The 72,089-nt window shown below is 38.5% G+C and overlaps 2 protein-coding genes across 2 annotated transcripts in view; both read left to right on the top strand.

Annotated features, from left to right (window-relative positions):
- The window catches only part of ALB (albumin), a 16,705-nt gene extending 14,079 nt beyond the window's left edge, over positions 1-2,626 (top strand). Inside the window, exons 12-14 of the mRNA XM_003414154.3 lie at positions 42-265; positions 1,833-1,965; positions 2,305-2,626. Of these exons, the coding sequence (XP_003414202.1) occupies positions 42-265; positions 1,833-1,965; positions 2,305-2,346 (399 nt within the window). The 3' untranslated portion in view covers positions 2,347-2,626. The remainder of the gene's footprint in view (positions 1-41; positions 266-1,832; positions 1,966-2,304) is intronic.
- Positions 2,627-34,060: 31,434 nt separating this feature from the next.
- Positions 34,061-55,974, top strand: AFP (alpha fetoprotein). The gene is made up of 15 exons (XM_003414153.3): positions 34,061-34,435; positions 35,134-35,185; positions 35,993-36,125; positions 37,933-38,144; positions 39,215-39,347; positions 40,307-40,404; positions 42,371-42,507; positions 45,043-45,250; positions 48,709-48,841; positions 49,310-49,407; positions 49,979-50,117; positions 52,173-52,396; positions 53,511-53,643; positions 55,430-55,484; positions 55,819-55,974. The coding sequence occupies exons 1-14, from the start codon at positions 34,351-34,353 to the stop codon at positions 55,472-55,474; spliced, it is 1,830 nt and encodes a 609-aa protein (XP_003414201.2). The 5' UTR covers positions 34,061-34,350; the 3' UTR covers positions 55,475-55,484; positions 55,819-55,974.
- The last annotated feature ends 16,115 nt before the right edge of the window (positions 55,975-72,089 follow it).

Raw genomic sequence — 72,089 nt, 5'->3', positions numbered from 1 at the left:
CTTTGCTTCTTTTGAATTCCTCTCTCCTGCTTATCCCTCAGCTGTCTCTGGTCCTGAACCGCCTGTGTGTGCTGCACGAGAAGACACCAGTGAGTGAGAGGATCACCAAGTGCTGCACAGAGTCCTTGGTTAACAGGCGGCCATGTTTCACTGCTTTGCAAACTGATGAGACATATGTTCCCAAAGAATTTAACGCTGAAACGTTTACTTTCCACGCCGATTTGTGCACACTTCCTGAGGATCAGAAACAAATTAAGAAACAATCGTGAGGAGTATTTCATTATTACTTGCTTTTGTAATCTTGATAGTAAAAGCTGTCAATTGAAATGAGTAACTTTTTATGAAGTAGTGATAATGTTCCATAGAGAAAAGTATTAAATATTAGGCGTATGAAGTGGTAAAAGTATCAAGAATAAAATGGATAGCTTTTTCTTTTTTTCTTAGCAGAAAACTGTATTATAATCTTGGCTACAAATTATACAGAATAATCTTACAGATAAAGACTCACGGTAGGATAATATCTTAGGTCCGTTAAAAAAAAGCTGGACAATTAACTGATGCATTTGTGCAGATAAAAAATTAGTTAATAGAAATCTTTAGAGAATTTATTTTTGGACATGAATGGGAATTTTAAGTTTGTTCTATGGTGAATCCCCAGGCCAGGCAAATCCTCAAGATATGACTTTTGGAAATAGAATTTGGATGAAAAACATTTAGAAATGCAAGTTCTAGGCTAGGCTCCATATTGTTGTCATGAGGGGTTGGAATTGCATGAAATTTAGCAACAGATATTTGCTATCATCTCTGGTAGGCTCTGATCATGGCACAGACTTAAGAGTATTATTGCAAAACCTGTCATACCATACAACTCTCTCTCTGGTGTTGTTGTCTCTGTAGATGGCAATGGTAGCTCGCAGCTCCCAGAAGTTTTTTTTTTTTTTTTAATAATTTATATATATATTTTTTCTTGTGGTCGTTGAGAATATACACAGCAAAACATACACCCATTCAACAGTTGCTGCATGTACAGTTCAGTGACACTGATTACGTTATTCAAGTTGTGTGACCATTCTCACCACCTTTTCTGAGTTGTTCCACCTCTGTTATCATAAACTCACTGCCCTCTAAAGCTCTGATCTAATCTTTCAAGTTGCTGTTGTCAGTTTGATCCCATAGAGATTAGAAGAGCATAATGCTCAAGGCAGACATTCTTTACTAGTTAAAGCTAAACTATTGTTTGGTTTTAAGAAGACTTCAGAGGATATTTCTGGTATAAGGTTTAAAGATTACCTCAGGGCAATAGTTTCTGGGATTCGCAAGCTTTGATAGGCTTATTTCCTGTAGTCTCCTCACCATTACACTTCAAATGAGTGAAATTTCAAAGACCAAATATAAAGACTCTCAATTGAAAAACTTTTTAAATGAAGTACAAGACAATTAAGCTTTTAAGGGATCATTTTTAGCTCTCACATAAACTGTGCAATTCGATAGGATATAACTTCCAAAATCTGCATTAATGTATAATCCTTTCCAGAGCTTTACTGGAAAGCAACGGGCCTTTTCTCTTGTTATGTATTTGACACTGCACAAGATGCTGAGCAATTTACATTAATTATCTCATTCGATCCTCCCACCAACCCTATGAAGATAGGTTTTATTATTCTCATTATGCAGATGAGAATATTGATGCTTACAATGGTACAGCTGAGCCTCAAACCCAGAGTCATCTGGCTCTAAGACTTAAAATCTTAAACCATTAGCACTGCCCTTCTTACCACCTCCATTTTTCTCTATATGAGCAACCTATTTTCTGTTCTTTCATTGAAATACAGTGTGCTTGTTGAGTTGGTGAAACACAAGCCCAAGGCAACGGATGAGCAACTGAAAACAGTGACAGGGCAGTTCACAGGCATGGTGGAGAAGTGCTGCGCGGCTGAGGATAAGGAGGCCTGCTTTGCCGAGGAGGTACTGGAGTTGTCTTTGTTCTAATACAGCTAATTTCCGTGGTTTCGGCATTTGATCAGGTTAGGGCTTAGCAGCTTATCTAACTAATGGACACTTTATACATACAGGGTAAGATTTTTTTTTCTACCTACAATGGCCTTACAAAGTGACTTAAGTAGTTTTGGGTTTTTCTATGCTGCTGGCCCGTGGGATATTATTAAATGTTTGTAAAATCTGTTCTGTTTATGATGTGATGCATGTGAAAGCATTTTGTCATCACCAATGGCTATGTAAATGTTCATTTTTATCCTAATAGTAATGCTAATATTTTCCCCACATCTGTCATTTCTTTGTATTCAGGGTCCAAAACTTGTCACTGCAAGTCAAGCTGCCTTACTTTAAAAATAACACAATCACAAGCATCTCAGGTAACTATACTTCAGTTGCTTTTTAAATAAGTAATTATAATCGTTATTATTGAAATAGTAAAAATTGATTTACCATTTGCCAAGAGCCATATAGGCCTGCTACTGATCACCATTCTAAACTCCTTGTATATATACACGCTTATTTAATTCTTAGGAGAGTTACACAATTGGGTGCTATTATTATTCTCATTGTAGATGAAGAAATTAAGGCATATAGAGGTTAAGTAACTTACCCAGGTGTGGCCCAGATAGTAGAGGTGGAGCTGAAATTCAAACTGAACTAATTTGACTGCAGAACGTGTGACTTCACCACTGTGCTATTCTGATTCACATGTCAGATTACACTGAGCAGTTCAAAGAAGTGATAGCTCAGTCATGGGATACTTTAGGTATCAGGCTGGACCATGTGAAAGTGCATGTTTGTAGTCGAATAGTGATGATTTCACATGGCTGAACCTAATAGCTCAATAACAAACTCATCTTACTGGAGAATATAATTGGTCTATCTTATGTGGACTTCCACGCTAATAGTGAATAATCCACTACTAAATTTCCAAGGTACCAACATACTGATCTTTAATGAAATTCCCATTTTTATGATGAAAGGGCCCACTTTAAAATGTAGATGGTTGAACATAAACATGCTTTACCCATTTTGGCTGTAATATTTTGGGGACAATTAAAAAAAGAACTAGCTTTCTTTTTTAAAAGAAGTTGTCAAACTGTGTGTTAGCATGAATTATTTTCACTTTTTCCAAACTGACTGTAATGCCTACTCCACTACTAGGTTTAGCTTGCTCTTTGTCCATATGATGATGCATGCGTGTTATGCATTCAGGGCAGGAGGCAACTTTGTATCTCCGCAAATTTGGTCATTTCAGAATGTGATTCGTTTCAGCCTTGTGGTTGCTGTGTGCTGTCGGGTCGATGCTGACTCACAGCAATCCTATAGGGGAATAGAACTGCCCCATAGCAGGCAGGTCTCTTCTCCCACCGAGTCACTGTGTGGGCGCAAATTGCCAACTTTTTGATTAGTAGCTGAGTGCTTAACCACTATGCCACCAGGGCTTCTGTTTTAGCCCCAAATAGCAAGATTTTCTTCCTAGACCTCTAACTTTGGAAAGATACCTTCTTGGTTGTAATTAACTCAGGTAACAAAAAAAAAAAACAAGTAGGTGTTAATTAAATGCTTTTTTTTCTGAGGCAAGATGAGGAAAAACCTGTGGCCTTGAAGCCTGAGGAATCTCATGACTTCAGTGATGTAGGGGGAACTTCATAATGCTTATATGTGTGGCCTCTCCCCTAGAGGAGTAGTAGTCAGCTGCCATACATCTAGGGTAGGCTTGAATTGGTGGATTATTCTCATTCGTGGGAATTGCAGAAAGACAACTTAAGAAACTGTGGTACTTCTTTTTATAGATTTGAAGAAGACATGCCATTTTACAAACAGCACTTACGTTTGTCCTTTTGTTTTTCAGCCTACCCTGAGTATAAGAGCAAGAGAAATGAAGATCTAGTGTTTACTCATCTGTTTTTCTTTTCTGTTGGTGTAAGACCAACACTCTGTCTAAGAAACACAAATTTCTTTGAACATTTTGCCTCTTCTCTCTGTACTGGAATTAATAAAAATGAAAACAGTCTGACACCATAGTCCAGAACTGTTATTTTCCAAAAGTGTGTTGCTGTCGTGCTGTACGTCTTATAGGTTCTGTGAAAGTGCCAGTATTCTCGTGCTTCGTTCCCTTCAACAGAGGATCTCTAGTTCCTCATAAAGAAATGTTTATACCCTTCTGAGTTAGAGACTATAAATATTCATAGTAATTCATTAACATTATGATAATTCTAAATAAAAGAATAAAAACCGGTATTGGCAACACATATAAAACATGGCTTTTTCTTACTAGTGAAGATTTTACAGGAAATAGTGAGGGACAAATTGAGATGATTGTAGGTTAGTTATTTAAATTGAAAAAAAAAAAATGTGATTCCAGAAAAAGCTTAAGATAATTTAGGATGATGATTCATAAAGAGTGTCAGAAGTTTGGAGAAGCATTACTGGAAGAGGGGATCAGGAGATATGGAGAAACAGTAAGGAGTGATGAAGGTGTGTTGAACTGAAGAAGTGTAAGGGCAGGTGGCAGTGGTTTTTTTAAGGGCAGAAGGGTGAAATTTCCTTGTAAAAAATCAAGAGGTTATACCCAACACTGGGCCTTCTTTCTCCGCTGCAAGAGGTCACCACTGATATCAGCTTGGTGCTTATCCTACCAGACCTTTGTATATGAGTTTACATATTTATGAATCATTTGTGCTTCATTGGTTTGTGCATTTTCACAGAATTGGTTTTCATACTGTACATGCTGTTCTGCAACTTGTTTAGCTTGTCTTTAATGCTTTACAGTTTCATTTTAAGTATGATGTTTGCAAAAGGTTCTGGTACCAAGTTTGAAAAGTTCCATACTCTCCACCTCTAACTGCACTTCTAGCCTGGCATTAAATGTTTCAAATATTTTTCTAAATGGATGGCAGTGATAACAAGTGTCAGATAGAGCCCCAAAGGGGAAAAATGGAGATCATGGGCCCTGGCTGGTCCAAGACACAGGAGACCAACTTAGACAATTTTGAGTAAAGTTCTTCTGCTGACCTGGACCCCATGGGACCAGTTCTTGACACCCCATCTGGATGGCCCTGCCATTCCAGCCAGTCCCAGGCACCAGAGGGTCCTCAAATTATTCAAAAGAGGCATTCGAAAATTTGGAGCTCTCTGAGGCCCAGTTTCACCCTTATCCCCCTTCCTTCCTAGGGGGTCAAACACTTTCCCAGGAACTCAGAGACTTGCGCCTAGGGGTCATCCAGGAGCTCAAAATCTACTCTGGTTCCATGAAGGAAGCCTGGCAAGCACGTTGCTGTTCGTCCGCCTGTCTGTCTGTCAGTCTGATTATTTCTTTTATGCAATGGTGAGAAAGATTGGGCCACCAGAATGGTCCTGAGGCACTGATTTGCGTGCGTGTGTGTGTGTGTGTAGTGCTTCTGTTATCACATCATATTAGGGAGTATGTGATACCAACATGACTTAACACTGGTGTGTTAGCTGTGATCACTTGGTTAAGGTAATTTTGCCAGGTTTCTCCACTCTATAAAGTTATTATTTTTTGCTTTTCATAGTCCTTTTTTTGGAAGACCTAAACCTACTGCCGTGGAGTCGATTCCGACTCCAGCCCACACTCAAGGTGGTGGCGGGGATTAAGCTACTGGAAGGGGAATATCTACGTATATTACTTAGACTTCTTCTTGAATAGAGATTTATCTTTCCACTCCATGTATTTATTCAATCATCTATTTATATCCTCTATTTATAATTAAATCATCTATTTATATCTATTTTATACTTTGGATTGTAATTTAATGCTACATTACTTATTTTGTTGCTCAAATTATTCCAGATTTGGCTATTGGGAGTACTTTCAGGTTGGCTCTTGGGTCTCTTTGACATGCCCTCATCCTTTTGCTTTTTGAGCACTTCTTTTTTTTTTATTTTCTGGTTCTATAAGGTGCTCCAGGAACCTCTAGTATTTTCCCTCCTCCAGCCCTAGAAAGTCATTTCTTCAAGGAGCCCTTGTTCTTTTTAATGGAGACTGATACTTAGAAACTAAGGTTTGAGCACTGGGTATATTCTCTGCTTTGGGGATGTCACTACCTCTAAACTCAGGGAACAGAGCTAGGAAATATGAGTCAATACTAACCCATGTATACACACATATCACTGTAATTATTTCTGTATGTATGTATTGTGTATTGTCTGCCTATCTATCCGTCCATCCATCCATCCACCCACCCATCCATCCGTCTATCCATTCTATTTAATTGAGTAAAAACGATCTCATAGCAATGTCCCTGACTCTAATCTAGTACCACAGTGTTCATTCTAGCTGTGCCCCCTGGCTTATCTGTAACTTCCCTCTCTGAAACTGAGAAACTTCATTCCCACTATCTACCATCCATCTATTTATTTGTTCAACCTTAGTAGACATGTAAAGAAGTTTCAAAATTGTTGACTTGGATGAGTACCAACAGTTTGTGTTCAGTGCCTTTTGTCTTCAGTCTTACAGTTTCCATTCAAAACATTATTTTACAAAATTAGTTAGTTCAGCTTCATTTTCCCCCTGCCCTCCTCAGTGAAGTTATGACATGGTGATTTTGGATGACTCACTTACCTGGGACACATGATGACTTTAGGGCTCTGGCTACTGACTGACCCTGTGTGGCCCATGCAGCAGCTCTTTCCAGCTGTCTTCCAAAGAAAGAGCAACCTGTGTCTACGGTACACAAAGGTGGCAGGGGTGGGGGCAGGTGCCCTTTACCCTGTGTGTCTTCTTCCACTGAAACTCAAGGTGATCACTTCAGCTTTTGCACAAACTCCTCATCATGTGCAGTGCAGTCCTCAGGGTCGGTTTTGCCCATCTCCTCCAAGGCTTTGAAGACAATTGCACTGCAGTGCGGGTGGGCCCTTCCAGTGGATGTACTCTCTTGCTTCTATCAATGCGGTTATATTGTACTCCTCTGGGTTGGGCTTAAGCCCTGCCAAACATTCCTTGCAGGAATGTCATCACTCTTCTTGCTTTTTAAAAAATTGTGCTCTAGGTGAAAGTTAACAGCTCAAGTTAATCTCTCATTCAAAAGTTGGTATACATACTGTTTCGGGACATTGGTTGCAATCCCCACAATGTGACAGCATGCTTCCCCTTTCCACCCTGGGTTCCCTGTGTCCATTCATCCAGCTCCTGTCCCTTCCTGCCTTCTTCTCCTGCTTTTGGAGAGGAGCTGCCCATTTGCTCATATATATGATTGAACTAAGTAGCATGTTCCTCACAAGTGTTATTTTTTGTTTTATGTTGTCGTTAGGTGCAGTCAAGTCAGTTCTGATTCATAGTGACCCTATGTACAACAGAACCAAACACTGCCCATTCCTGCGCCATCCACAGGATTGTTGTTATACTTGAGCCATTGCTGCAGGCACTGTGTCAGTCCATCTCATTGAGGGTCTTCCTCTTTTCCCCGACCTTCCACTTTACCAAGCATGATGCTCTTCTCCAAGGACTGACCCCTCCTGATAACATGTCCAAAGTATATGAGACCAAGTTTCACCATCCTTGCTTCTAAGGAGCATTCCAGCTGTACTCCTTCCAAGACAGATTTGTTCATTCTTTTGGCAGTGCATGGTATATTCAAAATTCTTTGCCAGCACCATAGTTCAAAGGCACTGCATCCGTTTGTTGAAACTTCTTAATTGGTATTCCATCAATCCCTGGAGCCTTGTTTTTCGCCAATGTCTTCAGTGCAGCTTGGACTCCTTCCTTCTGTACCATTGGTTTTTGATCATATACAACCCCCTGAAATGATTGAATGTTGAAGAATTCTTTTTGGTACAGTGACTCGGTGTATTTCTTCCATCTTCTTTTGATGCTTCCTTCATCATTCAGTATTTTGCCCATAGAACCCTTCATTATTGCAACTCGAGGTTTGAATTTTTTCTTTAGTTCTTTCAGCTTGAGAAATGCTGAGATGTTTTTCCCTTTTGGTTTTCTAACTCAGGATCTTTGCACATGTCATTATAATATTTTATCTTTTGGAGCCACCCTTTGAAATCTTCTGTTCGGCTCTTTAACTTCATCATTTCTTCCTTTCGCTTTAGCTACTCGACATTCAAGAGCAACTTTCAGAGTCTCTTCTGATATCCATTTTGATCTTTTCTTTCTTTCCTGTATTTTCAATGACGTCTTGCTTTCTTCATGTATGATGTCCTTGATGTCATTCCACAACTCGTATTCGGTCACTAGTGTTCAACGTGTCAAATCTATTCTTGAGATGGTCTCTAAATTCAGGTGGGATATACTCAAGGTCATGCTTTGGCTCTTGTGGACTTTTCCATTGTCTCTTTCCACAGATTTAGTCAATTTGATTCTTGTGTATTCCATCTGGTGTGGTCCATGTGTATAGTGGGGTCCATGTGTATAGTGGGGTCCATGTGTATAGTCACCATTTATGTTGCTGAGAAAAAAGAATTTGCAATGATGTCACTGGTCTTAAAAATTCTGCCATGTGATCTCCAGCATCATTTCTGTCACGAAGGCCATGTTATACAACTACTGATCCTTCTTCTTTGTTTCCAACTTTCAAATTCCAGTCACCAGTAATTATCAATGCATCCTGATTGCATGTTTGATCAACTTCAGACTGCAGAAGTTGATAAAAATCTTCCATTTCTTCATCTGACCGTAGTTGTTGGTGTGTAAATCTAAATAATTGTCATATTAACTGGTCTTCCTTGTAGGTATAGGGATATTGTCCTATCAATGACAGCATTGTACTTCAGGATAGATCTTGAAATTTTTTTTTTTATTATGAATGTAACACCATTCCTCCTCAATTTGTCATTCCTGGCATAGTAGACCATATGATTGATTAAAAAATGGCAAATACCAGTCCATCTCAGCTCACTAATGCCTAGGTTATAGATGTTTACGTGTTCCATTTCATTTTATAGGCCTGCCTAATCTTAGTGTGAAAAGTGGGCTTCGGGAGTGGTTTCAGTTCTGGGTTAGCAGAGCGTCCAAGGCCATAGTTTTGGGGGATTCCTCCAGTCTGTCAGACCAGTAAATCTGGTCTTTTTATGCGAATTTGAATTCTGTTCTACATCTTTCTCCTGCTCCATCCGGGACTCTCTGTTGTGATCCCTGTCAGGGTGGTCATTGGTGGTAGCCGGGCACTACCTAGATCTTCTGATCTCAGGCTGGTGGAGTCTCTGGTTCATGTGGTCCTTTAGTCCTTTGAGCTAGTATTTTCCTTGTGTCTTTGGTTTTCTTCATTCTCCTTTGCACTGGGTGGAATGGGACCAGTAGATGTATCTTAGACGACTGCCCGCAGGTTTTTAAAACCTCAGACGCTACTCACTAAAGTGGGATGTAGAACATTCTCTTCGTGAACTATGTTATGCCAACTGACCTAGAAATCCCTAGCCCAGGCTCCAGACCCATCTGCTCGGTCCTTCAAAGTGTTCGGATGTATCTAGGAAATGTCTATGCTTTTGCTTTGGTCCAGCTGTGCTGACTTCTCTTATATTCTGTGTTGTCCTTCCCTTCACCGAAGTTGACACTTGTCTACTATCTAGTTAGTGATTTCCCCTTCCCCTCCCTCCCCACCCTTGAAACCATCAAAGACCGCTTTTTCCTGTGTGTAAACCTTTTCTTGAGTTCTTATAACAGTGGTATCATACAATATTTGTTCTTTTGTGATTTACTTACTTCACTCAGCATAACGCCATCCAGATTCACCCATGTTGAGTGATGTTTTGTGGATTCATCATTGTTCTTTATCATTGAATGGTATTCCATTGTGTGTATGTACCATAATTTTTTTACCCATTCATCTGTTGATGGACATTTAGGTTGTTTCCATCTTTTTGCTTTTGTGAATATTGGTGCAGTGAATATGGGTGTCCATATTTCTACTCATGTGTTGGCTCTTATTTCTATAGGGTATAGTCCTAGGAGTGGAATTGCTAGATCATGTGATATTTATATTTTTAGCTTTTATTTTATTTTATTGTACTTTAGATGAAAATTTACAGAACTGTTTTCTCATTAGGCAGTTAGTACACATATTTTTTTTTTTTTTATGACAGTGGTTAACAACCCCACGATATGTGAACAGTCTCCCTTCTTAACCTTGGATTTCCTATTACCAGCTTTTCTGTTGCCTCCTGCCTTCTAGTCCTTGCCCCTGGGCTGGTGTGCTCCTTTAGTCTCATTTTGTTTTGTGGGCCTCTCCAATCTTTGGCTGAAGGTTGAACCTCAGGAATGACTTCATTACTGAGTTGAAAGGGTGTGCGGGGACCATGCTCTCAGGGTATCTCCAGTCTCTGTCAGGCCAATAAGTCTGGTTTTCTTTTTGAGTTAGAATTTTGTTCTACATATTTCTCTAGCTCTGCCCGGGATCCTCTATTGTGATCCTCGTCAGAGCAGGCAGTGGTGGCAGCCGGACACCATTTAGTTCTACTGGACTCAGTCTGGTGGAGGCTGTGGTAGACATGGTCCATTAGTCCTTTGGACTAATCTTTCCCTTGTCTCTTTAGTTTTCTTCATTCTTCCTTGCTTCCGAAGGGGTGAGACCAGTGGAGTATTCTAGATGGTCGCTCACAGGCTTTAAAGACCCCTAGATGCTACTCACCAAAGTAGAATGTAGAACATTTTCTTTTAAACTATGTTATGCAAATTGAGCTAGATATTCCCCAAGACCATGGTCCCCACAGCCCTCAGCCCAGCAATTCAGTCCCTCAGGGAGTTTGGATGTGTCTATGGAGCTTCCATGACCTTGCCTTGTACAAGTTATGCTGGCTTCCCCAGTGTTGTGTACCGTCTTACCCTTCACCAAAGTTAACACTTATCTATTGTCTATTAAGTGTTTTTACAACCCCACCCCTCCTCTCCCTCATAACCATCAGAGATTGTTCCTTTTTATGTGTAAACCTTTTCATGAGTTTTTACAGTAGTGGTCTCATATGATATTTGTCCTTTTGTGACAGACTTATTTTACTCAGCATAATGCCCTCCAGATTCATCTGTTATAAGATGCTTCACAGATTCATCATTGTTCTTTACTGTTGCATAATACTCCATTGTGTGTATGTACCACAGTTTGTTTATCCATTTATCTGCTGATGGGCATCTAGGCTGTTTCCATCTTTTTGCTATCGTGAACAATGCTGCAATGAACACGGGTGTGCATATGTCTATTTGTGTGACAGCTATTATTTCTCTAGGATATATTTCTAGGAGTGGGATTACTGGATCATATGGTATTTCCACTTCTAGCATTCTAAGGAAGTGCCATATCATTTTCCAAAATGGTTGTATCATTTTGCATTCCCACAAGCAGTGCATAAGAGTTCCGATCTCCCAGCAGCCTCTCCAACATTTGTTATTTCCTGGTTTTTTGATTTGTGCCAGTATTGCCGGGGTGAGATAGTAACTCATTGTGGCCTTGTTTTGCATTTCTCTAATGACTAGTGATCCCAAGCATTTCCTCATGTGTCTGTTGGCCTCTTGAATGTCTTCTTTGGTGAAGAAGTCTCCTTTGCCCATTTTTTAATTGGATTATTTGACTTTTGTTGTAGAGGTGCTGGATTTTCTTATAGATTTTAGAGATTAGAACTTCGTCTGATTTGTAATAGCCAAAATTTTTTTTTCCAGACTGTAGGTTTTCTTTTTACACTTTTGGTGAAGTCATTTGATGAGAATGAGTGTTTAATTTTTAGAAGATTCCAGATATCTAGCTTATCTTCTGGAGTTTGTGTGTTGTTGGTTGTGGTTTTTATCCTGTTAATGTGGTTTTGGAGCGTTGATCCTATTTTTAACTCTATGAACTTCATAGTTTTGGGCTTTATATTTAGGTCTTTGATCCATTTTGAATTAGTTTTTGTATATGGTGTGAGGTAGGGGTCCTGTTTCATTTTTTTGCAGATGGACATCCAGTTTTGCGAACACCGTTTGTTAAAAAGACTGTCTTTTCCCCATTTGATGGACTTCGGGCCTTTGTCGAAAATCAGGTGATCATAGGTGGATGGATTTACATCTGGGTTCTCAATTCTGCTCCATTGGTCAATGAATCTGTCATTGTGCCAGTATCAGGCTGTTTGGACTACTGTAGCTGTATAGTAGGTTCTCAGGTCAAGTAGTGTAAGTCCTCCTACTTTATTATTCTTCTTCAATAGTGCTTTACTTATGCTGTGGTTCTTCCCTTTCCATATAAATTTAATGATAAGTTTTTCCATCTCTTTAAAGAATTTTATTGGTATTTGGATCCGGATTGCATTGTATTTGTAAATTGCTTTGGGTAGAATTGTTATTTTCACAATGTTGAGTCTAGCTATTCAAGAGCATGGTATGTTTTTCCGTTTATGTAGATCCATTATGTAGATCTCTTTTGTTTTCTTGCAGTAGTTTTATAGTTTTCTTTGTATAGGTCCTTTACACCCCTGGTTAGATGTATTCCTAAGTATTTTATTTTTTTATTATAAATGGTACTGTTTTCCTGATTTCCTTTTCATCATTCTCTTTATTGTTGGTAGGAAGCCATCTGATTTTTGTATATTTATCTTGTATCCTGCCACTCTGCTGAATCTTTCTATTAGTTCCAGTAGTTTTCTCATGGAGTCTTTTGGGTTTTCTATGTACAGTATCATATCAACCAGAAACAGGGATAGTTTAACTTCTTCATTTCCAGTTTGGATGCCCTTTATTTCTTTTTCTTGCCTTATTGGTCTAGCTAGAACTTCCAGCGCAATGTTAAATAACAGTGGTGATAAAGGACATCCCTGTATTGTTGCTGTTCTCAAGGGAATGTCTCCAGCCTCTGTCTGTTAGGAATGATGTTGGCCGTTGCTTGTGCATAGGTATCCTTTGTTATGTTGAGAAATTTCCCTTCCGTTTTTACATATTTTACAGAGAGTTCTTATTAGGAATGGTTGTTGGACTTTGTTTAATGCTTTTTCTGTGTCAATTGAGATGATCGTGTGATTATTTTCTTTCCTTTTATTTATGTGATGGATTACGCTGATTGATTTTCTAATGTTGAACCCTCCTTTAATAAAAAAAAAATCTGGTATGAATCCTACTTGGTCATGGTGTATTAGTTTTTTGATATGATGGTGAATTCTATTGGTTAGAATTTTGTTGAGAATTTTTGTATCTATATTCATGAGAGATATTGGTCTGTAATTTTCTTTTTTTGTGGTGTGTTTGCCTGGTTTTGTTATCAAGGTTATGCTGGCTTCATAGGATGAATTTAGAAGTATCACACCCTTTCCTATGTTCTGAAATAGTTTGAGTAGTGTTGGTGTAAGCTCTTCTCTAAATGTTTTGTAGAATTCTCCAGTAAAGCCATCTGGGCCAGGGCTTTTTTTTGTTGTTGTTGGGAGTTTTTTTTTTTTTTTTAATTATCTTTTCAATCTCTTCTCTTGTTATAGGTCTGTTCAGAGTTTCAACATCATTTTGTGTTAGTTTGGGTAGGTAGTGCATTTCCAGAAATTTGTCCATTTCCTCTAGGTTTTCAAATTTGTTGGAGTATAGCTTTTCATTATACTTTGTTATGATCCTTTTTATTCCCGTACGGTCTGTTGTAATGTCCCTCATTTCATTTCTTATTTGGGTTATTTGCATCCTCTCCTGTTTTTCTTTTGTCAGTTTGGCCACTGGTTTGTCAATTTTGTTGATACTTTCAAAGAACCAACTTTTGGTTTTGTTGATTCTTTCTGTTGTTTTTCTATTTTCTTTTTCACTTATTTCTGCTCTGATCTTTATTATTTCCCTTCTTCTGGTGGCCGTGGACTTCTTTTGTGTTCTCTTTCCATTTGTTCAAGCTGTGTAGCTAATGTTTTGATTTTGTTCCTTTCTTCTTTTTTTGATGTGTGCATCTGTTGCTATAAATTGACCTCTGAGCACTGCCTTTGCTGTATCCCAAAGGTTTTGATGTGAAGTGTTTTCATTCTTGTTTGATTCTAGGAATTTTTTTTTTTTTTTAATTTCATCTCTGATTTCTTCTATTACCCAGTGGTTTTTAAACAGGGTATATTCAATTTCCATGTAATTGACATTTTTTTTTCCTTGCAATTCTTGTTGTTAATTTCTACTTTGATGGCATTGTTGTCAGAGAAGGTACTTTGTATTATCCCAATGTTTTGGATTTTGTTGAGGGTTGCTCTGTGGCCTAAGATGTGGTCTATTCTGGAGAATGTTCCATGTGTGTTGGAAAAGAATGTGTACTTTGCAGCCATTGGTTGGAGTGTTCTTTATTTGTCTACGAGGTCAAGCTGGCTGATTGTGCCCTTTAGTTCTTCTGTATCCTTGTTGAGTTTCTTTCTAGATGTTCTGTCCTTTAGCAAGAGCAGTGTGTTGAAGTCTCCTACTATTATTGTGGAACTGTCAATTTCTCTTTTCAATGCTATTAGAGTTTGTTTTATGTATTTTGGAGTCCTGTCATTGAGTGTATAGATGTTTATTATGGTTAAGTCTTCATGATGAGTTATCCATTTAATCATTATGTAGTGCCCTTCTTTGTCTTTTATGGTGTATTTTGTTTTAAAGTCTGTTTTATCTGAGATTAGTATTGCCACTCCTGCTCTTTTTTGGTAGTTATTTGCTTGATATATATTTTTCCATCCTTTGATTTTTAATAAATTTACATCTTTGTTTCTGAGTTGTGTCTCTTGTAGACAGCATATTGATGGATGCTGTTTTTTAAATTCATTCTGTCTCTTTATGGGTGCATTTAGTCCATTTGCATTCAGTGTAATTATTGATACGTGTGAGTTTATTGCTGTCCTTTTGTAGTGCTTTTTTTTGCAGAGCTGATGTTTTCTTTGTTCCTCTTACTCTTCTGTGCTGAACTCCTTTTGTTCATGGATTTCTTTTGTTTTTGTAGGTTTTGTTTTTATTGAGTCTTTATATTTTCTTCTTTATTTTGGTTTGCTAACTTTCTTTGGTATTGCCTTGAAATTTACCCTTATCTACCTAGGTTTGAACCAGTCTATTATTACTTTGCATTGCCTTGCCTCCCTCTCCACTGGAAAGTTCTATCCCTATTCCGTTCATTCCCTCTTTTATTGCTCTGACATTGTTGTTATTTACAGATTAACCTTTCTGGTTCCCTGTTGTACTTCTTTTGGTTTTGGATCTTCCTTGAGAGTTCATTTCCAGGTTGATCTTGCATCCCAGATTCAGGCTGTCGTCCAACATTGTTTGTTCTCATACCAAAGGACTCTTTTTAATAATTTTTGTAAGTTTGGATTAGTTTTTACATATTTCCTTAATTTTTGTTTATCTGGAAATGTCCTAATTTCACCATCATATTTGAACAAGAGTTTTGCAGGATATGTTATTCTTGGTTGGCAATTTTTTTCTTTAAAGGTTTTGTATATGTCATCTGATTGCCTTCTTGCCTGCATTGTTTCTGCAGAATAATCAGAGCTTAGTCTTATTGTTTCTCCTCTGTATGTGACTTTTTGTTTTTCTCAAGCTGTTCTCAGGATTTTTTTTTTTTTTTGTCTTTGGTTTAACAAGTGTGATTATGATGTGTCTTGGTGATTTTCTTTTGGGGTCTATCCTATGTGTGGTTAGTTGAGCTTCTTGGATGATCAGCTTTTCATTAGGGAAGTATTCTGTCAGCAATTCTTCAAGGATCCTCTCTAGGTATTCCATTTTCTTCCCCTGTTCTGGAACTCAGATCACAGGCACACTTTTGCTTTTGATTGTATCCCACATAATTCTCAGGCTTTCTTCATTTTTCTTCATTCCGTTTTCTGATTTTTCCTCAAATGGAGTTGTACCCAAGTGTTTGTTTTCAGTTTCACTGATCCTGTCTTCCATCCTTTTGAACCTGCTCTTCAGCACTTCTATGACACCGACCATTTTCAAAATCTTGTTTATCTTTTGGGTTTCTAATGCACTGGGTTCTGGGTATGATTTCTAGCTGTGAATTTATTTTGGCATTTTGTTCCTGTATTATTTTCCTGAATTCTTCCATTTTTTTGTCTGTATTTTCCATGAATTTGTTTTTTCCGTAAATTTGACCATTTTTTCCCTCATTTTGTCTACTTTTTGCTTCAGCTCTTAGATAGCTTTGAATATTAGAGATTTGAATTCCCTATCAGGTAGCTCTAGTGCCTTTTCTTCTTCTGGAAAGTCATATATTATTTTGTTTTGGATGCCTACTAGATCCATCCTGTCCTTTTTTAAAATAAGTTTTGATATTATCTGCTTTCTTCAGGACATTCAGTAGTTATTTTCTTCATTTATTGTTTCTAGCTTTTTTAAGGAAGCACCATATTGGTTTCCAAAATGGCTGGACCATTTGACATTCCCACCAGCAGTGCATAATAGTTCCAAACTCCCCACAGCCTCTCCAACATTTGTTATTTTGTGCTTTTTGGATTAGTGTCAGCCTTGTTGGAGTGAGATGGTATCTCAATGAAGTTTTTCCCTTTTTTTTTTTTTTTTTACTGTGTGGAGCTGGCCAAGGATTTCTGATTGAACTGCTGCTCAGGTACTACCCAGCCCCTAAACATGCATACATGCACACATGGACATGCATACACATGTACACACGTGTATACACACACATCAGGGCTTTAGGCAGATGGTTTTCAGTAAACCCGTCTCTGCAAAGCCTGGCTTCCCTTTTCCTCATTGGGGTCAATGCCCTGCACCATCATGCATGTGGGGCATGTTTTTTTTTCTCATTTATCTATCTATTTATTTATTTTATTAGACTTTAGATGAAGGTTACAGAGCAAATTAGTTTCTCACTGAACAATTAATACACACATTGTTTTGTGACATTGGTTGCTAACTCCACATCTTGTCAACGCTCTCCCTTTCTCAATCTTGGTTCCCCGTTACCAGCTTTCCTGTCTTTTCCTGCCTTCTTATTCTTGCACCTGAGCTGGTGTGCCCATTTATCAACATAGCTTTGATTTACATTTCTCTAATGGCTAATGGTCGAGAGCATTTCCTTATGAGTCTGTTAGCTGCCTGAATGTCTTCTTTGGTGAAGTGTATGGTCATATCCTTTGCCCATTTTTTAATTGGATTATCTGTCTTTTTGTTGTTGAGGTATTGTAGTATCTTGTAGATTTTAGAGATTACTGTAGCCAATTTTTTTCCCCCCAGTCTGTAGGTTCTCTTTTTACTCTTTTGGTGAAGTCCTTTGATGAGCATTAGTGTTTGATTTTTTTTAGGAGCTCCCAGTTGTCTAGTTTCTCTTTGGGTGTTTGTGCATTATTACTTATGGTTTATATACTATTTATGCCACATATTAGGGCCCCTGGCATTGTCCCTATTTTTTCTTCCATGATCTTTATCACTTTAGATTTTGTATTTAGGTCTTTGATCCATTTTGAGTTAATTTTATGTATGGTGTGAGATATGGGTTCTATTTCAATTTTTTACAGATGGGCATCCAGTTTTGCTAGCACCATTTGTTAAAGGCACTGTCTTTTCCTCATTTAATGCGCTTTGGGCCTTCGTCAAATATCAGCTGCTCATAGGTGGATGGATTTATGCCGGGGTTCTCAAATCTGTTTCACTGGTCTATGCGTCTGTTGTTGTACCAATACCAGGCTGTTTTGACTACCGTGACTGTATAATAAGTTCTAAAATCGGGTAGTATGCCATCTCCCACTTTGTTTTTCTTCTCCAGGGCTTTACTTATTCGGGGCTCTTCACTTCCCATATAAAGTTAGTGATTTGTTAAAAAATGCTGTTGGAATTTGGATCAGGATTGCATTGTATCTGTAGGTTGCTTTGGGTAGAATTGACATTTTCACAATGTTGAGTTTCCTAACCATGAGCATAGTGTTTTTCCACTTATGTAGTCCTCTTTTGATTTCTTGCAGTAGTGCTTTTTAGTTTTCTTTTTATAGGTCTTTTATGTCCCTGGTTAGATATGTTCCTGAGTACTTTATCTTCTTTGGGGCTATTGTAAATGGTATTGATTTGATGATTTCTTTTTCAAAGCCCTTTTGTTGGTGCAGAGGAATTCTACTGATTTGTGTACGTTAATCTTGTATCCTGCTACTTTGCTGAAATCTTCTATTAGTTCCAGTAGCATTTCTGTGGACTTGGAGTTTTCTGTGTATAAGATCATATCATCTGCAAATAGGGGTAATTTTATCTTTTTCTGACTAATTTGGATGCCCTTTATTTCTTTTTCTTGCCTTGTTCTAGCTAGGACCCCCAGCATAAGAGTGGTGATAAAGGCAGAAAAGTCTCTCTCTGTTTAGAATGATGTTGACTGTTGGCTTTGTATAAGTGCATTTTATTATGCTGAGGAATTTCCCACGTGTTTTCATTCTCATTTGATTCTATCGATTTCTTTATTCCATCATTGATTTCTTCTATAACCCATTAGTTTTTAAGCAAGGTGTTGTTCATTTTCCATGTATTTGATTTTTTTTCCTTGCTGTTTCTGTTGTTTCTGTTATTGATTTCTACTCTGCTAGTTTGCTCAGAGTTTTTTATCAGGAATGGATGTTGGACTTTGTCGTATGCCTTTTCTGTATCTATTGATAAGATCATGTGCTTCTTTTTTGTTTGTTTTAATATGTGATGGGTTACTTTGATTTTCTAAAGTTAAACCATCCCTGCATATCTGGTATGAATCACACTTGGTCATGATGTATTATTTTTTGGTATGTTGTTGAATTCTATTGGCTAGAATTTTGTTGAAGATTTTTGCATCTATGTTCATGAGGGATATTGGACTGTGGTTTTCTTTTTTGTGGTGTCTTTGCCTGGCTTTGGTGTCAGGGTTATGCTGGCATCATAGAATCAGTTCGGGAGTATGCCTTCACTTTCTATGCTCTGAAATAGCTTGAGTAGTATTGGCATTAGCTCTTCTCTGAATACTTCATAGAATTCTCCAGTAAAGCCGTCTGGGCCAGGGCTTTTTTTGTTGTTGTTGTCGGGAGTTTTTAAATTACCTCTTCAATCTCTTCTTTGCTATAGGTTTGTTTAGTTTTTCTACCTCAGTTTGTGTTAGTTTAGGTAGATACTGTGTTTTTAGAAATTTGTCCATTTCCTCTAGGTTTTCAAATTTGTTCGAGTATAATTTTTCATAGTCTTCTTTTATGATCCTTTTTATTTCAGTTGAGTCTGTTGTGATATCACTCATCTCATTTCCTGTTTGGGTTATTTGCTTCCTCTTCTGTTTTTCTTTTGTCAGTTTTGCCATTGGTTTGTTGATTTTGTTTATCTTTTCAAGAACCAACTTTTGGTCTTGTTGATTCTTTCAGTTGTTTTCGTATTCTCTATTTCATTTATTTCTGCCCTAATCTTTATTATTTCCTTTCTTCTGGTGTCTGAGGGCTCCTTTTGCTGCTCTCTTTCTATTTTTTTGAGTTATAGGATTAATATTCTGATTTTGCCCCTTTCTTCTTTTTTGACGTGTGTGTTTATTGCTATAAATTGACCTCTAAGCTCTGCTTTTGCAGTGTCCCAAAGGTTTTGGTAAAATGCATTTTCATTCTAGTTTGATTATATCAATTTCTTTATTGCATCATTGATTTCTTCTATAACCCATTAGTTTTTAAGCAAGGTGTTCATTTTCCATGTATTTAATTTTTTTCCCTTGGTGTTTCTGTTATTGATTTCTACTCTTATGGGATTGTGATCACAGACGATGCTTTGTATTATTTTGATGTTTTGGATTCTGTTAAGGCTTGCTTTGTGGCCTAAAATTAGTCTATTTTGGAGAATTTCTCATGTGAGTTGGAAAAGAATGTATACTTTGCTGCTGTTGGGTGGAGTGTTTTATATATGTCTGTGACGTCAAGTTAGTTGATTGTAGCATTTAAATTTTCCATATCTTTATTGTATTTCTTTCTAGATGTTCTGTCTTTCACTGAAAGTGGTGCGTTGAAAGTCTCCTACTATTATTTCTCCTTTCAATGCTCTTAGATTTTGTTTTATGTATTATGGAGCCCTGTCATTGGGTGCATATATATTTATTATGGTTATGTCATCCCGGTGTATTGACCTTTTAATCATTATATAGTGTCCTTCTTTATCCTTTATGGTGGATTTTGCCTTAAGTTTGTTGTACTGGAGATTAATATTGCCACTCCTGCTCTCTTTTGTGTGTTGTTTGCTCGACATGTATTTTTTCATCATTTGAGTTTTACTTTGTATATGTCTTTGTTTCTAAGATGTGCCTCTTGTAGACGGCACATAGACGGGATGGTGTTTTTTTTAATCCATCCTGCCACGCTCTCTTTATTGGTGCATTTAGGCCATTAACATTCAGTGTAATTATTGATAGGTATAAGTTTACTGCTGTCATTTTTTATTTTATTTATTTATTTATTTATTTTGGTGTGATGTTGAGTTTCTTCATTCTGCTTAATTCTTTGCACTGAATTCTTTTTATGTATTTTCTTTTCATCTTTTCATTATTGTTGATTTTGTGTCTGCTGAGTCTTTATGTTTTACTTCCTTTTTATTTAGATGGGCATTTGTTAGCTTCCTTTGTGGTTACTTTGAAATTTACCTTTATCTTTCTAAGTTTAAACCAGTCTTTTATTTCTTGTTATCGCCTTAACTTCTTCTCCATATGGAAGTTCTATGATTACACTGTTTATTCCCTCTTTTTTGTTTTGACATTTTCATTGTTTACATAATGATGCCTCTGACTCCCTATTTTCAGTCTTTTGGCTTTGATTTGTTTTTGTGAATTCCCTATCTGAGTTGATACCTGGTTGATCTGTCCTGTGTCCTAGTCTTGGATTGTCATCTGATGTTGTTTGTTTTCTAACCAGAAGAGTTCCTTTAATATTTCTTGTAATTTTGGTCTGATCTTTACAAATTCCCTTAATTTATGTTTCTCTGGAAGTGACCTAATTTTGCCATCATATTTGATGGCTATTTTTCTGGATATATAATTCTTGGCTGGCAATTTTTTTCCTTCAAGCCTTTGTATATGGCATTCCATTGCCTTCTTGCCTGCATGGTTTCTGCTGAGTAGTCAGACTTAGCCTTATTAGCATTCTGTTTTAGGTGACTTATCATTTATCCCTAACCGCTCTCAGGATTCTTTCTTTGACTTTGGTTTTGGCAAGTTTGATTATGATATGTCTTGGTGACTTTCTTTTGGGGTCTACCCTGTATGGGTTTCGTTGGGCTCCTTGGATAGATATCTTCTCATCTTTTATGATATCAGGGAAGTTTTCTGCCAGTAAATCTTCAACAATTCTCTCTGTGTTTTCTATTATCACCCTGTGTTCTAGTACTCCAATCACTCATAGGTTTTTCCTTTTGATAGCATGCCACATAATTCTTAGGTTTTCTTCATTCTTTTTTCTGATTTTTCCTCAACCAAATTGATGTCAAGGGATTTATTTTCAATCTCACTAATTCTGACATCTATTTTCTCAATTCTGCTCCTACAACCTTCTATTGAGTTGTTGAATTCTGAAATTTTATTCTTAATCCTTTGTATTTCAAGTTGCTGTCTCTGTTTGGTTTCTAGTAGCCTATTTATTCTGTCGTACTATTCTTGTATCATTTTCCTGAATTCTTCTATTGCTTTGTCCATGTGTTCCTTGGCTTGGTCTCAGTTTTCCTGATCTTCTTCCTGATCTCTTGAAAGCCCTGTATATTAGTCTTTTGAATTCTTTTTCAGGTGGTTCCATTGCCTTATCTTCCTCCCAAATGTTTTCTTGTTTTTTATATTCGTCACTTGCTGGACCCATCTTGTCCTGCTTCTTTATGTGATTTGATATTGACTATTGTCTCCAAGGCATCAATAAGTTATGTGTTTATTTATTTATTGTATTTTTGTTTACTGTGTCCTGTATTTTTGTTTTGACATGCCCAAGTAGGCTGGGTGTGTGAGCTACTTTGGTTGTTGGCGTCATTGAAGCTCTCATGTCCTGTCTCCACGTGGTCAGAGAAGCTACTAGGTGTGTGAGCTCATGAATCGATTCACTGTTTTTGTGGAGATATGGTTATTTAGGGCACAGGTATCCAGGATGCTGGTCACCAAATGTATGGTATAGACTCTCACCTATAGTCCTAGGCAGGTAGGGCTGTGTGTGTGTGGAGCAGACACAGGTATCTGGTTGTAGTGGGAGGCAATGTGTAGGGCAAGGCAGGGGGCTGATGGCTGCCCCCAGGTGCCTGAATGGAGGGCATGTCCCTGTCCCCAAGAATGCATAGTTGGGGGTGTATTGCAGCTGGTCTTTGGGCCCCTGGTGAAGTTGGCTGGAGAGGTTGAGAGGCACACTAATTCTCAGGCCCCTGTCATGGGTGGCTAGATGGAACGGGCGGTACCACTGGCCCTCAGACTCCAGGCATGGGTGGGAGAGGCCCTTTCTTAGGGGATGGGGTAGTGTAGAATGTCACAAATCTGTAGTTCCCCCTTGGCTGCTGCAGGTAAAAGTGGGATTCAGGCATACGCCTACTGTATTATGCTAATGAGGGTATGCAGTGTTGAATCAGCCCACAAGGAACTGGGTGGGGGTGAAGGGCACTACAAGTCTGTGGACCCTGTATACTAGTGGCTGGGCAAATAGGCAGGGCCTCCTGACCTGCCCAAAGGGGGCTTAAAGAGTGTGGCATTGTTGAATATCATGCGACTAGTGTTGGAGTGGGGTGGGGGGGTGCATGAGGGGAATGGAATGCTTCTCCACTGTGAAGCTCTGGTGGGGGGAGGGGTTATTTTGTTGTTGCTCACAGTAGGTTGCAAGCATGAACTTAACTTTTGCATGTCTGGTGTTGCTTCTATTTGGTTTTGGAGGTGTGTGCAGATTCGCTGTTGCTTGGCTGCACCAGATTTGGTGGGCCTCAGCTTGGGATGTTGCTTCCTGAGTCAGACATGTGTGCTGTACAGACTCAGCTAGCAGGGCACCAGTGTTCCCACAATCTGCAGTACCCTGTTTCTGTGCTTTTGAATTGTCTCATCTTCTACCTGCTGCTCAGTCTGATTCCTCAGCTTTGTCTCCGATGATTAGAGTCCCTAGATTGTCATACATATTTGATTCACTTCTTTTTTTGGGTCTTTGTTGTAAGAGGGATGACAGGAAGTCTCTGACTATTCCACCATCTTGGCTCCCACCTCCCTCACTCTTGTTGCTTTGTCCATACCCTTCTTCCTTTGCCTATCCTCCTGTTCATGGCTGTGTGTGGAAGGCAGGGGTGTGGTTTACATTGAAAGTGACTCCATTCTAGAAACCTAGTAATTATAGCCTAAGAGTTCAGGACCACTTTCTGATTGGATTGTTTGTCTTTTTGTTGTTGAGTTGTTGAAGTTTTCTATATATCTTAGAGACTACACCCTTATCAGATATGTCATTGCCTAAGATTTTTCCAAGTCTGTCGGTTTTCTTTTTACTCTTTAGGTAAAGTCTTTTGATAAGCATAAATATTTAACTTTTAGGAGGTCTCAGTTATCTAATTTATCTTCTGTTGTCCATACATTTTTAGTTGTGTTCGATAAACTATTTATTCCAAAAAGCAGGTCCTCTAGTTTTTCTTCTATGTTATCTTCCAGGAACTTTATAGTTTTAGCATTAACGTTTTGGTCTTTGATCTATTTTGAGTTAATTTTTGTGCATGGTGTGAGGTATGGATTCTGTTTCATTTTTTTTTTTTCAAATGGATATCCAGTTTTGCTAGCTAGTACCATTTGTTAAAGAGACTGTTTCTTCCCCATTGAATAGATTTTGATCCTTTATCAAAGATCAGCTGCCCATAGATGGATGGATTTACTTCTGGTTTTCAATTCTACTCCCTTTGTCTGTATCTCTGTCATTGAATCAGTTCCAGGCTGTTTTGATTACTGTGGCTGTATAGTAAGTTTTGAGATTAGGAAGTGTAAGGCCTCCTACTTTGTCCTTCTTCTTCAATATTGCTTTAGCTCTTTGGGGCCTCTTAGTTGATCCATATTTACTCTTTATCACCATGGATAGTCAATGTCTTAGTTGTGTTTGTTGAAAATTTCTTAATTCATTGACTTAGTCACTTAAAAAGGACTGGTTACTTAAAAAACTAGTCTGAAGGCATTGATGGTTCAACAAAATTCTCTCCTTCCATGCAGGAGACTTGGTTTAATTCCTGACCAACGCACCTCATGCACAGCCACCACCAGTCTGTAAGTGGAGGCTTGCATGTTGCTATGACACTGAACAAGATTCAGCAGAGCTTCCAGAATAAGATGGACTGGAAAGAAAGGCCTGGTGAACTACTTCCAAAAACCAGCCAGTGAAAACCCTATGGATCACATTGGTCCAGTCCTTGAAAGATCATGGAGATGGTGCAGGACTGGGCAGTGTTTTGTTCTCTCGTACATGGTGTGGCCATGAGTCAGTGGGTGACTCTATGGCAGCTAACAAGAAAGAAGCCCAGAGGAGGAATTGGATTAAGGAGCAGTATCACTAGGAAGTAAGAGTAGTATCACTGGGGAGTGCTGTAAGTAACAGGAAGAGGAAGGCCAGCCATCCTGTAGGGGTGGGAAGAAGGCTCTCATACACCTTTGGTGTAGTAATTTGGTTGGTACCTTGAGGAACCACAGCTCCAGGATTATCAGGAGAAACAAACATCTTCCAATGATGGAAGAAGACATCAACAAGGCAGATGCACACTTTAAAATTTTAGATAGGGTCAGCCAATGTCTTTGGGATTGGTATTAGGGAACCAGGGCAGAGGCTGTAGGGGAATAGAGTGCCGATTGTAGCTTCAGTGGCTGTCAAAGAGACTGTGTGCCCAAATTAAGATGCCCCACATTCTGGGAAAGATGATACTTGGTTTTTTTGTTTTAATTGCAATTAAAAAAAAAATGGAAACCACCACACACAAATGATATCCAGATATTAGCTCCACTGATCTTTCCACTGCCTGGGGATTGGTTCCTCTATATTCAGAACAATCTTAGGCTAGTGAACTGAGCCCTTAACTTTGTGATGGGGTGAACAACAGATTCATTGCCTGAGGCAAAACTGACTCAGCCCAAGGACTATCACAAAGTACAGAGGGTGAGAATGAAGATGTGTTCTGACCCATTTTATTAGGTTTCTCATGGCAGAAATTGTCAGGCCACAGTGAGATCCACACACCAATATCTTATATCACACAAAATACTGAAAAGCACATATTACGCACCTGTTGTTTTTTAGAAACATTAAAATCAAGCACAATTTACTTAAGAATAATAGATAATAATTCTAGTTTTTTATCCCATATATTTCCCATGAAAAGACTGTCTCTTTGTAGGTGTGTGTATGTGTATATATGTGTGTGAAATCTCCAGACCCATGTAGGAGGTTTTTCTAAATCTCCTATAACAATGAACCATCTCTCTACTTTGCTAAGGGAATGGAATAGGCAGCAAACATGCCATTGGAGGAGTAAGGCCAGAGACTCCTTTTGTTTTTTTCTCACACCCTGTCTTTGCTGAAGAAGCTGGGAAAAGAGGGGGTGCATAACCATTTCCTCACCAGAGAAAGCATATGCAGTTATGAAAAAGTACTTAGAAAGGACTTTCTCTTTGCAAGGTCATGTTTTAGATCTTTTAGGAGATGTTCTTAAAGTATGCTTGTTTCCCTCAAGTAGTTTATACAGGTAGTCCCCCACTTACGACGGGGTTTTGTTCTGATGACTCTGTCATAAGTCAGTTCTTATGTCAGTAGAACACCTCTTTTTTTTTTTTTTTTTTTTTAGTTTTCATGATTATTGCCTTTTATTATCAGTATTGGAAGAGCCCTGATGGTGCGGTGGTTAAGTGCTCAGTTGCTAACCAAAAGGTCAACAGTTTGAATCCACCAGCCTCTTTGCAGGAGAAAGATGCGGCAGTCTGCTTTTGTAAGGATTTACAGCCTTGGAAACCCTGTGGGGAAGTTCTAATCTGTCCTGTAGGGTCTCTATGAGTCAGAATCAATTTAATGGAAAGGGTTTGGGTTTTTTTTTTTTTGTAATAAATCAATATCTTTATAAATATGATCCTTATTTGTCTTTGGAGGTGGAAAATATTACGTATAAGCATACATATGTGCTTCAACATTCTATGTAGTACAGGTAGTCCCCGACTTAATAACAGTGTTCTTTTCCAACATAAGTGCAGTTTGCCATAATTGAAATATGTCCTAAATTACCTGCAATCTATTTGGGTATGTGGAGCAGTTCCTCTGTTTTAAGATCCCATACCTAGCCTAACAGAAACCAGCCAGTTATCACCAAGCCTGTTTGACTCTGACTCATGGCGACCCCACATGGGTCAGAGTAGAACTGTGCTCCATATGGTGTTCAGTGGCTGACTTTTCAGAAGTAGGTTGCCAGGCCTTTTTTCCAAAGCTCCTCTGGTTGAAATTGAACCTCTAACCTTTGAATTAACAGCCAAGTGAGCAGCCGATGGCATTAACCGTTTGCACCACCCAGGGACTCCCTAGCAGGAACAGCCAACCCACATAAAAAGAAATGCTGTTAATGCAGCACAGAGGTTTGTGAAGTTTCAGATCAGCCCTTAACTCACTTTGGTTTATCTGTGCTTGATTCGTATTGATGTCTTATTTCACCTTGCTGACCTCATGGCCCTTGTATTTTTTCAAGGTTGACAGCAAATATGTTGCCTTATCTAACTCTGGCCCCTCTCACTGTGTTCCTGGTGTAAACCGGACCAAACCAGTTGTCATCCAGTTGGTTCCAACCCATGACGACCTGACGTGTGTCAGAGTAGGGCTGTGTGCCACAGGGTTTTTAACGGCTGATTTTGGGGGGAGTAGATTACTAGGTCTTTGTTCTGATGTGCTTTTATGTGGACTTGAGCTCCCAATATTTCATTAGAGGTCAAATGCTTAACTGCTTGCACCACGCAGGGACTCTTGTTCCTGGTGTAGCAGAGAGGAAACATTTTTTTTTTTTCCTCTTAAAAACCAGAGGCAGATTTCTTTGATGAAGAGATTCTTCATCTTTTGTTGAGCAAACCAATTTGATAACCTTTTCGGGGTAGCAGATGCTGAGGGTGGAGTCCCTTCCCTTCAGAACATGGTTTAGATAGGATCAAATTAAACAAATAAAGGGCTGGTTTGCTCCACCTAAAAACAATTATAGGAAGGGGAGTATAGGAGCCAGAGTAGACAAGAAGAGATGAGAAAGGTAGAGACCAAGCAAGAAGGAGTCTGGTCAGAGTCCTACATGAAGACAGTGTTGAGAGGGGCTGAAAGGCTTTTGCATGCTTGATTTCAAGTTCCTTGATAGAATCTTGTGTTGAGGGTTCTTTGGAAAATTATGGGATGCCACAGTTCAGAAAGGAAAGGGACAGCATGTACAGGAGAAAAGTTACAGTAAGAGTAAAGAGAATTTAGCAGTCCCAGTAAGTAAGAGCTAGAGGTATCTAGGATCAATGTAAGCATTCCTCCCCTACCCCTAAATTCTTAGAACTATAGGAGTGGGTGGGTTAATTCTGGCATGTCCCTGTAAGTGAGATGAGACTTGAGCTAAGTATAATGAAATCTTAGTGGACAAGATCACCCTTTTGGGCTGGAGGACTTTAGGAACATGCATCCTGTTGACATTTGGGTCATATTTGTTCCATGCAGGTTGTTTTAAGTCCTGTAATTTGCAACAAGATTCTATGGCTTCCCCCCCAGTACCTGGGGTACTGTCCCCTTCTCACATCTGTTCCAGAGCATCTAGTCCCTGAATATCAGAGAAGATATAAATGTAAACATTTCAGTAATGTCCTGAGGTGAGAAGGGTATGAGAGGTGTGTCATTCATTTGTGAAGAATGAATGAGTGAGGACAATTAGTGCATAAAAGCTGACTACAAAAATCCAATTCAGAGTCATTCAATTTCTACTGATGAAGGTTCTAGTCTATGCCAGACATTGTGCCAGACGTCGCAGGAGTCACAAAAATGAGTCATTGAATCAAAGATGTTAACCATCTAGGAAGGATTACACAAATGTACAAATGACTGTGATATAAGGTCAGATAAGAAGTACTTTGAGAAAAAAATCTAAAAGGTGTTACAAGTTGTCAAAAATGGAGAGCTCTTCTTTAGTTAGGGACTAATCAGGAATATATTCATGGAGAATTATTTGATAAAGCTTTTAATGAATGGATAAAATTCTTACAAGCATTGATAGGAAAGCAGAAGAGACATTAACAGTCATTCAAGCAACTAACCAATGATACCAACAATCAAAAAAATGAAGCATATCACAGAAGAAATGAGGAATCCAGTATTATCTGAACAGAAGACATTTTCCAGCAATCTCCATGTACAACTCTTCTTTGTAGACATGTACTAGTATGATGTAAGATCCTACAAAGGGTACCAAAGACCTTTTTATTTTTTTCCCAAAGCTGCCATCAAGTCAATTCCAATTTATGGTTACCCTATTTTTTTTTTTTTTCTATGTGTGTCAGAGTAGAACTATGCTCCACAGGGCTTTAAATGGCTGATTTCTCAGAAGCAGATCACCAAGCCTTTCTTCTGACTTGCCTTTGGGTGCACTTGAACTTCCAGTCTTTCTGTGAATCATTTGCACCACCCAGGGACTCCTATAGCTCTTCTTTAATATAAATATGCATCCTAGTAGTGATAATAATTACTGTTACTTTTAAAAAATATCCTTTAGGTTTTAGGCACTTTACATACATTATTTCACCTCAAAATCAAAATAAACGTCAAGGGAAATAATGTCATTTTCATTATATATGTAAGAAAATTATTAAAAAAAAACTAACTACCACTATGAGTCAGACCTGCTTGATGGCACCTAACAACAACAACAATGTAAGAAAATTAGAGTGATAGATTAAATTGCTTGCCTCGTATCCTATGGGTTGTAACTGACACAGCAGAGATTAGAATCTGTCTGATAGTGAAGTCCAGTTTACCATGCCATGTTGCTTCTGAGCTGTTTCTCAGGTGTATGAGAAAGTAAACAGGATCAGAATTAGAGCAACAGAAAAACATTTGATGTGGACTCTGTACTTGAGACTAAACTTTGAGCAATGGCACATATAGATTGAGGACTGTTTGCAGTTAGTATACAAACTCTGGTTCAAAGCTCATCTTTATTCTTGTGCTTTAAAGTTTGTTCCACAGGATTACTCACCTCACTACAATCTCCTGTCTCATCCACTCACATGTCTCCAATAACCTTCTATAAACTCATGATTCCCAAATGTCTCTCTCCAGCCTCTCTCTTCTTCTGCAGGACCAGAAACACGTTTTCAATTGCCTATCAACCTCTCCACTTGGAGGTCTTGAAGGCATTTCAACATGCAAACCAGGATGCTCTGCCTCGAACACTTCTGAGAGTAAAAGGGAATCCAGTTAATAATGAAGTCAACAGGCATCAGCCAAGTCTCTCTGGATAAACTGGTCACTCTATCTTAAGCCCTCTATACCCAAGACTTAACTTCGGATTCTATCTTATAAATATCACTTAATCGTATCCACAATTCTCATTTCCTGTTAGCTCCCCTCCATTTTAATTGATTGATTTAATCTAGGCCACTTATTTTGGCTACATTCTTGCAAAAACTTCCTAACTTGTCTCCTTATCACAGCCTAGTCTCCGTTTATAATAAGAGAGATGGTTTCAAAACACAAACCTGAGTTTTGTTAGCTCCCTTTGCAGGCTCCCAATGCCCTGGAGGAGGTATAAACTTCAAAGGCCTTTGAGAAATGCCTCTGCCATCGGTGCCTTCTCTTTGTAGAAGTAGTTCGCTCATCTTTAAACTTGGTGCTTCATTGAGACTGAACTTCTCCCGTTTCCTTAAATGAGATGTGATCTCCCTCACAAGTGGGCCTTTACACTGTCTTCTACTTTTGCCTGAAACACTCTTCCTGCCCCCTTTATTTTGCCCACTTTCTTCAGGTTTCCACTAAGATGTTACTTCGCACAGAAAGCTTTACCTGACCCCATCTAAATATGCCAGGTGTCCCTCTCATTACTCCAGCTACCATGACGCCTATCACACCTTGCTGTGATTGTATGTGATTGTCTATATCTCCTATTAGATGGTAAGTTCAGTCAGAGTGGGGTGGTGCCTGTTTTATTGTTTCTCATCTTCCCATGATAAAACAATGCCTGGCGTGAAGACGTAACATTTTTACAGAGTGAATGGCGTGGAATAACCCCAACAATAAAAACTCACGTTAATTAAGTACTGTTTTGTGCAAGGCCCTATTCTAAGCCCTTTATGCTCATTAATTTATTTAATCTTCATTTAATTCTCAAAGAGGTAAATCATTATTCCCATTTTATAGAAGATGGAAATCAAGCCCAGAGGAAATAAATAATTCACCCAACATCATGTAGCTAATAAGTGGCAGGGCCAAAATTCAAACGTGGCCCCTGAGTACACATGTTTAACATGACACTGCACTGCCTAACTGATCATATGGTGTGGAAGAGCAGAAATCAGCATGATAAGCGAGAAGATTAAAGGAAAAAACAAAACCGTTGCAGTAGCAGAGAAAAGGATTCAAGGAGAACGTAGGCTCACAGTAAAGTTGTTACTTCTGGTTCAGTTTCATCAGCACTCTGATGAATCAGTAGCTGACACAGCACCCCTGCAGTGTGATGTGTACATATTATTAAAGGTTTTGTGTCTATTTATATGCACATAACTACTTATAATATGTACAATAATATAGAAATGGAATCCCTGGGTAGTGTAAATGGGTAACATTCTCTGCTGCTAATCGAAAGGTTGGAGGTTTGAGTACACTCAGAAGTGCCTCAGAAGAAAGGCCTGGCTATCTAATTCTGAAAAATTAGCCATTGAAAAGCCTACAGAGCACAGTTCTGCTCTGACACACATGGGGTCTCCATGAGTGAAAATCTGCTTGAAGGTGACTTGTACTGGTTTAACACTGAAAGAGTCATGATTTATTAAATGCCCACTATTTGCCAGGCATTTTACATGCCTTCCTTCTAACCCTTAGATGAGATTGGAGTACCTGGCCTTGCAGATAATAATTATTATATGTACATATAATAATACATTTCAGCTTAAATCCTGAAATGTGGCAAAGTTAAGAAGATATTAGAGCTTATAGAACGTGGACCTGGGGTTTGCCAAACATAAGCTCTTCCTCTACCTTAAACTCCTGTCTTTGAACAAGTATATTCATTTTGCAAATATTATTGAGTGCTGCCTCTGGACTAGAACAGGGAAGGACTCTGGGGTGTTATGCCAGTGCTTAGCCAAGTTGTTAATAGTTTGCTTCCTAAAATGGGCTCAGTTCTTCACTAACTAATGTTTTTGTTTTATTATATTTCAGTAAAGAGCTCCTTTTAGAGAGAGTTTGAAGGGAGATGCCCCTTACATACCATCCTGGAACCCAAATGGGTAGACCAGGTGAGCAATGCCTCTCACTGGAGAGCACAGAGCACTGCAACTCCTTTTAGCGTGTTCCCTACAAGACAAAATCTAGGGAGGCCACAATGGCACAAAACCAACAAAGCGACCAGATGAATGGGAATTTTACTGGATCAACATTGAAGAACTTGTTTATGCTATGATAAGTCTCTGTATCTTCTAGAAATGCCAAGAGTTTATGTAAAAAGGCGTTCATAAGCTTTTGTTTAAATGAGTCCTAGTCACATGGGGCGGCCATGAATCGGGGGCCGCCTCCACCACAGCTAACAAAAGTAACTTTATTTTTAAGTAAAGATTCATTTCTGAAAAATACACTAAATCTATCTTTTAAATTTTTTATTATATATCACACTTGGATTGAACAAGTTTTGAAAAGGAGAGTGCACACGCACGCATGAAAGAGATAATCATATTCACTTGTAATCCTACCATCCAGAGAAAGCTAATGGTAAAGCAGTGTAGTCTAGTATTCCCTTCTTTTATTCCATGCTTTTTTTATGCTGGTGGTGGGGTTGTCTTAGTTATCTAGCGCTGCTATAACAGAAATACCACAAGTGGATGGCTTTAACAAAGTGAAATTTATTCTCCCGCTGTCTAGGAGGCTGGAAGTCCAAATTCAGGGTGCCAGCTCCAGGGGAAAGCTTTCTGTCTCTCAGGTCTGGAGGAAGGTCCTTGTCATCAGTCTTCCCAGGCTGAAGAGCTTCTCAGTGCAGGGACCCCAGGTCCAAAGGCTCTTGTTTTCTTGGTGGTATGCGGTCCCCATGTCTCTCTGCTTCCCTTTTTCTTTTATATCTCATAAGAGATTGAATAAAACACAACCTAATCTTGTAGATTGAGCTCTGCCTCGTCAACATAACTGCCTCTAAACATCAGAGAGGCAGGATTTACAACACTTTACAACACATAGGAAAATCACATCAGATGACAAAATGGTTGACAATCACACAAAACTGGGAATCAAGGCTTAGCCAAGTTGACACACATTTTGGGAGGACACAGTTCAATCCATAATGTGTGGCATGGGAGAAATACAAAAATATTATCACCCTGCATATATATACATATTTCTCCTATTTTCTACCTAGTAACATATTACAAGGAGCCTGGGTGGTGCAGTGGTTAAAGCAATTGACTATTAACTGAAAGCTCAGCTGTTCAAAACCACCAGCAGCTCCTCAAGAGAAAGAGGCGGCAGTCGATATGGCAGTCGGCTTCCTTACAGATTTACAGCCTTGGAAACCTCACGGGGTTGCTGAGTCGTAATCAACTCAACAGCAGTGAGGGGAATATATTAGGAGCATAATTCCACATCATTAAATATTTTTCCACAAAATTTTTTTGATGGCTGAAAATTACTCCATTTGATGAATGTACCATATTATTTAATGAATTTGGTACTGTAGGCCATTTGGTTTTCTAATCTTACCTTTAGAATAGAGCACTGGTAGCATAGTGGTTAAGAGATAGGGCTGCTAACCAAAAAGGTTGGCAGTTTGAATTCACCAACCGCTCCTTGGAAGCCCTATGGGGCAGTTCTACTCTGTCCTGTAGGGTTACTATGAGTTGGCATCGACTCGATGGCAATGGGTTTGGTTGTTTATTGTTTGTTTATATCTTATTTAGTGAATTATCTATTCAAATATATCCCCTTTTTAAAAGATAAACATACACCTAGCATATGACCAAGAAGCCCTGATGGAGCAGTGGTTAAGTGTTTGGTTGCTTACCAAAAGGTGTGCATGAGAAAGTTGTGGCCGTCTCCTTCCATAAGGATTACAGTCTTAGAAACCCTATGGGGCAGTTCTATTCTGTCCTATAGGGTCACTATGAGTTGGAATCAACTCAACGTCAACAGGTTAAATGGTTACCTTTAGAATAGTGACTCTCAGCTTTGATTACATTGGAATCCCTTGTGAAGCTTTAGAAAATACTGATGCCTGGGTTCCAACTCCAGAGATTCTGATGCAATTGGTCTGGGGTAGGCACTGCAGATTTCGGAAGTTCCCCAGTGATTCCAATGTGTAGCCAAAGCTGAAAACTCTGGTTGATGGAAAGATAGGAGGTGGACTACTCCTAGAATCAGATGGAGTTTTTAAGTGCCCTTATTTAGTATCCACACAATCATCTTGAATTGCTGAATGAACAGCGCAGCTGAACCACTTCACAGTTCTGACATGCATGCAAAATTATTTTGCTACATGTAATTGTTGTACTTGGTTCACCAGAATTTGTGCTGCAACTTTTATATATTAAGCCACACACAGTAGACAAAATACTTAAAAATGTGCCTTACTGACATATAGTCATGTGAAAAGGATTTTTGAGCTAAACAGTAACATAAAGAGTTATGCGATCTACTCTTCAACAAAGTGTCTCAGCTGGTAAATGATGTGGCCAATGTCTGGCATAGATAGGAATTTGATTAATATTTTCTTAACAAATTAATGCACTTAGTTGATGTCTTTTCATTAACCTACCAAACTCACTGCTATCGAGTCCATCCCAACTTACGGCAACCCTGCAGGACAGAGTAGAACAGCCCCATCGGGGTCCCAAGTGGGGAATTATCGTTAAGGAGGCAGATTGTCCCATCCTTTGGCCACGGAATGGCTGGTGGGTTTGAACAACCGAGCTTTCGGTTAGCAGCCAAGTGCTTTGACCACCGGGGCTCCTAGTTTTTTCATTCTGATCCCATTAATGTCTTTACTTGAAAGGAATTAATTATCCTACAATTTTGGGGGGAGAATCTTTTTGAATATTCTGTGACTTGAAAAGAATGTTATATTTGCAAATGGAATGAATTTGCAGTTTTTTCCACCCAAGGAGGTCTGTGTCCTTGAACATAAAATACAAATAACCCCTGTGCTGTTAATTATTGGCAAATCATCCCACTTGCAACCTAAGGAAATGAAGTTACAGGTATAATAACAAAAGTTACTAGTTAACAGACACTGGTTGAGAAGGGTATAAAAGAATTTCAATGTGATTGTTCCATATTCTGCTCCCACCATTGCCAACAAGAAAGTGACCAGCAACCATGAAGTGGGTGGTAGCAATTTTTCTAATTTTTGTACCAAATTTTACTGACTCTAGAACACTGCATAAAAATGCATATGGAGTAGGTAAGTTATTTTGTGTAGTTTTTGCCTTTTCTCTGTATCAGAATTCTTAAAAGTTCTTAATTTTGTATTTATTCATTCTCATGTTTATTTTTCTGCACAGGGGAAATATATTTAATTGCTGGACATATTTTAATGAAAAATTAAAGCTGTAACTTTAATATTATCTATCTGAATGGTTTACATGCTCTACATTGAGTAAATTTCATGTGTATTATTTATTAAATTGGTATACATATTAACTTTGCAAAATGTATTCGTGTATGTCAGGCCACAATCCTGGCTCCCTCGTATATAAAATTCCCTCATATTGGTAAAATAAGTAATATCTTTATTCTTTACATTAGAAAAAGGGTCATTATTTGAATATCTGAACAAGAAACACTGCGACAAGCAAGCTGTGGTACAATCATGTTGAAAAGGGTGACTGAATATTTTTGACCATTTGGTTTTCAAGTACAGGGAAAAAACAGACAACCAGAGATGTAAAATCTGGCTTTTAGTGCTACAACTGCTAGAAATTATTCTTGTTAACTTTGTTCCCTAGTTTTCTTTGAGATGTTTCGATAAATGATCCTGAACATCTTCTCAGCCCTAAAATTGTATAGTTCTAACTTAAATGCATTTACATGTAACAATGATTCCTTTTCTGGTTGCAGCGGAAAACATAATTTTTCATGAAATGTTATTTTGCTTTCCAGCTTCACTATTGAATTCTTCCATATGTTCTTCAGAGATGAATTTAGTTGACCTGTAAGTTTTGCTCATATAAATGCAATTTAGATCTGCTAAGCAATGATAGGAAACCCCGGTGGTGTAGTGGCTAAGTGCTACGGCTGCTAACCAAAGGGTCAGCAGTTCAAATCTGCCAGGCGCTCTTTGGAAACTCTATGGGGCAGTTCTACTCTGTCCTATAGGGTCACTATGAGTCGGAATCGGTTGGATGGCACTGGGTTTGGTTTTGGTTTGGAAGCAATGATAACTTTTATTAGGAAATCAAACAACAAAACTGGATAACACTGTAAGTTTTCAAAAGCACAAAAGCAAATTGGACAATATCAAGAAAACTTATTTGTAAGAGAATATAACTTGATTTTGAAGAGGTTGACCTGTTAGCCTATGCGTTAGATATTAACTCCTAGATTCCTTGAAATTCCATGTGTCAAACCAAAATAAGTTCAAATGAAAAGTAAATAAATGAGATCAGATCTTAGAAACTGAAGACAAGTTTTGAACAGAGGAAATCATGGATGAATAGATACTTGGGAATTTTTCCCAACAAAGCCAGTAGGATGATATTACTATATTCTCTATGTGCTTCTAGAAGTGTTCAGTTTTCTGTTATTTGTATTGGGTATGATGTTCTCTTGAATGCTCTACTTCCATTCCACATTTCTAAAGTTTCTAAAATAAAATTTAAAGTACTGTGTTGCTGCTACGGTACTGTGTAGCGCGTTCTGTTCACAACGTAAAACAAAAAGCAAATAAGCAAAACCATGCTTGAGGAAAATAAGGTCCATTAACTCTGCACCTTAAACATCCACATGCATTTGATTCCAGAGCTACCACATTCTTTGCCCAGTTTGTTCAAGAGGCCACTTATCAGGAAGTAAACAAAATGGCAAAAGACACACTGACAGTGACTGAGAAGCCTGCTGGCAATGAGCAGCATGCTGGGTGCTCAGAAAACCAGGTGAGTGAATAATAAAACAAAGCACTGTGATGCTTGACTACAATTTAACCTGCAGAAGAGAAGAAACAGGAATGACATGAGAGACACATTTAAGTATTTGCAGAGCTGTTGTGTGAATGAGGGATTAGATTAACTCTGAATTGCTGAAAAGGGCAGAAGAGGAAACAATGGGTAATAACAAGCGTGGTGACTGGGTACTAAGGTTCTGAAATAAGATTATTTTGGTGATCTTGTACACATTACTTATTTGAACTTCTGCTTCTTTATCTTCGAAATAAGGAATAATAATAGTTGCTGTTTCAGAGCTGTCATGGGGATTGATGTAACAACAGTAACGAATTTTCACCATGGGTTTAAACCTATGGAAGATCATGAACACGGCACAGGACAGGACAATGTCTCATCCTGTTGTACATAAGGTCGTCGTGAAACGGAGCCGACTGCACAGCAGCTAACAACCGTTTTTATTAAGCACAGACAATGCGATGGTCACTATTCTAAGAAGTGACATTCCAAGTACTTCGTGACATGAGGCACTTAACTGACAGATTAGAATGAATGTCCAGTGAGTCAGAAGAGACTTTGGTTGAGGCTTATTGATAGAATAGCATCTTTGCTTGACACAGTGGTTAAGAGCTAACCAAAATGCCAGCAGTTCAAATCCACCAGCTGCTCCTTGGAAACCTTATGGGGCAGTTCTATTCTGTCCTGTAGGGTCGCTATGAGTTGGAATGGACTCGATGGCAGTGGGTTTGGTTTGTTTTTGGTTTTATAATCTCTGCTTACAGATATTAATTTATTAAATCTTCACAGTGATCCTAGGAGATAGATGCTAGTCTTTCAGTTGAGGAAACTGAGGCACAGAGAGGCTAAGTAACTTTCTTAATAAAGCAGCAAAATGGCAGAACCAGGATTTAAACCAGGCAGTCTTATTTCAGAGCTAATGCTCATAGTGGCTTCACTACAACGTGAAGTAAATGTGAGATGCATAGTCCATAGTTAAGGTTGCCAGATTTAGCAAACAAAAACTACTAAGATACCAGAAACCAAACCAAACCCAGTGCCGTCGAGTCGTTTCCGACTCATAGCGACCCAAAGAGTTTCCACCGAGTGCCTGGCAGATTCAAACTGCCTAACGTTTTTTTATCCTTTAGGTTAGCAGCCGTTGCACTTAACCACTAGGCCACCAGGGTTTCCAACTAAGATGCAGTACTCAGTTAAATTTGAATTTCAGGTAAACAACAAATAGTATGAGACGTCCAGTGTAGAAACTCAATAAATACTAGTCATTATTATTATCTCAATGTAGAAAAGAACTTTATAATAATTGCTGCTGTTAGGTGCCATCGAGTTGATTTTGACCCATAGCAACCCCATGTAACAGAGTAGAACTGCCCCACAGGGTTTTCTAGGCTGTAATCTTTATGGGAGCAGATCACCAGGTCTTTTTCCCTTGGAGCCACTGGATGAGTTCGAACTGTCAACCTTTTGGTTAGCAGTCAAGCATTTAAAATAATTAGAGGTCTCCAATTATGACACAAAATACATGATCTTTTCCTTTTAAGATAAAATAATTTTGTCTAATAGTCATGTGTATTACTCAAGTCTGAAAACTAAAATTTCTTTTCCCAAAAGGCATTAAACAAAGCTATCTCATTATCTCATTAAGTTGAAAGTAAATATTTTGGCATCTGTATGGGGAAGTATTTTCTCAATCTCTAATTCAGATTTTAGACTTTTCATGTGCTTTATAGAATTTTTAGTAAAGTTAATTGTCTATCATTGAAAAAAAAAATCTTTCCTGTAGCTATCTGCTTTTCTGGAAGAAATTTGCCATGAGAAAGAAATTTGTGAAAAGTATGGACTTTCAGACTGCTGCAGCCAAAGAGAGGAGGAAAGACATAACTGCTTACTAGCACGCAAAAAGGCTGCTCCAGCATCCATTCCACCCTTCCAGTTTCCAGAACCTGTCACGAGTTGTAAAGCATATGAAGAAAACCGGGAGATGTTCATGAACCAGTAAGTATACGATTTAAAGGTAAGTGAAAACCCCAGAAAGGGAGCAGAATCTAGTATTTCTGCAATTAACAAATGCACTATAAAGCACCTGTAAGTAGAAACAAATGTTTGCTGAGGTCATGCCCTAGGAAATTAGGGGATCAACTTTAAGTGTAACTTTGTTTCTACAACATGCTAGCTGCAGCATGGACCACATACCAGACCCACCAGCTGTTGCTTTAGCCTCTTGATACATGTCTCGCTTTTTTTTTCCTTTCTAATCTCTCCATTTTAGCTTGCTCAAGAGTATACTAGTATTGCACAAATTACTCCTTACAGAGCCAAATAGTTGGTGTTTTGTGTTCAATAAATTACCTGGCAATAAAAAGAAAAAAATATTTTTTAAGAGACTCAGGAATGTTTAAGATACATAAACATGACTAACGTTTACTGAGTGCTTAAGATGTTGTAGGATGAACACGTGTGCCTGGCACACATGAGTGGTTCAATGCTCACAAACAACCTTTGATTTTGTCTCTTTCTCCTCTTCCTCCTCATTCTTCTTTCCATTTTGCAGGTGAGGAAATTGACACTTAGAATATTAAAACAACTTGTTCCACTCACACAGCTAGTATGCTGCCAAGCTGGGATTTGAACCCAGGTTCTCTGTCTGTGAAGGCTGTTTCTACCTCTTAATCACGTCCATCTTCCATGTAGCTGCCTAGACCAGTGAATAGAGAGCCTGCATTTAGACCATCTCTGCTATGGAGACTGCCAAGATGGATAACTCCATTCCGGACTGATAAGGAAAAAAGAATCCTAATCTGCTTTATTTAGCAGATTTTTCATGAGAATCCTAAGCTAAGGAAATTTTTTTACAGTACATGGAAAAGATATGACCGTTTTCCCCTCAGGAACACAGTAAAGAAAAAGTTAAAAACATTAAAAAAAAAAAAAAAAACCACCAAAAACTGACTCTTTAAACAAGTTTCATTCCAGAGTCCGGTACCAGCCAGTAGTAGTCCTATTTTTCTGTGCTTGGGTTTGATTTTTGGTTTTTGTAAATCTTATAACTCTATTTCATTTCACAGATACATCTATGAGATAGCAAGAAGGCACCCTTTCCTATATGCACCTACAGTTCTTTTTTTGGCTTCTCGCTATGACAAAATAATTCCTCTCTGCTGCAAAGCTGAAAATGCTACTGAATGCTTCCAAACAAAGGTATATTTGTGTGGATATTAACTTGATATAGAAACCAATGCCTTAGTCTAGCTGTGACCATGACCCGTTAAAATGAAACAAAGTTAATTAGAAATATACTTTTGTGTGCTGAGGGTTGTTTTCAGAATAGAAGATATTTTAGCAGTTTGATATTCTTTATGCTAAAAAAATTAGATTTTCTGTTTTTGTGTTAATTTGTTCATTCATTCAGCCAACAACTATTTTGTTGTTCAGAAAGTGTGTTTGGTGGGATAAAAAAGAAAAGACAGAGGGAGAAATAATAAAATGTAAACGAGAGGAGCAGGTGTTAAAAGAAGAAAGTAAAAGATGGCTAAGGAGTAGGAGGAAAAAAGGAAGAGGAGGAAGAAAGAAACAGTAAGAGAGAACTATGCTAAGTGCTTTGGAGTATTATTTCTTTTAATATTTGTAACAAACCTTGAAGTTTAAGTATTATTCTCACGTAACAAACAAGGAAATTTAGGTTTAGAGAAGTAAATTACCTTCTTAGGTTCAGAGAGCTAAAATAATATGATCCACAGTTAATCGCTTGTTACGGGAAAATGCTACAACCAAAACGACTTAAGAGCTGTGACAATTCTCAGAACGTCAAATAGGATGCAATTTCACCTTTTGTGACTGAACACACATTAAAAAAATTAGCAGGCTTCTATATGTCTTAAAACTATTTAAAATAACAGTTCATTAATTATTCCAAATATGAAAGTTTCGATATTTTTGTTTTCAAAATATTTTCAATGAATCAATCTGGCATAGATGCATAACTAACCTAAAAGAAAGAATGAAGAAAATTCTACAAAAATACATGGCATTTCTAGTTTTTAGTAAAAAATTTTGTATATTATGCAGCTTCGTGTTTTATGTATAACTTTGGTTTTCTAACTACTAGAACCTATCAAAGAAAATACGTGTTTTTTGGCATCTATTTCTTCCACATCCAGGGAGCATCTATTACAAAACAATTAGGAGAAAGCAGCTCGTTAAATCAGCATGTTTGTGCACTAATGAGAAGTTTTGGGCTCCGGAACGTCCAAGCCATGCAAGTTTTAGTTGTATATGTTTATATGTATCTATCTATGTGTCTGTGTATCTATCTATCTATCTATCGTCCATCCGTCTGTCTGTCTGTCCATCCTTCCATCCATCTACTAATCCATCATCTCACTATCTGTTCTTGTTAGGATGGAGAGGATATAAAACAAAACAAAAAACCAAGCAAAAACTCAAACAGGTCATCGAGTTACCTAATTCAGCCTCTGCATTTTTTTCACATGAGTAACCTAAGGTCCAGAGAGTTAAAACAACTTGCCCAAGACCACATTGCTGGTTATTAGGGCCCAGTTTTTCTAGTTCCCTGATCATGGTTTATTTTCATTATACCTGTCTTTCTGTTATGTCAGTGTTTGCACCCTAACCATTGGAACACCGAGATCACATACAAAAATCAAAATTACCAACAGTTTAGAGCTGTGCTGTTCAGTATGGCAGCCATTAGCCACATGTAGCCCCTGAGCATTTGACATGTGCCTAGTGCAACTGAGGAACTGTTCCATAAATATAAAATACACACCAAATTTCAAAGACTCGGTATAAAAAAAAAGAACACAAGATATCTCATTAACATGCTTTTATGTTGGTTACATTTTGAAATGATAATGTTTTTGATATATTTGGTTAAACAAAATATATTATTGAAGTGAATTTTATCTGTCCCTTTTTACTTTTTTTAATGTGGCTGCTAGAAATTTTAAATTACATATGTGGCTCACATTATATATTTATCGGGCAGTGCTGGCTTACAGTACTCTTCAGCTCCATTTTATGATGAACTATGTACAGTAGAGGAAAACATTTGAGATGCTAATCAGAGACTGTTAGGTATTAGAATTCAGATTTTCATTTTTTATTTATTTGTTAAATAACACATTTAAAAAATATTGTACACAGCTGAGACCTAGATTAAAATTTTTACTCACAGAGTAAATTCACTGAAACTTATTTTTGGAGGAGGTCAGAATTAGGCTTTAACTATCCTCTAATTCTATTGATAAAATGGTTAGGCATTTGGGTACTAACCAAAAGTTCGGTGGTTTGAATCTACCCAGAAGAGGCTCGGAAGAAAGGCCTGGTGATCTTCTGAAAACCAGCCATCGCAAACCTTACGTTGGGCAGTTATGCTCTGACACATGTGGGGTTGCCGTGAGTCAGAATCCACTCAACAGCAATGGATTAATTTTATCAGAAACTTAATGATTCATGAACTTATTTATTTAAATGTATTTTAGTAATAAAGTATAAATTAAGAGGTTATTATATTGGCTTTATCATTGGCTATCCATAAGTGACTGAAGTTAAATGTTCTAAATTTATAGAGACAATCCATCATCATCAGTAGCAGCAACACTAGCTGTTCTAGGGGTCAGTGGTTTTATGCAGACCTCACAGAAACTGCAAGGAAATTTGCAGAAAGGATCAGAAATTTCATTTCCTACTTGCCTTTTTTGGCCATGGTATAGGTCTGAAAGCAGAATATTAGTCTGCCCCACTTTCTTCTCCCATTTTACTGATTTTCATATGCAGACCTCCCTGGGTTCTCAGAAGTATTTTTTCCCTCCCTAGTTAATTAAAAAAAAAAAAAAAAATTATTATTCTCGTGGAACTTTCCATTTCTTAATCATTTATCCTTTTAATTTTTTCATTCAGTCACTGCAATGATATCAGATGCTCGACATCAAAGATGAACAGCAAAGGGGGATAGGTTTCATCTCAAAGAAAGTTTTTAGGGAAAGATAAATTACTTGTGGGGCCAGGTCACAGTTTACAGAGTCACTGCCTTCCAATATGGGGCTGTGATTAAGAAAACCTACAACACTTTTTCTTTTTAAACAAGAACATTTTAGTCCTTTCTCTTTGGGGATACAGTGATACTAACCTTCTGTAAATGTTCTTTAAGCTTGAGAGAGAAACAAGATGGATTCTGATTTCTTTTTTCCATTTTTTTCCAGAATTTTTACTAAAATGAGTCAAAAGTTTCCCAGAGCAAATTTTACTGAAATTCAGAAGATGACCCTGGACTCGGCCCACATACACGAGGAATGCTGCAGAGGAAGCGTGCTCGAGTGTCTGCATGATGGGGTGAAGAGTCTTGCTTCCTAAATATGCTATGTTTTCTCTCCCTGGAATTTCTGTGGCAATTTTTCTTTCTTCTTCTCTTATCTAAAAGGGAGAAGGCTGCCTGACTTGAGTTGATCACACGGAATGGTAACTAGCTGACTGAGTGAAGTTAATAATGCTATTGCTTACTTAAACCATCTTTTGTTGTTCCTGCCTTTCCCTTAGGAGACCAGGGCTCAGTCATTTCTTCCTTCTAAAAATTATGGTAATCTTTCTGGAGAGTTCCACATAGAATCCTTGGAGGGTGGACTCTTTCCTTTTAATATATTCATTTATTTCATTTGACAAATACGTATTGAGTACTTCCTGTGACACTTATTATTAAGACACCCACTGACTTCCGGGAATTTATAGTCTGACAGGATAGATAAGACACGTGACCTTCTTGGGCTTGTTGTTGTTGCTGTTGAGTCAACTCCAGCTGATGGTGACCTTACGTAAAGCTGAATGCATCTTGGGGCTAGGCACTATCTTTTGTTCACTGCTGTCTAAATAGGCTGCCAAGATCATGCCTTGTACATGGATGGCACTCTATTACAGTTTGCTGAGTGAATGAATACAACATGAATAACATCAGAGACTGTTCTACAAGGTAAAAAGTGTGACGTGCTAAAGAGAGGTGTGAATAAAGAGCTCTTAAAAAAAAAAAAAACCTGTTGCCATGGAGTCGATTCTGACTCATAGCGACCCTATAGACAGAGTAGAACTGCCCCATAGAGTCTCCAATGAGCGCCTGGTGGATTTGAACTGCCGACCTTTTGGTTAGCAGCCATAGCACTTAACCACTAGCTGCCAGGGTTTCCAAAGAGCTCTAGGAGAATGAAAAAACTAAACAAACAAACAAACAAAAAGGGAGTCCCTGGGTGGCACAAACGGGTATTTGGCTGCTAGCCGAAAGTTTGGTGGTTTGAACCCACCCAGAGGAGCTAAAATAACAGACCTGGCTGGCTGCCTCTGAAAGGTCACAGCCTTGAAAATTTCACGGAGCAGTTCTACTCTGCACATGTGGGATCACCATGAGTTGGCATGGACTTCGCGGAAACGAACAGGAGAATGAAAAAACTAAAACAAACAAAGAAAGACAAACCAATAAATACACAAAACCCAATAATAGATTTATTGAGCATGCCATCAGAAAAGAAAAAACAAAACAAAACAAAAACCCATTGCTTTCCAGTAGATTCTGACTGATAGCGACCCTACAGGTCAGAGTAGGGCTTCCCAGAAACGGCTGGTGGATTTGAACTGCTGACCTTTTGATTAGCAGCCGTAACTCTTAGCCACTACACTACCAGGCCTCCAGGCATGCCATAGACAGTAGCGCGTCAGGCAGTATAGCACTGGCCTTTTTTGAATCAACATTAGACTTCCTAGATATTGTACGAGGGGCCTCTCTGTCTCCAAATTACTCCCTCTCTGGCTCCCAGCGATACAGTTTCTTCTCTCAGGAGGCTTAAAATCACAGCTCTTAGGTATTCAAATAGCTTGAAAACTAGGGCTGGAAATCATTTCCAGAAGGCTGAAAGTGAAGATAAAATACTCATTTCAGCCCACTCCCATTGCAACTTGGTTGAGACCGTCTTAGAAGTCAGCAAGGAGGCCTGAGGATGACGTGCCTGAGCACAGGCAGGGAATCCTGGTATGAAGATTTGAGGAAAATGAACGGAAAGGAAGTCACTGTAAAAAAAAGCCTTTACGATTTTTCCCCCCTTTCTGGGAGTATTTGCATGCACATCAGGGTCATCAACAAGATCTGTTTTGTTTTTTCCTTAGTTCAATTTCCTTAGTCTTTCAATGACAATTTTACTGCCTTATATAGTAATTAAAAAGCAAAAATGTTTTCCAATTTTTGGAATTTATAGTCCCCCTTTCACTTTAAAGCGGAAAAATCAATTTCAGTATGGTATGTAAGTTGGATTTTAGTAATTAAATAATGAGTTCTAATTGTCCCTGCTGAGAATGCACAGAATTTTCAATCCCAAGCAGGAATTTTTAGGCTCGACTGGACGGCAAGGGGTTTGGTATTTTTGGTTTGCCATTTCAATCTATATACTGCCCTCTAAAGGCCACAGTGAGTCACTGCAACTTTCTCTGATAAAGAGGGACCAGAAAGTTTGCTCGCCAAGCTGCAAATATCTAACAGAAAGTTTGAATACTAACAGAACGATACACAGGGACCAGCATGTCTTTAGATTTGGGGAGTAAATTTCTTATTTGTTTTAAAAGTTTCCTATGAAAATAAAGTGGTTTAGCTGACAATTATGAAAAGAAGAATTGAACAAATGGTGTAAGTGGGAAGGAGTTAGGTGCAAAGTGGGGAGAAAGCAGCTCTTCTTCCTTCCTCCCTCCCTTATTTTCTCCTTTCCTTCTTTTTTCCTTCCACCCTGATTCGTTCCCTTCTACTCCTGCTCCTTCCTTTCTTTCCTAGAGCTGGCACAGAGATTCCTCATTAAAAAATAGAACTTTAAAACTTATACTTTATTTTTTCTATTACAGCAAGAAGTTATGTCCTACATATGTTCTCAGCAAGATGCTCTGTCGAGCAAAATAGCAGAATGCTGTAAATTGCCCACACTCGAGCTTGCTCACTGCATAATTCAAGCAGAAAATGATGACAAACCCGAGGGCTTATCTCCAAATATAAACAGGTTTTTAGGAGATAGAGATTTCAACCAGTTTTCTTCATTGGAAAAAGATATCTTCTTGGCAAGGTAACATACTCTGTAAATGTATGTTCACAAAGTGAAGAATACCCTGTGGCTGACTGCTTTGTATTGTTGAAATGGGGAGTTGTTGAAAAGGTTGTGGTTTTCGAGCTCAGTGTAAGAGAGGGATGTTAGAATGTTATAAGCCAAAGTATATTTAAGCAGATAATCTGTTGTTGTTGTTAAGTGCCGTCGAGTCAGTTCCGACTCATAGCGACCGTATATACAACAGAATGAAACACTGCCTGGTCCTGTGCCATCCTTATAAAAAAAAACAAAACACAATCATTGTTATACTTGAGCTCATTGTTGCAGCCACTGTGTCAATCCACCTCGTTGAGGGTCTTCCACTTTTCCGCTGACCCTGTACTCTGACAAGCATAATGTCCTTCTCCAGGGACTCATCCCTACTGACAACATGTCCAAGGTATGTAAGACGCAGTCTGGCCATCCTTTTCTCTAAGGAACATTCTGGCCACACTACTTCCAAGACAGATTTGTTCCTTCTTTTGGCAGTCCATGGTATATGCAATATTCTTCGCCAACATCACAATTCAAAAGCGTCAACTCTTCTTCAGTCTTCCTTATTCATTGTCCAGCTTTCACATGCATATGATGTGATTGAAAATACCATGGCTTGGGTCAGGCGCACCTTAGTCTTCAGGGTGACATCTTTGCTCTTCAACACTTTGAAGAGGTCCTTTGCAGCAGATTTGCCCAATGCAATGCGTCTTTTGATTTCTTGACTACTGCTTCCATGGCTGTTGATTGTGGATCCAAGTAAAATGAAATCCTTGACAACTTCAATCTTTTCTCCGTTTATCATGATGTTACTCATTGGTCCAGTTGTGAGGATTTTTGTTTTCTTTATGTTGAGGCATAATCCATACTGAAGGCTGTGGTCTTTGATCTTCATTAGTAAGTGCTTCAGGTCCTCTTCACTTTCAGCAAGCAAGGTTGTGTCATCGGCATAACGCAGGTGGTTAATGAGTCTTCCTCCAATTCTGATGCCACCTTCTTCTTCATATAGTCCAGCTTCTTGGATTATTTGCTCTGCATACAGATTAAATAGGTATGGTGAAAGAATACAACCCTGACACACACCTTTCCTGACTTTAAACCAATCAGTATCCCCTTTTCCTGTCCGAACAACTGCCTCTTGATCTATGTAAAGGTCCCTCATGAGCACAATTAAGTGTCTGGAATTCCCATTCTTCGCAGTGTTATCCATAGTTTGTTATGACCCACACAGTCGAATGCCTTTGCATAGTCAATAAAACACTGGTAAACATCCTTCTGGTATTCTCTGCTTTCAGCCAGGATCCATCTGACATCAGCAATGATATCCCTGCTTCCACGTGCTCTTCTGAAACCGGCCTGAATTTCTGGCAGTTCCCTGTCGATATACTGCTGTAGCCGTTTCTGAATGATCTTCAGCAAAATTTTGCTTGCGTGTGATATTAATGATATTGTTCTATAATTTCCACATTCGGTTGGATCACCTTTCTTGGAAATAGGCATAAATATAGATCTCTTCCAGTCAGTTGGCCAGGAAGTTGTCTTCCATATTTCTTGGCATAGAAGAGTGAGCACCTCCAGTGCTGCATCTAGGGAATAAAAAATGGGGTCTAGCTTGTCATGGTGAGACTTTCCCACTGCTGTCATTTACTGACTTGCTTATGAAGCTGTGTCTGATTTTCTGTCAACTGCTCTGGAGTCAGAAGCTTTGTCATACCTGCATTAGTTACTCATATGAAGGCAACCATTGTACTTTCAAGTAGGATGTGAATATTTTTGTAAAAAGAAGAGTATTAAAAAAAAAAGTGCTTCCAAAAATTAAACTCAATAGATGATGCTGGAGAGAAGGTCTTTTATTGCAATAGATTATTTGCTGTTGATTGAATGCATCTTTTATTTTTTAAGGTAACCAAAGCGTGTTTAGAGACATTTGCAGTATAGTAGTTTGTTGTAATGTGATTGATAAACCGTATTCTCATTTTATTTGCCTTTAAGGGAAGTACGTATTCAAGTTAATCCGTTTTCCTTTCCTGTACAGTGTGTATCCATGGGCATAATTTTAGAAGGGATTTGTGTACCTCTTGGGGCATTATCCTATAGGGTCGCTATGAGTCGGAATCGACTTAATGGCAATGGGTTGCAATGGGTGGGTGGGGCATTATACTGAATGATCTCCAAAGGTCTTCCTGAATTTGAGTCTATGATTCTAATGTAGTGATGAAAATAATGGATGCTACGGTATTGTTGCCTTAGAATTAGACGTTCACACATTGTTTGCACTGCTAAATAAAATTAGGCAAACAAGAACAAAGTCCAGACTTAAAAAAAAAAAACACATATCAACAATTTATTGGTAGCAGACTAAAGACTACTAACTAATTTCTATAACTTGGGAATACGATTAGTAAATTCGGGAATTATTTTTGTCTGTACAGCTACACACATCTAAAACTAACTTTAATAGAAGCAATTCTTCAATTGGAAAGGTTTTTTGCAGGAGCAATTTTCTCTGCTGAGAATGGTCTCCCCACCCCCCAGACATTTGCATGGTTTCCTTCACCCAGATCTCTGTTCAAATGTCAGCTGCCCAGAGAGGCTTTTCTGGACCACATGCTTTAAATTAGTGACCCCTCCACCTTGTGTGTCATCCCTTCCCTCTCTTCTGTCTTTGTTTATTTCTCTTCATTGTCTTATCACTGCCTGCAATTAGGTGACCAACTTCTTATTTATTTGTGTCTGTCTCCCTATAATCCGTGCTACTTAAAAGTTTTTTTTATTGTTGTAAAAACATAAAGGGCACATTTACCAATTCAATATTTTTTATGTGTATAATTCAATAAAACAAATTACATCGATTATGTTGTACAACCATCACCAATACCTGTTGCCAAATTTTAACGTATGTTTTCAAGGGTAGGAATCCTGAGTGCTTACAGCAATGCTAGCATGAGTAGGCATTGAAAAAGATATATGCTGAATAAACAGAAGTGAAGGCTACAATTGAAAAGCCAATGTGAGAGGTGCAAAAGAGAACAAAATACCATTTAGTAGGACAATTTGAGGGATTATAATTTGTATTAATAGTTTTGTCATTCTCATAGTTCAAATCGCATCTGATTCCCAGGTTTATATTTATCTGAATGTCAACTTCTACATGCTATATTATACAGGAAAACCAAAAAAAAAAAAAAATCAAACCCATTGCCCTGGAGTCGATTCCGGCTCATAGCGACCCTATAGGACAGAGTAGAACTGCCCCATAGGGCTTCCAAGGAGTGGTTGGTGAATTTGAACTGCCGACATTTTTGGTTAGCAGATGTAGCTCTTAACCACTGCGCCACCAGGGCTCCTGTATTACAGGAGTAATTAAGAAACTAATGATTCTTTATAGATGATTTTGTCTCTTTGATCCAATAACTTATCACATTTTTTCCCACATATTTTAGTTTTACTTATGAATATGCAAGAAGACATCCTGAGCTTGCCGTCCCAGTCGTTCTAAGGGTGGTTAAAGGATACCAGGAATTATCTGAGAAGTGCTCCCAGTCTGAAAACCGTCTTGAATGCCAGGATAAAGGGGTAAGTTTTTCTAGATTTTTAGGAAGAACTCGAAACACTGGATTGTTGTCATCCATGAAAAATGCTGTGCAGGTTTGAAATTGTTTGGTAACTAACTATATCTAGTAATTTTCTAATGATTAGTGGCTTAGAAATAAATATGTTAACCAAGAGTTCTTTGGATATACACACGAAAAAAAATAATATCAGTGTTTCAACAGCAGGAGTTTTACACAAAAAGAACTGTAACCCTTTACCCAAAGACTGAGTTCTGCCATCAAATAATTTTGTGATTCACAAAGTTTTAACCTCAATCTTCAAAAGGTCTACTTATCTCAATTCTCAAAATTCACACCTTACCATCTTTAATGTAAAAAAACCCTAAGATTGATTTCGTAATAGAATAAACCAATATTGGTTAATGTTTGCACACAAAGTTACATGTCCACTAAGAGAAAAAAAAGTATATAATAATGCTTGTATTTCCAGGAAGAAGAATTAGAGAAATACATCCAGGAGAGCCAGGCACTGGCAAAGCGAAGCTGTGGCCTCTTCCAGAAATTAGGAGAATATTACTTACAAAATGCGTATGTTTTTGTAAACAGTATTTTTGGTGATTTAAAATTATTAACAGGTGAGAAATATAAACTTAGGTTAGTGACTCATGACTGTTCTGAATTTCAGCCCCTCCTTCCGATTGGAAGTCAGTGTGATGTGATTGCCCAATTCCCCCTGAGTGAGGGCGCTTTCCCTGGCCTCCTCTTTCAGGGAGCAACTAGATTGGCCTGTGAAGTCTGATCCGTGACTCTGGCTCCAGGTTCTTCAAATGGCACAAATTCTTAGGGAAAAGATACCCATTCTTTCATAGTTAAAATACCAAATATAAAATCAACAGAACTTTTTTAAGTTGGGAACAGGGGTCAGTTTTCTACCCAGAGTTTCTTTTGCCAGTATGATACGTTGCTATAATAGGATAAAGTAAGTTGTTAGAGTAAATTCATATCAAAAGTTGACCCACGTAGAATGTGGATGAAACAAATAAACTGACCTCGTGTCTTTTGATACTAGAAGCAGCTAGCATAGAGGGCCTTGAGAAGGAGGAAGGTGTCCACATCTCATGAGTGACTCCCCAGGACTTGTGGGAAATGCTTGTTTCAGGTTTCTTGTTGCTTACACGAAGAAAGCCCCTCAGCTGACCACACCGGAGCTGATCGCCATCACCAGGAAAATGGCTGCCACAGGAGCCACCTGCTGCCATCTCAGTGAGGACAAGCAATTGGCCTGTGGTGAGAACGCAGTGAGTACCTGTCTTTTTAATCCCATCTGTTTTCCACCCTGTTTTACTTTAAATAGCTTCATCATTTCCATTTAGGGGAAATGGTAAAAACCAACGTGGAGGCGGCTTTACTGGGCTTGTTCAATGCATTGCACTTGGAGGGGGTATGAGAACTCAGCTCTGCACGGTTGGCCTGTAGTCAGGCTTTCTGTCCTTCTAGAGTAGTTGCTAGAAGCACAGCCAGTTTATTCATCAATATCTGAGCAAGTTTTTGTACAGGAAAGACGGGATGGCCAAAAAGTTATTCAACTCATGATTTTCTCTTTTTTGTTCACTAGATAGTTTAATGTTTAAAAAAGATATGCCTAAATTAAAGTTAGTCATTTTATTTTTAGCCATATTTACATTTTCGCATTTTGTGGCTTAGTTTGTAAGATAATCTTGTTCTTATTATATTATTACGGACAATTTGTCCCCTTTGTCAGTCGTGGGTGAGTCCTATGGTCTGAATAGTAAATTGACTTTCCAGTTAGTTAGACTGATAATCTTTACTTGCTGATGTCGCCAGTGTCATACACATGATTATAGGTTCAATTTTTTAAATTACTTTTCCCTCAAGGACACAATTGTGGACAAAATTGTGTATCTATTTCTTCCCTTTTCTTCTTTCTGATGACAGGGAATTTTTTGCTAGTTAGTCTTCATGTCCTAAAAATTTTCACCAAAGGTTAGTAGTGAAAGAAGAGACCAAACCCACTCCCATCAAGTCAATACCGACTCATAGCAGCCCTATAGGATAGAGTAGGACTTCCCCACAGGGTGTCCAAGGAGTGCCTGGTGGATTTGAACTGCTGCCCTTTTGGTTAGCAGCTGTAGCTTTTAACTACTACGCCACCAGGGTTTCCAAAGAAGTGAAAAAAGAGTTTCCTGTAATTAAACATTATCTTTTTCACTTATTGAATTCTACACATTGGGACGATTTAGGGGAAGTAGGATGTTGCAGTTGTTCAGGAGCATAGGTTCTGGAGGTTGCCTGACTATATTTCCATTCCACTTTTACTACTTATTAGTTGCGTCACACTGGGCAAGTTATTTATCTCCTTAAGCTTGAGTTTTTCATCTGAAATTTGAGACTCACAGAATGGCTGTCTCAAAGGAGGTAATCCACCTAAGTCGATTGGCACTAGTAAGGTACATAGTATCCACAGAAAACATGTTAATCTTAGTAGTAATTATTAACGAACCTGATGCCATCAAGTCGATTCCAACTCATGGCAACCCCATGTGTGTCAGTGTAGAATTGTACTCCATAGGGTTGTCAGTGGTTGGTTTTTCAGAAGTAGATCACCAGGCCTTTCTTCGCAGTTACCTCTGGGTGGACTCAAACTCCAACGTCTCCTTTAGCAGTGAGCGCATTAGCTATTTGTACCACTCAGGGACTCCAAATTATGGCTCGGTGCTAAAGACATATCTCTGACGTGTGGAAGGTAGGAGGGATCTACATTGGGAAAGTCTTTAGCACTTAAAGAGACATACTGATATTGGCTCTATTTCTTTTCAATTCAGATTATGTGGTTAGGATTATTTGTAGATGTATATAGAAAGGTAAGCCATGTATTGATTTTCTTCGTTTAAAGCAGAGTCTCTCTCTTTCTTAAATTCCACTAGAGATGTCTATATAGCTGGAAGTGTGTATCTAATAAAACACAAACAGCTGTCCAGTGTCACATATGGAACATCTGTTACTAAATGCTGAGAGTTAGTCCCCGAAAATGAGTGAGTATTGGAATCTAGAATATGGCATCATGTGATCTCAGAGAACAAAAAACCAGAGTCACAGATCAGACTTCATAGGCCAATCTAGTTGCTCCCTAAAGTAGGGGGCCTTGGAAAGTTGCCCTTACTCAGGGAACACTGGGCAATCAGATTCAGGTCAAGGTGTGGTAAAACAGCAGATTTTCCCGTAATATTAATTATGTGTTAAAAATTATTACAACAGTTTCTCTGGAATCCTGAATCAACTTTGTGGCTAACATCCAATCTCCTCCCTTTTTTCTTTCTTATTTTCCTAACTAGGCTGACCTTATTATTGGACAGTTATGTATCAGGCATGAGGAGACCCCTGTAAACCCTGGTGTTGGCCACTGCTGTAATTCTTCATATGCCAACAGGAGGCCATGCTTCAGCAACTTGCTGGTGGATGAAACATATGTCCCTCCGGCATTCTCTGCTGCCAAGTTCCTCTTCCATAAGGATCTGTGCCAAGCTCAGGGCGTAGCGCTGCAATCCATGAAGCAAGAGTAAGACATGGTTGTTTGCTAGCACGGAGAGGACTGATAAGACCAAATAGCAGTTGAGACTTGCCTTTGCACGCGTGCTCTCTTGGGCCCATTACTGTAACGCTAAACCCCAAAGCACTTACGGAGTCTTTCAAAATAGTGTCTTTCATTGTCCTCATAGCCTCAATGGGAAGCAGGTCTGGAAAAATTCACTAGGATAGATCATTTTATGTTCGTAAATTAATTTTAGTAGTTATTGTGATGCATTGTAGGGTTGAGGAAAAATAGGCAATGTCCTTGGGAAATAGTGTATATCCTTGCAGCAAGTCTGGGTACTTTCATTCCAAGCACTGGAAAATCACCATTGAATTTTACTTTGTACTATTTACTCTTTGAAGAGAATAGCAATACAATTTGATTCAACCGTGATACGAAAGGACATGTATATTTTAATTAGTCGTGGGAGACATTCTGTAATGGTGATGGTAATACAAGCCAATGAAACTCACATTCTCCAAATTTCCATGCATGTTGATGCTTGCATGCTTTGTACAGTACATGGTCTTCCCTCATTTTGGAAAACCTGTTCTTCTCTTTTTTCTCTGTCAAAATCTGAGGCATGTTTCAAGATACAGTAAGAATGCCATGTCCTCTGGCAAGCCTTTCCCGTTCCTCTGGTCAACATTGGTCCCAACGCGGAAGCATTGTTAAATGAGTAGTGTGGGTAATTTGTGCTGCCGGCATTCAGGACAGGGTGTGATAATTCTAGAAGTCAGGGGTTTAGAAAATGAGACTGATCTGGGTGTTTAAGCATGGATAAGGCATCCTCTAGAAGACAGAATAGGAAAAGATATCCTAGTCAATAAATAATGGACTGTATTTCACTACCTGTAAGTATGGAGGAACTATGAAGCAGCCTTCCATTTATAATGTGCACAAATCCTGACCAGTGGAGCACGGGGCTTGTTCACAGCCTCAGCCCTCCTGAGGAAGTATTAGTAAGTGGGGTGATGGGGTGATGGACTGAGGGTTTAGGTTGATTATTGCCAGGGCTCTGAATGTTCTTTACCAGAAATGCTTTAGAAATAATACCATTGCCTAACTGACTTATATTTTGTTGTGTTTTGAATCACAGGTTTCTCATTAACCTTGTGAAGCAAAAGCTACAGATAACAGAAGAACAACTTGAGGCAGTCATTGCAGATTTCTCTGGCCTGTTGGAGACATGCTGCCAAGGCCAGGAGCAGGAAGTCTGCTTGGCAGAAGAGGTATGTGCTTTGTATTTTCACACTCAAAATACTTGCTATGGAGTTTTCTGTAGTGAGTAATGGGAAAAATATCCCATAAACCTCCAACTTTAAAACAATGCCAAGGAGATTTACATTTCTTTTAATGAAATAATTTTGTGAGATCTAAAAAATAATCATAAATTTCCCACTGAATATTAGGAAAAGGAGTAATTTTAAAATATATTAAAAGAGGCTTTTTTTTTTTACTTTTTCCTAGTGGGGAAACTGTAAAGTGAATCCATAATTAATTGGTGATAATTTGCACAGCTTCTGGTCTAATTCAGCTAAACGAGCTAATAGGATTTAACAGCAAATTAATTCTACAAACAGGGTTGTTGTTACGTGTGTGGTGGTGTAGTAGTTAAGAGCTAGGCTGATAACCCAAAGGTGGGCAGTTCAAATCCACCAGCCGTTCCTTGGAAACCCTATGGGGAAGTTCTACTCTGTCCCATAGGGCCTCTGAGTCAGAATCAACTGGAAAGTAAATGGGTATGTAGGTGTGATAATAACTTAGTAATCCCTGCTACATTTGTAGTTGGCTACATTTGGTAAATCTTTAGCTTGTATTACAAAACAGACTTGGTTATAACATCATTATTTTTTTTTAAATATTCTTAATTCAGCTTTTTGTCAAATTTATCTATCTCACAATATAAAAGTTTGTATGTTTTATTATATGTAAAGTCCAAAGATACATAACATCTCAAAAAAGTAGAGCTTCCTCTGTAAGTGATGTAATTAAGTGTGCTCGAGCGTCTGTACTTATCAGTAGGTATCTGTGTTTGCAGGGAGAGGTGGTGGGACATAGATAACCAAATTCAATAAAACAAAACGGATAAACTGGAGTTGATGCAAACCAGTTCTAATAAATCTGATACAAAAAAATGAATGTGTCTGATTTGAGAAGACATTTCTTTAGATGTTTGTTGTTGTTAAGTGTGGTTGAGTCAACTTTTATTTAGATGTAGAGAATATTAATAAATAGCAGCAGTGCTTTCTCTACATACTTTTTATTTTCTAATGACTTGTGATTTGTGGAGGAAAGGAAAGGTGTGGTGAGGATTGGTAAGAATTTGGAAATTGATATAAAAAAAAAAACAAACCAAACCCATTGCTGTCGAGTCGATTCCATCTTGCAGCCACCCCATAGGACAGAGTAGAACTGCCTCCTAGAGTTTCCAAGGAGCACCTGGTGGATTTGAACTGCCGACCTTTTGGTTAGCAGCTGTAGCTCTTAACCAAAAACAAAAACAAAAACAAAAAACTATGCTACCAGGGTGGAAATTGGTCTAGGAATCACAAAAATCTGCTGTTGGTATGGGTGTACTTTTTCTTGCCGGCTCCTACTGTCTCAGCTCGCTGGCATCAGAGAAGTATGTCTTTGTTTATTTCTTAATATATAATATTTTATTATGTTTTTGGTGAAAGTTTACACAGCAAATTAAGTTTCCATTTAACAATTTCTGTACACTGGTTACATTTTTCACAGTGTGTCAGCAGTCTCGTTATTTCCATTCTGCTTGTTCTGTTTCCATTAATCTAGCTTCTCTGCCCCCTGCCCCTACCCCCTTACCTTCTCATCTTTGCTTTAGGGTAAATTTGACCGTTTGGTCTCAAGTAGATGATTGTTTAAAGTACATCTTTATTTTAACTTGGTTAATCTACAACCCTGTAAATCTGCCCTGGATAATGGTGAGTTAACTGTATGATCGGTACAATCTTTCATTCTTTTATCTGATCATTCTCATATGTTCTTAATTTTCAGGGTCCAAAACTGATTTCAAAAACCCGTGCTGCCCTGGGAGTTTAAACTACTTCAGGTAATAAAAAATTTAGACAAGACTAAAAATAATGTCGACACTCTCCATGGTGAGATGCATCCTAAAAACTACTACTAAATACTTTTCTTAAAAATAAACGCAATTCAATAAAAAAGTTTATTTTAAAAACATTGGACCAAAATTATGCCCACAATATTAAATTAAAGACTCAACTGATTCAAAATTCTTTTGGATTATTTCAAAGGTTTCAAAGAATGCCATAAGAAGCCTTTCCTATGTGTCTAATATTCCTCTGATTTAAAATAATAGAACCAGTTACTAACTGTACCTACTCATCTAATTAGTACTTAATATATATTTGTTTATATTACAGGAGGAAGAGAAGAAACCAAAATGACTCTTGATTGTTGAGTTGGAAATTTTCCTTTAATTACAACTGACTTAGTACTTTCTAGTAAATTGATAAAATGATGTTTTTTATGTGACATTTCCCCATTATAGAAATAAAGAATCTACAAATATCTCCTTTTGCCTACTGTACTTATTCGTTAAAAGTTACGTACATAACTTATTTAATAATTCTGTATATCATTGCCTGGAGCAGATTCTGCTCAAAGCACTGAACATTTATTATTACAAGAAATTAAACCCATCCAAGGATGGATTTACAATAACGAAGGCTAGATCTCTTTGTGAACTATGAAACTTTTCCAAGTCAAGCACTCTTTGTTGCTGCCAGGGCATGTTATTTATGAAATGAACATTTCCTCCCAAATATCTCCGTGCTGATAACCCTGGACAATTCAAACAGCACATTCCAAACTCCTTATCTACTCCCTGCCCCAAGCTGTATCTCCATCTTGTCCATCCTTGCAGTTGCTCAAGGCAGAAGCCTTGGAGTCATCTGTTATTTCTTTCTTTCTTCCATTTCACCCCTTTGATCAATCCGTGATCAAAGCCTTCAATGCATATCCATACTTTAACTATTTCTCAATACCTCTGATTTCAGCCATACTCATACCTCATCTGGATTACTTTGATAGCTTCTTAATTGGTTTCCTTACGTCCACCTTATTCCCCCTCCCCCCATCTAGCCTCAACACAGTAATCTAAATAATCTTTTACATCTAAGTTCGTCTTGTCACTTTTCACTCAAAATGCTCAGGTAGCTCTCCATCCACTCAGAGTAAAAAGCAAAGTCTGTACAATGGCCCTACGTGATGATGCCTTTATCACCTTCTCTCTTACTCCTTTCCCATTGGAGTTTTCTGCTCAGACACACTAGCCTCCATGCTGTTCTTGAAGTTACCAATTAATTTTTGCCCAGGATTTTGCCCTTGTGATTCTTCTTACTTGGACAACTATTGCCTCAGATATGTGCAGTGCTTCACGCTGTCGCTCCTAAGGCCTCTACTCAGGGTCATCTGCTGGATGATGTCTTCCTTGACTCCTCTATTTTAGATTCTATCCCTATTTCTATCTCAGTCTATCTCCTTTTCCTTACACATTAAAATGGAAGAATCTTTCTTAGCTCCCGTGCCCCAGAAAAAGAGGCCACAGGGCCAATATGGTTCTTGGGTCGTAGTTTACTGATCATTGCACATAAACACAGAGGCAAATATTGTAAACAAAATTATAGGGAATTGAATCCAACAAACTGTCCTTTATTCATGACCAAGTGGGGTTTATTCTCAGAATGCAAGGTTGGTTTAACATTTGAAAAATCATACGATGCAATTCAACGTACTAATAAATTAAAAAAAAAATCTATATAATTATCTCAACAGATGCATAAAAAGCATTTGAGAAAACCCAACATTCATTCCTGATAAATATTCTTAGCAAACAATGAACAGAAGGGAACTTCCCAAACCTGATCAAGGGTATATGCAGAAAACGGCAGCTGAGATTATATTTGAAGGAGCCCTGGTGGTACAATAGCTAAGTGCTCAGCGGCTAACTGTAAGGTTGGTGGTTTGAACCCACCCAGCAGCTCTGTGGGAGAAAGGCCTGGCGATCTGCTCCCATAAAGATTGATGCTGTCGTTGTTGTTGTTAGGTGTTGTTGAGTCGGTTCCTACTCCTATTGACCCTGTACAACAGAATGAAACACTGCCTGGTCCTGTGCCATCCTCACAATCCTTGCTATGCTTGAGCCCATTTTCGCAGCCACTGTGTCAATCCATCTCATTGAGGGTCTTCCATTTTTTTTGCTGATCCTTCACTTTACCAAGCATGATGTCCTTCTCCAGGGACTGATCCCTCCTGATAACACGGCCAAAGTATGTGAGACGTAGTCTCATGATCCTTGCTTCTAAGGAGCACTCCAGTCGTACTTGTAAGGCAGATTTGTTCATTCTTTTGGTAGTCCATGGTATATTCAATATTCTTCATCAACAGCATAATTTAAAGGCATCAATTCTTTTGTGGTCTTTCTTATTCATTGTCCGGCTTTCACATGCATACGAGGCAATTGAAAACATCATGGCTTGAGTCAGGTGTACGTTAGTATTCAAGGTGACGTCTTTGCTTTTCGACACTTTAAAGTGGTCTTTTGCAGCAGATTGCCAATGCAAAAAAAAAAAAAAAATGCATCTTTTAATTTCTTGACTGTTGCTTCCATGGGTGTTGATTATGGACCCAAGTAAAATGAAATCTGGGCAACTTCAATCTTTTCTCCGTTTATCATGATGTTGCTTATTGGTCCGGTTGTGAGGATTTTTGTCTCCTTTACATTGAGGTATAATCCATACTGAAGGCAGTAATCTTAGATCATCAGTAAGTGCTTCAAGTTCTCTTCACTTTCAGCAAGCAAAGTTGCGTCATCTGCATATCGCATGTTGATGAGTCTTCCTCCAATCCTGATGCCACCTTCTTCATACAGGGAATGAAGGAGTTACCAGTTAGATAATTCCAGGAAGATTCAAAATGACAAGGAAGAAAACTAGTTTAAATGCATAAAGTTTTTAACTGGGCATGGGATCTATTGACTTTCCGTAGTCATAAAATTATCACATTTTTATTAGTGATTATTGTTGTTTGCCACGATTCCGTCAACTTTGACTCATGGTGACCTTATGTACAGTGGAACAAAATGTTTCCTGGTCCTGCGTCATCCTCACAATTGTCAGCTTGTTCAAGTCCAGCATTGTGGCCAGTCCAGCACATTGAAGGTCTCCATGTCCTTGCTGGCCCTCTACCTCACCAAATATGGTAACTTCTTGCAGTGAACGATCCCCTCTGATGACTTGTTCAAAATAAACAAGCCAATGTTCTGTTGTGATCCATAAGGTTTTCATTGGCTGATTTATGGAAGTAGATTGCCAGGCCTGTCTTCCTAATCTGTCTTAGTTTGGAAGCTCCACTGAAACCTGTGATCCTGAGTGATCCTGCAGGCAACAAACCCCAAGTGCTTTAGACATGATTCATCCATCCCTCGCTGATGATTAGGAGACAATCTTATAAAGATACATTTTATCTCCAGTGTTAACAACCCAAGCAACTAGTAATGGTGCTAGAGAAATGTATTGAGAAAACTTCTGAGACTTCAACTAGATCAGCAGAAAATAGTCCTTGTGTGGATTGTCTATACCTGCCATGGGCCGAAACCAGGAAACAGTGGACCTTACACCTTGTATTTTGTATAATAATTATGGAAGAAAGCACATCTCTTAGGTCTTTACTTGCTCTGACCCAGGCACCTGGGTGTCCCATAACATCAGCATAGGATTTTTTTTTTTATTAACTTTTATTGAGCTTCAAGTGAACGTTTACAAATCAAGTCAAACTGTCACATATAAGTTTATATACACCTTACTCCATACTCCCACTTGCTCTCCCCCTAATGAGTCAGCCCTTCCAGTCTCTCCTTTCGTGACAATTTTGCCAGCTTCCAACTCTCTCTATCCTCCCATCCCCCCTCCAGACAAGAGATGCCAACACAGTCTCAAGTGTCTACCTGATACAAATAGTTCACTCTTCATCAGCATCTCTCTCCTACCCACTGTCCAGTCCCTTCCATGTCTGATGAGTAGTCTTCGGGAATGGTTCCTGTCCTGGGCCAAAAGAAGGTTTGGGGACCATGACCGCCGGGATTCCTCTAGTCTCAGTCAGACCATTAAGTCTGGTCTTTTTGTGAGAATTTGGGGTCTGCATCCCACTGATCTCCTGCTCCCTCAGGGGTTGTCTGTTGTGCTCCCTGTCAGGGCAGTCATCAGTTGTGGCCGGGCACCAACTAGTTCTTCTGGTCTCAGGATGATGTAGGTCTCTGGTTCATGTGGCCCTTTCTGTCTCTTGGACAGCATAGGATTTTAAAAGAGATCTTGCAGGCCAGGTGTCATACAAATAGCTATGTGGTAAAAACAGCTGTGAGAAACCAAGAGACCAGTGCTTTTTGCAGCGATTTATACTGTAGTAGCAAAGAACTTCCTCTTGTCATACTCCTTCAAAATCTTTCAGTGATTTGTCATTCTCTTTCCAGTAACTGCTGTACTCAGCCGAAAATTCCCTGAGATTGAATTTAGGAATTTATTTCCCTCCTAGAAGATGTTGCTTCCAAATATGACGGATCCTGTGAAGGGGATACCGTTGAGTGTATCCAAGCCATGGTAAATATTCTCTTTAAAGCAAGGAAAAAAAAAGTGAATTTTGCACCAGTTCTTATTCTGAGATTGTCCTGATGTGTGGCTACTTTGCCTCAATTAAATCAGAATGTTGATAAATTGTCAGGTGAAATTTTCTTAATACATGGGATTTTCTTTTTAGATTATTTAGCAGATTGTATTTTTAAAATTTTTATATTATTTTTGGTGAAAATATATACACAGTAAAACATACAACCATTCAACAATTTGTATAATTCAGTGACATGTTGCTGTTGTAAGGTGCCATTGAGTCAGCTCTGACTCATAGTGACCCTATGCACAACAGAACGAAACACTGCCCGGTCCTGCACCATCCTCACAATCGTTGCTACACTTGAGCCTATTGTTGCAGCCACTGTGTCAGTGCATCTCCTTGAGGGTTTTCCTCTTTTTCGCTGATCCTCCACTTTACCAAACATGATGTCCTTCTCCAGGGACTGATCCCTCCTGATAACACGTCCAAAGTATGTAAGCCGAAGTACCATCCTTGCGTCTAAGGATCATTCTGGTTGTGCTTCTTCTAAGACAGATTTGTTCTTTCTTTTGGCAGTCCATGGTATATTCAATATTCTTTGCCAACACAATTCAAAGGCCTCAGTTCTTCTTCAGTCTTCCTTAGTCATTGTCCAGCTTTCCCATGCATATAAGGTGATTGAAAACAGCATGGCTTGGGTCAGGCACACCTTAGTCCTCAAGGTGACATCTTTGCTTTTCAACACTTTAAAGAGGTCTTTTGCAGCAGGTTTGCCCAAAGCAATGCGTATCTTGATTTCTTGACTGCTGCTTCCACGAATGTTGATTGGATCCAAGTAAAATGGAATCTTTGCCTACCTCAATCTTATCTCCATTTATTATGATGTTGCTTATTGTTCCAGTTGTGAGGATTTTTTTTTTCATTCATTACATTATTCACGTTTTATCATTATTCTCGCTATCTCTACCCAAATTATTTCATCACCATTAACTTAGGCTCACTGCTTCCTAAACTTCTCATCTATACTTTAAAAGTACTGCTGTCAATTTCATCTCACATAGACATTTCTTTGAAAGAGTACAATGCTCAAGGCAATATTTTTTACTAATTAAGCTAAATTGTCTTTTGGTTTAAAGATGACTTCAGGGATAGTTTCAGTTCAAGGTTTAAAGATTATCTTAGGGCAAAAGGTTCAGGCATCCCTCCAGTCTCAACGGGTCTAGTAAGTCCAGGTTCTGCAAAAATTTGAAATTCTACTCCACATCTCCCCCTCCCTTTTTTTTAGGTTTTCTTTATTTTTTTTTAAATTATACTTTAGATGAAGGTTTACGGAACAAACCAATTTCTCATCAAACAGTATACACATTGTTCTATGTCATTGGTTAACAACCCCACAACATGTCAACGTTCTCTCTTCTCAACCCTGGGTTCTCTATTACCAGCTTTCCTGTTCCCTCCTGCCTTCCAGTCCCTGGCCCAGGGCTGGCATTCTTTCCCCTTTTTGATCAGTATTCATCCATTGAGTCTTTGATCAAAGTGTTCAGTAGTGGTAGCCAGGCACCATAAGTTCCTGTGTCATGGCAAAGGAGATAATAGTTCATGGAGGTTATTAGATCTGCAAACCACTTTCTTCTCTGATTCTTGCATCCACTTCTGCTGCTGTGCCAGGAAAGTAGAGACAAATTATTGCATCTTTGATTGCTACTTGAAATCTTTTAAGATCCCCAGAACTACCCACTGGACTACAAGGTAAAACAGAAACCTTAAAAACACTATTAGGCCAATTGACTGGATTCTCCCATGAAACCATGACCTTAAGCCATCAAACCACAATAACTAATCCCTTGAGGTGCTTGTTTGTGCCTAAGTGGTATCAAAGGCTGTACCTTTTTTTTTTTCTTTAGTTTTTTTGACAGTAGGTTGTATTTTACATGGTTAAGTGTCTTTGAAATAAAATTTCAACAGTTTGGACTTTTTGAAAACCTATGACCAGATTGAGTTTTTTTTTTTTAACATGGTAAATCCTGTTTTAGAGATGTTAGAAATTAAGAGTAAGGCTCTGGAATGATTTGTTACCATTGTTTTTAAGAGCCGTCGTTTCTGCACTTCCTTGGGCTGTTAATGAAGAGTCAGTTCCAACTAAGTGGGTAAGTTAATTACAAATAACTTTATTCTTTAAAACTATTCCGTAAGGTTGTATGCTGGTAAATACACGTTATGGATTATATTGTGTGCCCCTAAAATGTGTGTTCACTTGGCTGGGCCATGATTCCCACTATTCTGTGATAGCCCATCATTTTGTCATCTGATGTGATTTTCCCATGTGTTGTAAATCCTGCCTCTATGATGTTAATAAGGCAGGATTAGAGGCAGTTGTGTTAATGGGCAGGACTCAATCTATAAGACTAGGTTGTGTTTTAAGCCAATCTCTTTTGAAATATAAAAGAGATAAGTGAGCGGAGCTACAGGGGACCTTATACCACCAAGAAACGAGAGCCAGGAGCCAAGCGTGTTCTTTGGACCTGGGGTCTCTGTGCTGAGAAGCTCCTAGACCAGGGGAAGATTGACGACAAGGACCTTCCTCCAGAACCGACAGAGAGAGAAAGGATTTTCCTGAAGCTGGTGCTCTCAATTTGTACTTCTAGCCTCCTAGACTATGAGAGAATAAACTTCTGTTTGCTAAAGCCATCCACTTGTGGCATTTCTGTTATAGCAGCACTAGATGACTAAGACAATACATTGTTGGCCTAGTTTAAGCTGTTCGCATACTCAAAGATAACAGCTTTTTATTAAAATATCTTGATATTTTCTTGGCTGAAATTAGGCTTAATTTTACAAAACAAAACACGCAAGCAAACAAACAAAAACCGCACTCATTGCCTTTGAGTCGATTCTGACACATAGAGACCCTATAGGACAGTGTTTCCAGGGCTGTAATCTTTGTGAAAACCGTCTGCCACATCTTTCTCCTGTGGAGTGACTGGTAGGTTGGAAATGCTGACCTTTCTCTTAGCAGCCAAGCTTTTAACAACTCCACCACCAGGACTCCTTAGGCTTCATCTTTGTGACTTTTAACTAGTGTGACTGTTTTAGACTCATGGTGAAAACAGAATGTTAATTTAACTACGTAAATTTTAAGACACTGAACTATGCCTATTTTATTTCAAACAGTGGACAACATGTGTCACCCAGAGTTTTTGCCCCTAATTATACCCTAATTAAAGCAATCACACCCTCTGTTGATATCTATATTGGTTGATTGTTTACAGAAATGTGGGTTTTATAGTATTAAGTCTAATGTACTGAATTAAGATGTAATTGAGGGTTTTTTGTTTAGTTTGGAGCTGAGACTAAGGACTCATATCAAATGCCAACTCTCCTTCCCTTTAATGCCTTTATGGAGAAATAGGAGGGATTGAATTGCAGTTTATTCAAAATAGAAGTGAATTCTCAGAGACTAAGTGTTGCATTGCCTAGGGCAATAATGGTTTTAGGGGAAATATATATGCATTCGGAAGACTACCTACCGGGTTGTTCATGTTTTGTTGGGACACATTGCCTCACCTGCAGTAATTCTCACCCCATCCTTGAGCTTAGCCCCATTCGTCACCCTCAGTGATTACCAGTTAGATGAAAAGGGGGTTGCAGCCAGGTGGAGCAGCTTGAGCAAAGTCAGGGAGGCCTGAAATAGCTTGGTGTCTTGATGGAACTCAGTGTAGTTCACCCAAGGCTGGAGCAGAGAGTAGGGTGAATGTATGGAGAGAGATCAGTCTGGAGATGGCCAGAGCAGCTTTTAAAAAGAATTATCCAACTAATTTGTAAATAAGATTACCTCATCCTCCCTAATCCCCACAACTTTATGTGGATGCCAGAATTGGGAAGAAGAGAGAGACAGGGAAAACAGAATAATGTTTTCTTTTTTGTATATTATTTGATAATTTGAACAATTTCAAATTAATAATATCCATAGGAAAATGATTCAGTTATTGGAATAGCTTTTTATATTTGAGAGGTGTTCATCTGGTGTTTATTTGTCTGCCATTATTTCATTCACTCACCAAATATTTATTGTCTACCATGTGCTTAGTATGTAGTTTCAGGCCATAGGAGAGGAAACCCAGGAAACCCACGTCCTTGGTAGCCTCCATTGAAGGCATGGGTGAACACTTACTGGAAAGAAACAACATCTGTATCTTTAGGATGAAGATACTAATATTTCAGAAGAGCAGACTAAAGTATTTAAAAAAAAACTCAATATTTAGTGAATTTAAATTTATAATGGACTTCTTTTTCATAATTGTGTCATTCCATATCCTGAGAAATAAAGCTTGCATTAATACGAAACTTTATGTGTATTAAGAGAATACAAAATTTAAATAAATGTTACTATCAAATTAGCTGGTTAGGTGATTGCAGATGCTACGCTCATGGTTGGTTTTGCATGTAACTATTCTATTATAAAGGGAAACCCAGTCTTGGAAGAATTATGAAAGTAAAGTCATTTCTCATTTTTATTATGTACAGAACAATGTTATGAGCCACATTTGTACAAAACAAGATCCCATTTCCAGCAAAGTCAAGGAGTGCTGTGAAAAAAACCCAGATCTTGGAGAGTGTATAATTTACTTAGGTAAAGATCAGAAGCCAAAGGGTTTATCTCTCAGAGAAACAAAATTTGCCGACAGGAAAGGTGTGTCGACACCAAGAGGGTGACCAAGAGAACTTCATGGCTGAGTAATATAACTCTTTGTTGAAATTTATAAGGAAAACAGAAAGAAACTTACAAGATTTGACTTACTTTGGCTAATTTAGCTGGAATGAATATGGAACAATTAAAGTCACAGCGTATTTTTAAAATCATGGCTATAAACTATAATACTTTAATATAATTTTTAGAAAAAGCCACTGTGTTATTATAACGATAACTAAAATTCATTGAAGGAGCCCTGGTGTGCGATGATTATGTGCTTGGTGGCTGCCAACCGAAAGATGGGCTGTTTGAACATACCCAGTGGCTCCATTTCCATGGGAGAAAGACCTGGAGATCTGCTCCCATAAAGGTTACAGCCAAGAAAACTCTATGGGGCAGTTCTGCTTTGTCACATGAGGTTACTAACGAGTTGAATTTTGCCTCTAAAGCATCTAACAACAATAGCAACATTTATCGAGTACTTGGTGTGTGCTAGGCAATAGACTAAGTACATGGATTATCTATGTTAATTCTCACAACAGTCATGTAAAACAGGTACTATTTTCCCTAGGTTTTAAGAGAACCGAGGTACAAAGAAGTTAAGTGACTTGCTTAAGGTTCATAGTTAAAAAATGGCAGAATAAGGATTTGACCCTAGGGAGTCTGGCCCAAGAATCTGCAGGCTTAAGCACCATGCCATATTATCCAGCAACTGTTAAGGGAAAGAGTGGTGGGCTTGGAGTCAGAGGAACTAAATTTGAGTCCTGGATGAGTCAGTGGGGCAAGGTAACCTCTCTGTACTTCAGCTTATCAGGTATAAATATTTGCATAGGAATATTAATTCATTCAAGGTTCATTGGGAATGGATATATTTCAAAGACTTTACTAGGTTAGACAGGGTTTCTACCCTTGGGAAGCTTTCTTCTATATTGAGCAAGATGTGGGAAGAGACAGACTTATAAATAAATAAGTGTAAAAACAGCTGTTTTAGTTCTGACAGCACTGTGTGCTAGGTATTGCGAGGACAGAGTAGGAAGTGGTCTATTGTACCTGGGACCCTGGAAAAGCTTGGTAGGGGAGACGGTAATTGAAGAAATTTGCTAATTCAGATGAGGTGGGTGGTGGGATAGGCCATGATCTCAGAGTATGGATAGAAGTGTAAAACTCTTTGGTGTATATATGGTAGTGATCATGCAGCCATGCTAAGTAACAAGATGCCACGAAAAGTTTTTACTGAAGAATGAGGAAGGACAAAATCAGTTTTGTTGTGTTAGAAATTTCACCTGAAAAGGAATCTCAGTTTGGGGCTTAGGTGACTGGCTAACTAGTTTTCATATGAGTAGACAATTTTATATACGGAGCTCTGGAAGGAGGTCTGATTTGAAGACACAGGTCACAATAAGAGCTGGCGTTTATTGAATACTTACTAAATTTCAAGTCTTTCTTGTCTACTAACCAATTTAGTTTTCAAAACGACCCTCTGGGATTAGTTTACTTTTATTATCTCCATTTACAGGTGAGAAAACTGAGGCACAGAGAGGTTAAGTAAGTATCCCCAAAGTCACCCAGCTACTATGTGGTGGAGTCAAGACACAAATGCGAGCAGTCTGGCTCCAGAGCCCTGCTCTTGTAACCACTGTGATATATTGCTTCTCATGAGTCAAGGGATTAAATCAAATTAAACTAGAGGATAGATGTAAAGCACCCCATCTGTACCTGACTACAGTAAGTCCTTCATAAAGAGAAGCAGTTTTTGTCATCATCATTATCACAATCACAACATAGATAATTGTTGAAGTCTTGGGGAAAAATGATAGAGCAACAATGAACATGTTGAGTTAGAAGCAGAGTTTCAACTTGCAGTCTTTCTGAATGTGAACATTTGAGGCAAGACCTCAATGGATTCCCCCAGCCTAGGGTAGGCAATAGACTAAGTACATGGGTTATCTATGTTAATTCTCACAACAGTCATGTAAAACAGGTACTATTTTGTCTTGAAACATTTTGGGGGTGTAATATTTTTCCTCGGGGAGAGTGCATGCCTTACAACAGATTTTAAATGGACCCCTCGACTCTCTGAAGGTTAAGATTCACTGCCCTAGGGTACGAGAATATATCACACAAATGAGACTGAGAAGACAAATGGAGAATCTGGAGAGACAGTGCCAGGGAAACCAAGATTAATCAAGAATGGTTTAAAAAAAAAAGAGGGAGAGGAGCTGAAAAGAGTTCCCTGGACTTGTGATACTTTTGCAACGTATGATTTTCACAAAACACAAAAGATCATCTAAAGTTACTTTGAATGTATAGGTAAGGTTCTTTTATGAAGAAGGCTGTAATTAGCACAGCTGAGGTACTTAGAGGAGACACCTGCCCCTGAGAAGAGAGTCATGTTGGTGTAAAAAAGAATGAGCTAGGCACCCTGTGGGACCTAGGTTCAAAGTTTGTATCTTCTAATTACTAGCAGGGTGCTTAACTAGTGTGAAACTTAGTTCCCTCCACTAGAAGATAGCACTTTTCCTGAGGACTAAGTGAAGTTAAATGACAGTGTTTATAAAGACTAGGAAATGTATCCTTATCTTTTACACCCAGAGCATGATCCAGTGCCTAGAACCTTCCCATTGCCATCAAATGACTTCAACTCATAGAGACCCCATGTGTGTCAGAGTGGAACGGTGCTCCGTAGGGTTTTCAATGGCTGATTTTTCAGTAGTAGATCACCAGGCCTTTCTTTCAGGAGCCTCTGGGTAGACTCAAACCTCTAATCTTTTAGTTAGCAGTGGATCATGTTAATCATTTACACCACCCAGGGGACTCCCTGCCTAGCATCTACTAAGGGCTTAATAAGTGCTGGACTCTCCCCTCTCCCTTTCCCACATTCCCCTCAAACAACACTCACTTAAGCCATTAGTCTCTAACTATGATCACGCAAACCACTGATTTAGAGCTGAAGGGTGATCATTCCCATGTATGACAAATATCAGGATGAAGTGATGGACCAAGGCTACTTCCCAATCTGTTATCGAGGCTTCGCTGGGGATGGGATGGAAGACATAGTCCCACTATCACTAGTACATTTTCCAAAAGAATTATGCCTGATACTTTCTAAAGTGCTCATGACACAATATACTATTTCTGATGCAATAAGAGTGAAACCACTCTAATAAGAAAGTCTAAATAACTCTAATAATTGTATCCCCCAAGTAAAATGTACTGTTAGTTTAAAACTTCACAAAGAAGAGAATCTTCATTAACTGATCCTCCATTGCTTCTTGATTTATTCGAAGGAGGAACTTAACATTTGGAAGCAGATTTCATATTGCAGATCTGACTAGGCTAAAAAATAACGGGGTATGGTATTTTTCTTGTTTTCTAATATAAAAAAATATTTTACATATAATAGCATGAGTATTCATATGAGTATTCAAAGAGACATTAAGATCTTTCTACACCAGAGGTTTTAAGAATTGGTAGAGTTTGAGAATCTTCTGGAAGAATGCTGCAAAAGAGAAAAAACCTCGAGATTGTTATGGCCATGCAGCAGGGTCTATTATTGTAGGCTCAGAGCATTAAAAAAATAAAAATTGATAGCAACGTTTTAATATAGTGGAGCCCTGGTGGCACAGTGGCTAAGAGCTCAGCTGCTAACTGAAAGGCGAGCAGTTCAAAGCCACTAGCTGCTCCTTGGGAACTCTATGGGGTGGTTCTACTCTGTCCTATAGGGTTGCTGTGAGTTGGAATGACTGGATGGCAACGGGTATGGCTCGCTTTAGGGACGGAACTTCCGACTGACCAATGTAAGCTCACTTTATATTTTTGGTGGCTGATCATTAGGAAGACTGGCATCATGAGTTTGGTTTGTGCATGATGTTTTGAATGATGAATCCGGTATGTTGATTTGAAATTTCTTCCCATTAAACATTTTATGTATACATTTTTGTTCACGTGCTCTCTATTTTATTTAGCAACACTGGATTTTTATATGATTACAGAAGTACTAAATGATTATTGCAGATGATTAGAAAGTACAAACATAACAAAAAAATTTGGAAAAGCTTATGCTTGTATCACAGAAAAATAGTTATGGTTAACATTTTATTTCACGTTTTCCATACATATATGCATATATATGTGTTTTTTAAAGTAAAATCAGAATAATACTTTCTCAGGAAATATTTGGAATTATTTAATCTTAGAAAAAGTTTGTATTGTTAAATAGCCTTTAAAATATACTTTATTTTAAATGACTCTGATATCTCATCATAGTGATGTAAAATAATTTAACTGCTCTCTTACTGTGTGTGTTGGAGATTTCGAATATTAAGGTTGTTTTTAATTATGTAAGTAATACTGAGATAGATATCTTATTTCATTAATCTTTACTGATATTTCTGACTATTTTCTTAGGGTAGATTTTCAGAAGGGAAACAGTTGGGTCAAAATATATAGACTTCTAGCACGCATTTGACACAAATTGTCAAGTGACTTTCTGGAATATTTTTACCACAATGGTGCTTGAGAGATTTCATTTCACCTCCACCTTCACCAACACTACACATGGAAATTAACTCTGCTAAAGTCAAAGAAGCATCACAGACACACTCAAGCCCCCTGAGGGACTGAGTTACTGGACTGAGGGCTGGGGACCAGGGTTTTGGAGGACGTCTAGCTTAATTGGCATAACATAATTTACAAAGAAAACGCTCTACATCCTACTTTGGTGAGTAGCATCTGGGGTCTTAAAAGGTTATAAGTGGCCATCTAAGACACAGCTACTGGTCCCACCCCGTCTGGAGCAAGGGAGAATGAAGAAAATCAAGGACACAAGGGAGAGATTAGTGCAAAGGACTAATGGGCCATAACCACCACAGCCGTCACCAGACTCAGTCCAGCACAACTAAATGATGCTTAGCTACCACCTCCAACTGTCTGACAGGGATCATAATAGAGGGTCCTGGTCAGACCTGGAGAAAATGTAGAACAAAATTCAAACTCACAAAAAAAGGCTTACCTGCCTAACAGAGGCTGGAGAAGGCTTGAGAGTACGGCCCCCCATACACCCTTTTAACTCAGTACTGAAGTCACTCTTGAGTTGCACCCTTCAGCCAAAGATTATCTAGACCTATAAAACAAACAATAATACATGTAGCTCAACAATGTATATGAGACTAAATGGGTACTCCAGCCCAGGGGCAAGGACGAAAAGGCAGGAAGGGACAGGAAAGCAGACGAATGGGAATAAGGGACCCAAGGTGGAGAAAGGGCAAGTGTAGTCATTTTGTGGGTTTAGCACCAATGTCACAAAACAGTATGTGTATTAATTGTTTAATAAGAAATTAATTTCTTCTGTAAACCTCCACCTAAAGCACAATAAAAAAAAGAAAAAGAAGAGAAATTAACTTTGCTAGATTTATGTGTAAAAAACACTAACTTTGTCTTAAGGAAGAACTTGTTTGGTTTTTCCCGCATAATTTTAGCTATTGGAATAGCAAAATTTATATGAATAATTTGTTCATGTCTGTTATCAATTTTTATACCGAAGTTAGTGTGCTGTTACAATCAATTTATATGTACTCGTTTATATATCATGCCATCACTAGTCTGTTAGTTTGTTGTACTGTGGTGTCGTACTGTGCTTGAATGAAGGCACTGGTGAAAAACAAGCTTCCAGGAATTAATGGACAACCAGCTGAGATGTTTCAACAAATGGACGCGATGCTGGAAGCACTCACTTGTCTATGCTAAGAAGTGTAAAACGGCTACCTGGCCAACTGACTGGAAGATTCATGTTTGTGCCCATTCCAAAGGAAAGGTGATCCAACGAAATATGGAAGTCACAGAACAATGTTATTAATACCACACTCAAGTAAAATTTCGCTGAAGATAATTCAAAAGTGATCGAAGCAGTGTATCGACAGGTAACTAACAGGAATTCAAGCTGGATTCAGAAAAGGACATGGAACGAAGGATATCATTGCTGATGTTAGATTTTGGCTGAAAGCAGAGAATACCAGAAAGATATTTACCTGTGCTTTATTGACTATTCAAAGGCACTTAACTTTGTGTATAGTAACAAATCATGGATAACATTGTGAAGAATGGAAATTCCAGAACACTTAATTATGCTCATGTGTATGCTGTACATAGACGAAGAGGCAGTCGTTTGAACAGAACAAGGGGATACTACATAGTTTAAAGTCAGGAAAGGTATGTGTCAGAGTTGTATCCTTTCACCATATTTATTCAATCTGTATGCTGAGCAAATAATCCAAGAAGAATGAGGCATCGGGATTGGAGGAAAACTGATTAACAACTTGCAATATGCAGACGACACAACTTTGCTTGCTGAAAGCTAAGAAGACTTGAAGTATTTACTGATGAAGATGAAAGACTACAGCCTTCAGTATGGATTACAATTCACCATATAGATAACAAAAATTCTCACAATTGGACCAATAAGTAGCATCATGATAAATGGAGAAAATGTTAAAATTTTCAAGGATTTCATTTTACTTGGGTCCATAATCAACGTCCACGGAAGCAGCAGCCAAGAAATCAAACCACATATTGCATTGGGCAAATCTGCTGCAAAAGACCGCTTTAAAGTGTTAAAAAGCAAAGATGTCACTTTAAGGACTAAGGTGAGCCTGACCCAAGCTATGGTATTTTTAGTTGCCTCATATACTTTGAACTCTGGACGATGCATAAGGAAGACTGAAGAAGAATCGATGCACTTGAATTATGGTGTTAGTAAAGAACATTGAATATACCATGGATGCCAGAACAAACAAATCTGTCTTGGAATAAGTATAGCCAGAATGTTCCTAAGAATTGAGAATGGCAAGACTTCATCTCACATACTTTGGGAATGTTATCAGGAGGGACCAGTCTCTGGAGAAGGACATCATGTCTGGTAAAGCAGAGGGTCAGTGAAAAAAAAAGAAGACCCTTAGTGAGTTGGATTGACATGGTGGCTGCAACAATGAGTTCAAATATAGCAAGGGTTTTGAGTACGGTGCAGGACCAGGTAATGTTTTGTTCTGTTGTGCATAGGGTTGCTATGATTCAGACTGACTCGGTGACACCTGTGATCATTAAGGTTGTGTGTACACTTGGCTGGGCCATGATTCTCAGTGGTTTGGCAGTTATGATATAGTTTGGCAGTTGCATAATAATGTAATCACTTCTATGATAAGATCTGATATAATGCGATCACCTCCATGATAGGATCTGCTCTTGGTTGTCAGTCAGTTGAAAGGACCTTTCTTTGGGGGTGTGGTCTGTATCCAATACAGGTAAAGCTCTCTGGCAAAGCTCACTGGCTTTTGCTGGTTCTGG

Source organism: Loxodonta africana, chromosome 5 (genome assembly GCF_030014295.1).
Source record: "Loxodonta africana isolate mLoxAfr1 chromosome 5, mLoxAfr1.hap2, whole genome shotgun sequence".
In the NCBI taxonomy this organism is placed as follows: Eukaryota; Metazoa; Chordata; class Mammalia; order Proboscidea; family Elephantidae; genus Loxodonta; species Loxodonta africana.
The sequence above is the reverse complement of the archived record's forward strand: the minus strand, read 5'-3'. Positions and strand labels throughout refer to the sequence as shown.

Excerpts from the sequence above, each read along its gene's own strand:
- AFP (XM_003414153.3), top strand. The coding sequence starts at position 34,351 with ATGAAGTGGGTGGTAGCAATTTTTCTAATTTTTGTACCAAATTTTACT. Across the intron at positions 49,408-49,978 it reads GAATATTACTTACAAAATGC|GTTTCTTGTTGCTTACACGA; the intron begins GTATGTTTTTGT and ends TGCTTGTTTCAG. Across the intron at positions 53,644-55,429 it reads AAGTCTGCTTGGCAGAAGAG|GGTCCAAAACTGATTTCAAA; the intron begins GTATGTGCTTTG and ends CTTAATTTTCAG.